General features: G+C 35.3%; 6 protein-coding genes and 1 long non-coding RNA gene across 10 annotated transcripts; 4 read left to right on the top strand and 3 right to left on the bottom strand.

Annotated features, from left to right (window-relative positions):
* Window positions 1–2,472: 2,472 nt before the first annotated feature.
* On the top strand, window positions 2,473–3,992 carry LOC145034936 (uncharacterized). The gene is made up of 2 exons (XM_078983501.1): window positions 2,473–3,186; window positions 3,643–3,992. The coding sequence occupies exons 1-2, from the start codon at window positions 2,802–2,804 to the stop codon at window positions 3,657–3,659; spliced, it is 402 nt and encodes a 133-aa protein (XP_078839627.1). The 5' UTR covers window positions 2,473–2,801; the 3' UTR covers window positions 3,660–3,992.
* Window positions 3,993–4,660: 668 nt separating this feature from the next.
* LOC145034935 (calmodulin-binding transcription activator 4-like) lies at window positions 4,661–9,117 on the top strand. Its single transcript, XM_078983500.1, has 11 exons — window positions 4,661–5,013; window positions 5,641–5,766; window positions 5,849–5,964; window positions 6,043–6,131; window positions 6,225–6,279; window positions 6,351–6,750; window positions 6,847–7,052; window positions 7,142–7,752; window positions 7,826–8,381; window positions 8,464–8,754; window positions 8,938–9,117. The coding sequence occupies exons 1-11, from the start codon at window positions 5,001–5,003 to the stop codon at window positions 8,992–8,994; spliced, it is 2,520 nt and encodes an 839-aa protein (XP_078839626.1). The 5' UTR covers window positions 4,661–5,000; the 3' UTR covers window positions 8,995–9,117.
* A 56-nt stretch (window positions 9,118–9,173) lies between these two features.
* Window positions 9,174–10,005, bottom strand: LOC145034937 (nuclear transport factor 2B). The gene is made up of 2 exons (XM_078983502.1): window positions 9,629–10,005; window positions 9,174–9,449 (listed from the first exon to the last, which is right to left on the bottom strand). The coding sequence occupies exons 1-2, from the start codon at window positions 9,923–9,925 to the stop codon at window positions 9,375–9,377; spliced, it is 372 nt and encodes a 123-aa protein (XP_078839628.1). The 5' UTR covers window positions 9,926–10,005; the 3' UTR covers window positions 9,174–9,374.
* Window positions 10,006–11,582: 1,577 nt separating this feature from the next.
* Window positions 11,583–13,905, bottom strand: LOC145034934 (uncharacterized). Of its 4 annotated transcripts, XR_013678264.1 has the most exons (5): window positions 13,631–13,898; window positions 13,454–13,515; window positions 13,284–13,321; window positions 11,978–12,421; window positions 11,583–11,880 (listed from the first exon to the last, which is right to left on the bottom strand). It is a non-coding gene; the product is annotated as an uncharacterized LOC145034934 (long non-coding RNA). The 4 variants fall into 4 exon arrangements; XR_013678263.1 differs by having other exon boundaries at window positions 11,978–12,262; window positions 12,353–13,515; window positions 13,631–13,905; XR_013678262.1 differs by having other exon boundaries at window positions 11,978–13,321; window positions 13,631–13,904.
* Window positions 13,906–35,493: 21,588 nt separating this feature from the next.
* LOC145034933 (uncharacterized) lies at window positions 35,494–36,883 on the top strand. Its single transcript, XM_078983499.1, has 3 exons — window positions 35,494–35,651; window positions 36,463–36,619; window positions 36,733–36,883. The coding sequence occupies exons 1-3, from the start codon at window positions 35,649–35,651 to the stop codon at window positions 36,777–36,779; spliced, it is 207 nt and encodes a 68-aa protein (XP_078839625.1). The 5' UTR covers window positions 35,494–35,648; the 3' UTR covers window positions 36,780–36,883.
* Window positions 36,884–36,954: 71 nt separating this feature from the next.
* LOC145034931 (F-box only protein 6-like) lies at window positions 36,955–38,433 on the bottom strand. Its single transcript, XM_078983496.1, has 2 exons — window positions 38,172–38,433; window positions 36,955–38,100 (listed from the first exon to the last, which is right to left on the bottom strand). The coding sequence occupies exons 1-2, from the start codon at window positions 38,327–38,329 to the stop codon at window positions 36,987–36,989; spliced, it is 1,272 nt and encodes a 423-aa protein (XP_078839622.1). The 5' UTR covers window positions 38,330–38,433; the 3' UTR covers window positions 36,955–36,986.
* LOC145034932 (uncharacterized) lies at window positions 38,418–40,111 on the top strand. Its single transcript, XM_078983498.1, has 2 exons — window positions 38,418–39,568; window positions 39,650–40,111. The coding sequence occupies exons 1-2, from the start codon at window positions 38,758–38,760 to the stop codon at window positions 39,973–39,975; spliced, it is 1,137 nt and encodes a 378-aa protein (XP_078839624.1). The 5' UTR covers window positions 38,418–38,757; the 3' UTR covers window positions 39,976–40,111.
* Window positions 40,112–72,089: the final 31,978 nt, after the last annotated feature.

Below are 72,089 nucleotides of genomic sequence, written 5' to 3'. Positions count from 1 at the left end.
GTTACTAACTTTTACGCTGAAAAAAGAAACAATAATTAGTTTCCATCCTATTCATTTTCTCCAAAAACGATATCTCACCTTATTTGACTTGTAGCAATTGGTTCCCCAAGCTCTTCCAAAGGAACATTTGGCCGCTTCTTCCAGTCTTGTTATTTCACATCTCATGAAAACGAAATTAAACAAAAACAAAAAAAAAAAAAATGAAACAAAAAACAAAAAAAAAGAATACCTCCACATTGGTCTTTTAAAACAAAACGAAAAAGTGAAAAAGAAATTATAAAAGGAGAGCTTGTTGGGCCCCAACATTCCCACTAACCCGAACCTCAAGTCGACGCGCTTCCGCAGCGCGATGATCGGAAACTTGTGGTCTTGCTGGCTCAAGTTAGATAAGGTTCCACGTCAGCCGTCAGCGCCGACACTGCTCCAACATGCTGGCGCGTTTATCTACGCTCCGTCTTTTATCCATTCACATTATCTTAGTGAACTACAGATTTAGTCCCTATACTATTAATAAAATTCATCTTTTAGTCTAAAAAAGAAATGTTTTTGTTCTATTGATTTAAAGAAAATTATCTTGTCACGTTGCTGTAACTATAAGAGCTTATCAACTTTCTGGAATTTCAAAATCTTTCCTATTCTATTTGTATTTTTTATTTGTTTATAAAATTTAAATATATAAATCGAAATAGAAAATCAAATCAAACACATCAAAGTTGAATTGAGATCATAAAGTTGTTAATCAAAATCTATCATCTTTAGGATTTGCCGAAATGGTAACTTGAACAATCAAGAAACATAAAGATGAAAGTGTATGCCGAAATAGTAGATGTCTTAGTTTTTCTTTTCTTTTAAATGTTTGATATGTTTTGCATTGGGTTTGATAAGAGTTTAGGTCTGAATCAATCAGATTCAAACTGCTTGATATTATTAGGGTTGTTCATTATTTAGATAAACCCGAAGTATCTAATTGGATAATTTGGATTTGACTATTTGGTTCAAATATTCTTAGTTTTTTTTATTGATTTTAAACAAAACCGAATTATTACTTTGGATTTCGGATTGGTTTGGTATATAAAATAAAAACCGAATAATCTATACTTATTTATTATTTTTTTCAGATAGATTCAAAAAGTTTCACCTAATAAAAAAAACCTTAATATGTATTTTTTCTCAAAAGTTTTTATCTATAAAATATTAAATCTGTAATATATTTTTTTAGTAGTTGTTTATAAACTTAGAACCACAACTAAGTTATTTGTTTTTTTTTTCTTTTATAAAGTTGGGTAATATTCTAATTATATATGGTTTTAAAAAAATCGATTTTTGAAAACCGAATTATAAAAACCAATCCAACCGAATCGTAAGATTGGATCGAACCGATTTTGAATTTAATTTGGACTGTTTGGATCTATATTTTGAAAAATAAAAATCAATTTGGATTCATTTGATTGGATCAGATCGAACCGATCCATCCAAACGAATACCCCTAAATACCATAATTAAAAGCATTTGATTCAGTCTTGTAGCCTATGATATGCTTTTTATTGGGTAAAATAAGAGGTTTAGTCTGACTCAATCAAATGTTGACTTAATCAGTAATTCTCAAACAATCCCCAAAGGTGCATTTTTTTTAAATGACATATATTAACAAACTTTATAAGACTGTTCTTTTACCATAAATATGAAGATGAAACTCAAGTCTTTCACTTTTTAATCAACTTACAATTCGATAGACAACAAACGAACATAAAATAACGATGTCTCAGAATTAATGAAAGATTTTGTTGAATATACAAGTTGTTTAGAATCCTATCATACAGTTATGTTGTTGATTTTTTAATGCTAACAAAATAAGCTAACTTTTCATAAAATAATGAGGATCGATCCCTTAAGCAATTCATCATTTAGGATTCACAAGTGCTAATTCGTTATTTAAGATCCACGAGTGACATTCACCAAATAAATAAAAATTCAAACAAAATATACCAAAAAAAAAAAAAAAAAAAGGTATTTTGCCTATTGAATAGAGGTCATAGAAAATCATTGACAACCTAGCTTCAAGCTCAATGGCAGCACCTCAACAACTTAAGAGGACTCCATGAGTAGAAATATAGAACGTGGTCTAAACCACTCGTCCATACAATACGATTTATAAGTTTTCTAATAAAATTTTACAAAACCATTAAAGTCAATTGGACTTTTACGGTAGATGTAGCCACAATGGCCTTAAAAGTGACTATGTAAATGTCTAAGGACATGAAAATCATTAGAATAATGCACATTTGATACTTTTGACTTAAGAGGTCATGAACTACAACAAGACAACATTTAATTTTGGATCATTTAAAGAAACAAATAAGTTCAGTAAGCTAAATTGAAGGTAGGTGAATAGTATAGGGACTAAATTTGTAGCTTCCTCCTTTACCTTGCTACGTTATCTTGTACCTACTCTTTATTTAAGTTCATCCCTTTCAAGATAACCCTCATAAAAATTCAATTCAAGATTTTTCTCATAATTCTCTGTGCAAATCGTAATTGCTACTGTATTATTTTTCTGTATTTGATCTCTGATCGGCGCAGAGAAGCTACTGCGATCTAAACTGCTGCATATGTAATTCGATTTGAGAAGATTCGAAAGGAAAAGAAAATAAACTACAAGTATCAGATTCAATTTTGATTTCGTCAAACCCTACTCAGAGTTTATCCAATCGTTTGGATTTGAGCAAATCATACCTACGAATTGAGTATCAATTCTCCTTGATTTGGATAACAAGTAATTGTTATTGTATATCTAAACAAAGATGATGACCAGACAACCTCACCAAGATGATCAACAATCTAGGGTTTTCTACGAGTTATCTGCTTTGATTCTTAACTTACTCCGGCATCCTCCTACGCCGATTCAATTCTCCGACGAGGTGTCTACGTCAACGCGGAGGCAGCCACGTCCGGCTCCCCTATCGCAGATAACGCCGGCGGGATTCGCGTCTTTGTTATTGGGGATATCGTTGGCTTTAATGTTGTGTGGATCAATAACTTTCTTCATAGGGTTTTTGTTGATGCCCTGGGTTCTTGGATTAGTTATGTTGTTTTACGTAGCTGGAATTATTTCGAGTATATCCATGCTTGGTCGTGCCATTTTCTGCCATACTCTGTCTCCATCTTCACCTAGAAAGAGCGTCCCTGGTATGATTTGACTCTTGTCTGTATTATACTTTTACACTTCCTCAATTTGATTATCAAGTTTGAATAGAACGCCATACGGGGTTTTTTTCTCCGTTGAAGTACTTCATCCATGAAGATCGGGGAAGAATCATAAATTCTTTTGTTGATGCATTTACATGGGATTCTTATACATAATTACCTGTTTTAGCAAGCAATACCATGCGTATATTGGTGTTTGTGGAAGCTAAAGTTATCTATCTATCTATATGTTGTTTTAGCCAGCAATACGCTTACAAAACAATTGTATTAAACTACGCTTATACACAAAATCTACAATTTTTACAAAACGGATTATCTATTATGTAATTTCAGGGACTTCCATTTCATATTGTCGTGTAATCAATATCTTCACAATTAGTGTTTTTGGAAAGATATAGGATTATGTTTGATCAATGGTTTATATTTTTGATTTTGCAGCTTGGAAATTGTTGTGAAACAAGAGATCCAGCACCATGAATGTTGTTTCTGATTTGAGCCTCTTGAAGTATAAATGCAGGAAGGAACTCTGGATGTTTAAGAATTATTTAAAAAGACATACAATATAGGCATGAAGTTTTTTTTAGCCTTTTTTTTTTTTCGAATTAGGGTTGTGGGTGTGCATTCTTTACTTCAAGAAGCATATGGTGGTTATGGATGATGTGTGTAAAACAGTAAAAGCTAAAACATGGTGGTGGTATTATGGACTTGTTTCTTACTTGTACTTATATTGTTGTTTTTTTTACAATTGATCTATATTATACTTTATACATACATTTATTATTTCTAAATCACATATCAATTTAAGATCCGTTGTTATATGTTCTGAATAGAATATATGTTGTTTATGGATAAGATTGGATGTGATAATTAGTCGTTTCTCTTTGGTTACATGTGCTGAAACGAGTTTAATAAGTACGCTTTTTTTTTTTTATCAAGTCTTCATTATTTATTTACGCTGATTAGTTAAAGTAGTTGGTTCAAATCGAGAGTCAAAATGATTATTCTATGATAAAAGGTTATAAACGTGTTATGCCTTTGTTATATTTCAATTTATTGGTTTTTATTGTTTTTAACGTTTGAAATGTTTGTGTTAACATACAAATAGTATTCACGCATATATTTAATATAGGCTTTCAATTATTGTTTTTAGTAGTAAGTTTGTCACAAGAATTACTAAAAATATCTTATCATAAGATAAGATGTGATAAGAGTCCAATTGTTAGAGAGCAGAATATTTTTTGTGTTTACAATTTACTTTCATATGTTGACCTTTGGAGTGAGGGCGACATAAAACCGTGGAAGTATACGTTTTATTTTTTCTGTAATTTGTATAAAATTAATGATAAACTTTATTTAATAAAAGTTTATTAAACTAAAAAACAACATGATTAAAAATTATTGCTTTATCCTATATAATAATTCGACTAAAGCATAGTTGGGATATTTAATTGAAAAATGTCCTCATTTTATTTTGAATAGTCTGTCGCGCATCGCAGCTTCCTGCCAAAAACTCATTGTCCTGTTGCCAAGACTTTCTCCCGAAGTATCTATGATTCATGAATCCAAGCACCTACCGCCTCCTTTCAATCAACAAAGTCACGGAGGAGACTGCTTAATTCCGTCGTCGTTACCTGGAATCTGTGTACTGTTGTACTCGAGTACTCGACGGAAAGCATCGATCGTAGTTCCTGCAGCATAGCAGCGTCAGATATTTCTCTAGCGTGCTTCGAACCTATTCGGTGTTAGCAACTTCGTTGAGAGCTCCGTTGTCAGTCATTTAAGAGTTGAATATACAAATGACGACGTCAGGTGAAATTTTGAAATTAACTGTTGTACTGATAGTTGAATTCTGATCGTGTATTTGAAGATTACTTGTATTCGTATGCGTTATCCAGTTCTAGTCGGTGCGATTTACAGCTTTCATTTATGCTCTGAAGTATTGAGAACTTCGAAAAGCATATCATGTGATCGAAATTTGCTTACTAAGTATTGAAAGCTGTAGAAGGATTAATTCCTAAATTAATTTGGATAAATTCGTATCTGAACAAAGTTATCATGATTTATGGAAATTTTGGGCGTCGTTGTAACTGGTTAACCTCAATTTCAATATTTTAATTTGAGGTAGTAAGTAATTCCATCAACATAACAACTATTCAAGTGAGATATACATCATAGAAGATCCAACAGCAGCATCCATCCTGTTGATATAGAATCATAAGTGGCGTTTGTGATCTTCAGGTGTAATGAATCAACAAAAATCATGAGATGTGACAGGGATCCCCAACTAGACTGACCTAGCAAAAATTAGTGTTGTTTTTAATCACTGGAAAATAGAGGATGAGAGAAAACTAACTCTGCACATTATGCATGTAAATCTTTGGTACTTGATCAACCTTATGTACTTCTAAAGCTGTTTTTGTTATGCATCTTACTTAGGGTATGACATCAGAGATATACTGGAAGAAGCACAAGTCCGATGGCTAAAGGCAGCAGAGGTGCTTTTCATACTGCAGAATTATGATGAAAAGCAGCTCACCCGTGAGGCCCCTCAACTGCCACCAAGTATGTACTTGTGTGTTGATTTATTTGAAAGATATACATCTGATATTGTCAAGGTTATCTTATTCATTACATGCTTCTACAGGTGGCTCTTTGTTTCTCTTTGACAGGAAAATCCTGAGGTTTTTCCGTAAAGATGGTCATAGTTGGAGGAGAAAGAAAGACGGAAAAGCCATTGGTGAAGCACACGAACGTCTAAAAGTTTGACCTCTTCTCCTCTTCTTTTTTTATTTTTTTTACTTCCCATATTTTTTCTTATGCTAAACTCCTTCTGCATAGGTTGGAAATGTTGAAGCTTTGAATTGCTACTACGCACATGGTGAAGAGAATCCAAATTTCCAGAGGCGTAGCTATTGGATGTTAAATTCGTGAGTATCTCCAGTTTAAATACAATATGCTACTAAGATTCTGTTTTTAACCAAATAATGAACACATCTACTTTTTGATTTAATGGTTAACAGGGCAAAGGAGCATATTGTGCTTGTTCATTACAGAGATACAAGTCAAACAACCCCGGTAAGTCTCTAACATATGGATAAAACTATTCATCTAATATTACATGAAACGCTTTTAACATCTTTTTACAGGGTAGACATATTGTGGGACCCCTTTCAGCATTTTCTCCAGGAACTTCTTCAAATCTTGTTCAAGGTTCCAACTCTTATGCTAGTCAGCTGACATCCAATGAAACTAATGGACATTATTATGAGAGCACCTCTAGTCCAAGTTGCATAGAAGTTAGTTCAGATTCTTTTACAAAAGCCAGGGGGATAAGCCATGAGATTCTAATGAAAACAACTGAAACAGTTAGTGGTTCACCTAACTCTGAGGTTGATCAGGCTTTGAAAAGAATTGAGGAGCAGTTAAGTTTGGATGAGGGCCATGTGGAAGAAATTGATGCTTTATACAATAACAATGAGAATTCATATGATTGTGGACTGACAGTGGATGAAGAAAGTTATAATAATATATTTAAAGGGTACCAAGGTAGTTCTAACAATTAGTAGATTTAATGTTTTTAATCAAATATTTAACCCTGGAATGGATTCTAGAACTATCTGACAACTCTTTTTTTTACTACAGCATCCATGTTCCTGCCTCATTCACTTGAAGATCTAAAATTTTCTTCAAATAAGTATGGAAGTGATTCCGATTACTCAACAATGTTTGACCAAGAACATAGTCAAACTCCTCCTGGACCAGATTCAAGTTTGACCATTGCACAAGAGCAGAAATTTACTATTCGTGAGATATCCCCAGAATGGGGCTATGCAAATGAGTCAACAAAGGTATTATTACTATATTCCATTTTCATTAAATCAAAATGATGCTCTTCAAATATGTGCATATTCCTCACTCACTCACTAACTCACTGCAGGTATTCTTTATTGGGACATTTACATGTGATTCATGGACTTGTATGTTTGGTGATACTGAAGTTCCTGTCCAGATTATTCAAGAGGGAGTCATATGTTGCGAGGCCCCTCCTTGTTTGCCTGGAAAAGTTACTGTTTGTATCACTTCAAACAATCAAGAGTCTCATAGTGAGATCAAAGAGTTTGAATATCGTGATAAACAAAGTAGTTATAAACATAAATCATCAGAAACAGAATCACATAAGAGCTTGGAAGAATTACTGTTACTAGTCAGACTTGTGCAAATGCTACAATTTGATCAAAAAGGAGAAAGCACAGAAACTGAAGATTCATGGAGTCAACTGATTGAGGCCCTTTTAGATGGAAGTTTGGCATCATCTAATGCAATGGAATGGATCCTTGAACAACTTCTAAAAGACAAGTTGCACCAATGGCTTTCTTCTAGATTGAACAATAACAATGCTCTGTCCAAAAGAGAACAAGGAATGATACACATGGTTTCTGGATTGGGCTTCTGTTGGGCCTTGAGCCCAATACTTAACTCCGGTGTAAACATAAATTTTCGCGACATTAATGGCTGGACTGCTCTTCATTGGGCTGCACGTTTTGGAAGGTAAAGAAATACAAGCTTATTGCTATTAAAGGTAAAAAAAAAAATAGATTTATGATACTTTGGAATGTGATAGGGAAAAGATGGTGGCTGAACTCCTTGCTTGTGGTGCATTTGCTGGAGCAATTACAGACCCAAGTAACCAAGATCCAACAGGGAAAACCCCGGCATCAATAGCTTTTGCATGTGGACACAAAGGGCTTGCGGGTTACCTTTCAGAGATGGCATTGACTAGTCATCTTTCATCTCTCAAACTACAAGAAACTGAAGTTTCTAGAAGTTGTGCTGACATGGAAGCAGAAAGAACAATAAACAGTCTTGGTGTATATGATGATCATATTTATCTTAAAGACACATTAAGTGCTGTTAGGAATGCAACTCAGGCTGCTGCACGAATACAGTCTGCTTTCAGGGCACATTCTTTTAGGAGAAGGAAACAGAAAGAATCTGAGGGAAGTGAAGATGAATATGGTTTGCTTTCTAGTGACATTGAGGGTCTTTCAAAAGGGTCAAAGTTGACTTTTCGAAATGCACATGATCACCATGCTGCCTTGTCGATACAGAAGAAATACCGGGGGTGGAAAGGTCGAAAGGATTTCATTTCATTTCGCCAGAAAGTAGTCAAAATACAGGTCTTGCTTCTCTTTTTGGTATCATGGATTACTACATATGAAAGTTGATGATCTGATTCTGAATTATTTAACTCTTTTGTAGGCTCTTGTGAGAGGTCATCAGGTGAGGAAAAGCTATAAGGTTATATGTTGGGCAGTGGGTATAGTTGAGAAAGTTATTCTAAGGTGGAGACGAAAAGGAGCTGGTCTAAGAGGTTTTCGCCAGGTGGAGTCTGTTGAAGAAGATGAAGATGAAGATGTTGTGAAGGCATTTCGGAAGGAGAAAGTGGATGTTGCTATTGGAGAAGCTGTGGCAAGGGTACTGGCTATGGTGGACTCCCAACCAGCACGACAGCAGTATCACCGTATGCTTCAAAACCATAGACAAGCTATGGTAAGTTCATGCATACTTATTTACATCTCATTTATCTACTTACAGAGGCTTTTCTTTAACTTCATATATATATATATATATATATATATATATATATATATATATATATATATATATCAGTTTCTTACCTCTCATATAGATATTTGTTTAAAGAAAACTTGTGAATAATGGGGAATTTTGCAGGTCGAGCACCGAGGTTTTGGGGGTGGAGTAGCTAGTATGGAAATAGATGACTGTTAGTTATATACACATGTAGAAGAAATAGTTATCAAGGTGTTAACTGTTAAGTGCTCATGTAACCAAATGGAGGTGTGTGTAATTGGATTTGTATTCATGTTAACCGCAATATGCCTCATTTATCTAGTTTTTGTCTCTAAAAAATGTTATGGTTGTTAATTTATAAACCAAGCACAAACACAAAAACAAACACCAAAAATGCATTTCACATATAATCAATCCCCATGTGAAGTTCTTAGTTTTGATAAATTACCAAAAAAAAAAAATAAAAAAAAAAAATAAAAAAAAAAATAAACATTATAAAATCATAATAACCAGATTTTCATTTGTTCCCCTAGTGATGATCAATCAAGGGACATAGATAACCTCTCATAAAGGTGGCTTCAAGCATAGTTCAACCGAAAAACGTCATTCAGGACGTAAAAGCTTGACTGCGGTGTGGGCATTAGATGGAACATCTGCACACACACACACACACAAACAATATCAGATTTAGGAAAAGCATCAACAGGCACAAACCTAATGAACATCGATAGTTTTTAATTTTTTAATTTGGGGATCAATCTTTGGGAAAAATACTTATCAATGGATGTAAAGCGATTTATAACATGCCAAAAAAGACGGATGAATACTGTACCTGGCTGAACTTAAGAGCATGTTGCTCGCCACTGAGTTGGAGGTTACCGGAGACGAAGACGAGCATGCCGCCGGCGGGGCCAGAGGGCTGACAGTCAACGGTAGTGATACTGTGCTTGCACTGTTGGAAAGGGAGTGATGTCAACTTGGCTACGATGTTGGGAGATCCCTGAATCTTCTGACCTTCGAACGTCAACATCGAGGATTCCTGATACAGGTTAGCCAAACCTGCCCGATTAGTATCGAAAGTGGAGTAGTAGTGCTCAACAAACGCCTTCGCTACCGCATCTGGATCCATCTCCGCCTCTTGCCGCCGCCTAAGCCTTTGAATCTGAAAAGGAGGAGAAGGGTTTTTGTTTGCGTAGATTATTATGGAGAATAATAATTATATATATAAAAAAAAAAAGTGAGGGGATTATGTATTTCAAAAATATTTTAAAAACGGACCCATAATTTGAGATTATACCATATTATGCCCTTAAGGGAAAATATTTGAAAAACACTCCTATTTATGATTTGGACAAAAAGAAAAGATTTTGCATATTATATAAAGTAAGTTACCTAAACGGTTTATATGATTTAGTGAATATAACATAATCAATGCAGTTTTTTTCCTTGTACAATTATTCATTGTTTGTTATATTTTCTTATGATGTTGAGTTATCCAACTACCGGTGTTACAATCGGATTTTAGTGTGAGGTAATTAAGAACTATTCTGAAACTTCACAAAATATTGGTATCAAATATTTCCAATGACACGGTGACCAAAAACCGAAATGAAATTGAGAAAAAAGTAAATAAATCGATTTGAAATCAAAAACCAAATCGTCGGTTTTTTTATTTTCTAGAACAATGTTTTTTGTTCGATTTTTAGTGAAAGTGTACAAAAAAATCAGAAATCAAGAAACATACCGATGGGTTGTTGGGCCTTGCTCGCATTTAATTGATTTGTTCGAGTAGTAGTCTGATTTGATCGTCATAAATTGGAGGCCAATTCTTGATAAGATCAGAGTTCAGCAGTTGTTATAGAATGCACGCTTTGTTGGTTATTTGAAGTCTATGTGACTAATAGTAGTTGATAAATTGTCCAAGTGGGACACTGTTGGAAATAAGTGTCGGATATCATAACTAATTGGTGTAACTTTGAGAATAATGGCAAAGCCCTTTTGGATTACCTTGAAGAGAGATGGGGAAATGAAAGGAATCAAGGTAAGGGAAGGGGAAGGTCCAATGGATGAAGTGGAGAAGTTTATTTTATTTCTTTTAATTTAAAATCGATAAACAAATAAACGAAAAAAAAATAAAAAAAAGATAACATTATTAAGTATAAAGTTTTCTTCTTATGTCCGAATGGATGAAACGCGCAAAGTTAAATAGATTGAGGGACAGTACGAGTTAATTTTAAAAATAAAGACTAAACTAGGGAAGAATCCCACGTTGCAGGGTTAGATACACCAAAGAAAATCCCAAATTGGTCCCATTCTGATCAGTGACTTAAGTTCTTCAACTCGATGGATTGCGTTTAATCGCTACAAATTCAGTTCTAATTGTCCTTTTGCATTCTCTTATTTGGTCACAATCGTAACCTTATCAAGGTTTCTGAAATTGTCAAAGGGTAAAATAATCATTTACTTGCATTCAAATCAATCGAGTTATTGAGTTTGTCCACAAAATTTACAGTTTCACTTTTGTAGTCAAACAGTTTGACTAAAAAAGTCAAACTGCAATTTATTTCTTGAAACTTTAGAAACGAGAAAAATGTAGGAGCAACATGTGAGATATGTTTATCAATGGGCTAACAAAAGAGATCCATACATAAGGCTTTGTGTTAATCCATGTTATACCCCTAACATTGTTAATAAAGATTTGATAATCAAAGGATAGGATTGTCATTACAAAAACATAAAGTTGCATAATATCCATCGATCTAATTAAATTAACTTAAAAATAAATATTAAAATATAAAATATGGAATATATATCCTTTTTTTGCTCTTGATTGCATGGTTTGTTTTGGTTGTGAAACAGTAAATGCCGGAACACCTTTCTAAAAAAAAAAAAAGTACAAATGACATGTGTTGTAATCTATGAAAATCACATATTTAGAAGGTCAAAACCAATTGTAAGATATTCAAAAAAAAAAGTTGTCAATGAACTTCCATTACTTTCAACCACACATAGTAAACCTTTAACATGTCTTTGTGCATCGTCTTTCTCAGTTGTTAATTGATCTATTTGTGTCCGCATTTGTATCTAAAAAAAATAAAAAGTAGATTTTTAGTATAAAAAAATTAATGAAAATGGGATAAATAGGATTGTTGTTTGAATTGTGCTTGTTATTAGTTATTACCCTTGTGGCTTTATGTGTCAAAGTGTCCCTGTTTTCCACACCAAATACATGTGTCCTTTGAAGGGTTCTAATTATTAGATGAACTGCAGTTATTTGAGCTTTTGGAATTTTGGCAGCATGCAAATAAATAAGTCATGTGTTTGTAAATAAAGAAAAACTCTATTAAAATCACTTTTTATGCGTGTTAAGAGATTGAGCAATTATTGCAATTTCTTCTTCATATAAAACAAATGCTTGGGTGAAAAACTCATATGCAATTGGTTCCAAATCACAATCGTTAGCAGTCTGAAAAAAGAAAAAGTAAAAAAATTTATATAACTTATGCAAAGGTCGAGGGTAGATTTGTCAAATGATCTCGACATATAATAAGTTTACCTCTACACACTGTAAGTACAACCTCAATGCCAATTTAGGTGCTGGAACATATGAAAGTGCCTCAATTGTCTAAAAATGAACCCAAGGATAAATCTATAAATGTACAATACTAATATCTTTCCATAAAACCATAGAGGTATATGTTGGTCCACCTAATGAAGTTGACAATTGCTGATATAAACAAATGCCCATCAGGCAAAAAGGAGCAAAGGAAATGAAGGAAATAAGCAGGTATATACGTTTATGATGGTCTATCTAATGAACTTACATGTTTTATCAAGGAAATAAGCAGGTATATACATATATGATGGTTCACCTAATGAACTTACATGTTTTACTAACTCTACTCTGTGTATCTTTCCTAACGTCAATATATTTTGACTTTCTATTATAGGGTTCCTGGTTAGATATATTAACTGGTGTTAAAGGGTAAAAATGGAAATAAAGAAATATAGAGTTAGTAAAGCAATAAGATAAAAGAGAGTAAATTACACTAATGGTCACTATGGTTTAGTGTAATTTTCGCATTTGGTCCCTAACTTTTTTTTTAAGTCGGAAGGTCCCATTATTTGTTTTTGTTACGCGTTTGGTCCATGCCTTAACTAAAAAAAACTATTTTGCCTTTGATTTTTTAATTTATTTAAATAAACACACCCCAACCCCACCCCCTCACCTTACCTTACCTACTCCACCAATTTCCCTATTTAAATAGTAGTATTTTTACGTAAGATAGGGACCAAGCGCGTAACAAAAACAAACTGTAGCAAGCATGTAACAAAAGCAAATAGTAGGGACCTTCCGAGTTAAAAAAATAAGTTAGGGACCAAACGTACAAATTACCCCAAACAATAGGGACCATTTGTGTAATTTACTCGATAAAAGATTCAAACGAAATTATAGAGCAAGTAGATAGAACTATATGGTAGATTACCAAAATAACAGGGTTGTTAACTGAAGCTCAAGAATCCTCTTGTATTCCACCCACACACATACATTGAAAAAAAAAAATAGGCCATTCAAACAGCAAGAGTAAGGTTTTGAGACAAAAGAACGAAAAGGAATTAAAGAAATACGTAGATGAAGAACAAAATTGACTATTACCTCAAAAAACTAAACTAACTGGAGGCGGTGAATCATTGTTCCACTCCCTTGTTTCCAAAAATCTATCAATGGAGCATATATAAAGAAAACGGGAAAACACAAAATCCACAAAGAAGAAGATGAAATGTATCTATTAGAAGAAAGAAAGAAAATAGAATCGATTGAGCCGTAACTCACCTGCTAAAGTAAGAAAAAGTAGTCAGGTCACCCATCCCAAGAGAAATCACCCTTTTGATGGATTGAGATATCAGCGCAGAAGCATCGACAATCACAATCGGCCGTCATGAAATCCCCCCTCGAGAAATCCGACGTAGGCATCTTTTGCTACATCTCCCCTCTCCCTGGCTTTCGAGGCATTCTCAAGCTCAGGTATCATGTTCCCCTCTCATATCCTACATTATATGAGTTCAATTGAACTGTTGTAGCTACCTTTACTCGTCCGAGGGAGTGTTTGACTTATCTTTTGAGAGGCCAAAAGTCATTTTAGGAAAAGTTGCAAAAGTTAGGTTTTCATGACTTTTCCAAAAAGTTCATTTTTTCCTTATATCCAAAATCCAAAAATAGCTTTTAAAAGTGTTTTTACCAAACATCTTTTACCTTTATCTTTTCCTAAAAGGACTTTTGTCATCTCAAAAGATAAGCCAAACACCCCCCGAATAAGCAATAAGGGAAGCACTGAAAGAGAACCGATAGAGGAAAAGTACGATGGTGGTGGTGATTCTCACATATCTTTTCTCCAATGTTTTGTCCGAGTAATTGGAGAGGAACGGATCGACTTAGGGCTTTTCTGTGGAAGGAAGAAAGAGATGGAACAGCGGTAGGAAGAATGTGGAAGGACGTAACAGTTAAAGCGGTGGTTGGAGGACAGATATGTATGACACCAATCAATTTTAGAGTAAATATACGTGGTTTCCTTTACGAAGCGGTGGAAAATACACTAATCTCATTTTTATGGGATAGTTCGGTGACAACAAGCGTATTTCTATTGGTTTCTTTAGGTGGTGGCATCTTTAGGCGGTGGGAAAGAGGAATAGATTAAATTCTTGGCTCAATAGGAACAAAGTATTGTTACTTAAGGGGGTTTTAAATTAATCTATATATAATATGCATTTTGACATCCGCACGATTCATATGTAATTTACTATATTCTTTAGATTATTTTTCATGTTTGCACTACCTATCCTCCCACTAATTTTCCTTTCCGATTTTAATGCCAGCTTGTCGTTAAAAAAAAATAAAAATAAAAAAGTCGAATGTAAAAAAATTAAAAAAAAAAAAATTGGTTCCCATAAAACAATGAAATATATCATTTTTTTAGACTGACTTTTCATGTCATCATTTCTTTTTTTATTTTTTTATCGTTTTTTTTTTCTTTTTTTCAATTTATTTGTTTTTTATTTTTTTAATCACATTGGATTAATAAAAAAAAAATGAAACATTCAATTTAGTTAACTCCTAGATTAACCATAACAATAAAAAAAATTTAAAAACATTACACACAAAAAAAAACACAACGTTGAACGCAAAAAAAAAAATTAAATAATAATAATAATAATAATAATAATAATAATAATAATAATAATAATTATCCTAAAAACTAAAAACCGATCAACTACTCATCCATACTCATCCATATATTGTCTTTCAATATTCTCCTTTATCTTCCAGAGCACTAGCGCTTCTTGTGGTCCCATATTTGCTTCGCTCGTATGGAGAATTGCTAAATCCTTTGTCATTTGATATTTCTCCGCTTGCTTACGAAGAAACTCCAAGTGCTCATGCTGCACATCAACCTTTTGTAGGGCGATCAGATTGTAACATTTATAAAATTCTTGAAAAATTTAAACTTTTTAAACAACCCAAAAACCAACATTGTTTACAAATTGTTTTCAAAATGAGTTTCATATCAGAGAAATCCCAAAATTGTAAGCAAAAACATGAGGAGGTGTACGATCACACCTTCGCCTTCTCGCGATCCACTGATGTACCTGAAACACAATCTAAAACTCTAAGCCCAAAGCTTAGTGAGTTTCCCCCAAAATACCAATACCTAACAAATAATATAATAACAACATGCAATGGGTTGCCTTGATATGTCGAACGATGTCCTGAAAACTAGCCATGTTCCCTTTATTTCTTCAACGACGACCTATAAACTAGCCTTGTTCCCTTGATTGTTGGAACACGTTGCCTTGATATCTCTAACGAGGACCTGCAAAACTTGTATCGTTGCCTTGAATACTCGAACAAATTGCCTAGAAAACTTGCCATGATGACCTCAAAACTAGTCTCGTTACTTTAATTTCTTGAACGGTGACCTGAAAACTAGCCACGATGGCTTGATTTCTCCCGATGTCGTGCACATACTAAAACTTATGCATCCTCATGCAAATCAATGTTTGTTGCCTTGATTTCTTGAACATGTTGTCTTAATTTTTAGAACAAAGACCTGAAAACTAGCCTTGTGGCCTTGAATTGTAGGACATGTTATCTTGATATCTCAAACGAAAGCCTGATTTCTATCCCCATTGCCTTGATGTATATATAGGGGGACCATGGTGACGAAGACACCATCGAGCACCAACAAGGCAAGCCCAATGACCCGTGAACAAAGCCCACCCCAACATGTTGCCTTGGTTGCTCGAACGATGACCGGAAAACATGTCACATTGCATTGATACTCGAACTTGTTGCATTATTTTTTCGAACGATGACCTAATGACAAGCCCTGCTGCCTAGATTTGTCGAACGATGGCCTTGAAAGATGCCTCCCCCAACACGTTGCCTTGTTAACTAGTTCCATGTTGCCTTGATTTCACCAAAACGTTGCCTTGACATGTTGAACGATGTCCTAAAAACTAGCCCCGTTCCCTTTATTTCTTGAACGACGACCTGGAAACTAGCCCCGTTCCCTTGATTGCTGGAACACGTTGCCTTGATATCTCTAACGACAACCTACAAAACTTGCATCGTTACCTTGAATACTCGAACACATTGCCTAGAAAACTTGCCATGATGACCTAAAAACTAGCCTCGCTGCCTTGATTTCTTGAACGATTGTCACACCCCCGAACCAGACGGCGGAAACGTTTGAGGGCTCGTGTGACTTAAATTGAATATCATCACAATGAATATACATGAATCATAACATAAACATCACCATGCATCAATATATTACAACTGACATTGTTCACATCAAGTACATTGTTTTAACATTACAAATCCATACATAAGTTGTTTGATAGTTTTAAAAGTAAAACACACTAACATACTTGGTACTTATTCCTCAGCTTTCCTGTTACCTGAGAATACACGTTATTTTGAAAAATGGTCAACATTTGGAATGTTGGTGAGTTCATAAGCATGTTTGATATAAAAAAAATGTTTTGTGTAGTTTGAACGAAAACAACCCAGAAAATCCGATATTTTCTGAAAAGACCATTGTTTATAAAAAGGTGTGAAGATTCGTAAATATATGCATGATGATTTCAAAACGTGTATAATTGAAAAACTTTGTATTAAACGTACAAGTGAAAATGTTGAATTTCCCCGGAAAACCCGATGTTTTCCAAAATAAAAATATCATATAACGGTTTGAATGGTTATCCATCACGTGAATGATTTTGAATTACCTTGATTACTTGATTTATATTGGATTTATTTATGTGAGTCATTATAACCATGCATGATAATGATTAGTTCGTCTGTCTTGGAACTATGGTGAACGCCGTAATTGATCTTAAGATTTTGTCACTGTAACATACACGTTCTGAAATTGTGTATTGTTATTATTAAAAGTGAATAAAATTAAGTGTTGAGTTCTAACAACTAGTTTTTACTAGAAATGAAGTAAAACTATGTTTAGAATCACTCATAAAATATTGGAAGTCTTATGAGATTCCAATTAATAGCCAAATAGTGAAATTTAGCGAAAATATAAAATTTGAAATAAGTAAAATTTTATTATTTGATGTTGTAAATTATCTCATTAGAAACTTGTAGGCGAAAACTTCGTCGGAATCCGAGTTATAACGAAGAAGTTATGACCAATTACGGCGTTCACCATAGTTCCAAGACAGACGAACTAATCATTATCATGCATGGTTATAATGACTCACATAAATAAATCCAATATAAATCAAGTAATCAAGGTAATTCAAAATCATTCACGTGATGGATAACCATTCAAACCGTTATATGATATTTTTATTTTGGATAACGAACAATGTCGTCGGAATCCGAGTTATAACGAAGAAGTTATGACCAACCGAAGATCCGCGATAAAACCGACACGACGCCAAATGACGTAAAAAGTGAGTTTTTGATAAACTACTTTTTAGCCTTAGAAATCTAAATGAAAGTCGTAGTATTCGTTAAACCGAGAAATTCGATAAAAAGAACGCCAAAATCTGACTTCGTATGAGGAAGTTATGATTTTTCGAAGTTTCAACTTAGCAGTAGACAGCTAAAAACTCAAATTTTAGATCGAGCGATATTTTACTGATACATCCTAAATGAGAATCGAAGGTCTCGTCATATGTAGTACAACGGTAAAAAGTCTGACGAAAACGGATGTCGGATGAAGAAGTTATGAATTTTTAACGGATTTTCCTGTCCCGATCTGTTAAAAATAATGATATTAAAAATAAAGTCAAAATTAGCCGACGAAGTCCAAACGAAAGTTGTAGAGCGTAATTTTAGCTATGCGTGCATATAAAGAATGTCAAAAACGGAGCTCGTATGCGAAAGTTATGGATTTTAGAAATTCGGGGCTCAAAAATCGAGAAATCTCGCATGAATAGTAACCGGCCACGTCACCTCGCACTGATTAACACGTGGATGCTGAAGAATAGAAAGAATAGCATCACGTATCTCTAATTCATGCTTTCGGACCTACACATCTTTTAGCTTTTGGCACCTCCTCCTTTTTAGTTGGAGTACTCTTTGATTGTTGATCGACAACTTGACTTCCCGCCATTTGACTAGTAAGAGTAGGGTAGAAACATTTTTTGTTTTGGTTATTCTATCAGTTCGATTTATTCGATCTGATTCTAATACAAGAGTTTGGATCGTTATGTGTCTTGTGCGAGATAAAATCAAAGGTTATTAGAATATGACCATTTGAATTGCTATTATAGCAAAAGTAAAGACCTTATCTTGGGTTTTGTCTATAAACCAAGAAGGAGCGGGAGTCTGCAATGAGAATTGAGTTTTAACTCAAAGATCAAGATCGAATATTCAATAGAGAATGAAGAGCGGGTACAAATTTGAACACCGCCAGTAACTAGGAAGTTTGAAGAATTTGACAATCGTTTGGCAAACAAAACGCTAAATATCGTACATTTAGATTACCACAAAGGAAGTAAGTTAAAACTCGAATGTTGTGACTAGTAATTTTCTCATAAACTCTAGATCTACTCACATCTTATTTGATTTCAATGCCTCAGATTCTTTCGTACCTTATAAATTCGCATATTCTTTTCAAATTGCTTGTTACGCAATTGGCCAATAATTTCACATAGATAGCATAAGAAATATATCATTACTTGCTGATAAAGCCTATAGAGTTAGTGTTATAGGAATTGAAAGTTATAATCTTCCTACTAACCTAATTCCTATCTTTGATATTATTCTCGACATGGAATGGTTGTTAAAGAACCACACAAATCTCTTGTTCTAGAAGGAGATGATATGCATCCCTATCGGAAGGGAAGATTCTATTTATGTCTACAGTGAAAGTAATAAATTTCTTTCTTAAAAAAAAACTCGTAAATTATGTCGAAGGGATATTCTACTTATCCGGCTTATACAGTTAATACCTTGAAAGAGGAGAAGAAAACTGTGAATGATAACCTTTGAATAATTATCGACCGACTGATGAAAAATGCATATATTCTCGCCACATGTAAAATGACTCCATTGGAGAAATACGCGTAAGCTACTTAGACGAAATTGTGGCAAGTCATGGTGCGCCACTATAGATTATTTCAGACTCTGATACTCGTTTCACTCCTCACTTTTGGGTGAGAATGAAGCATGAATTAGGATCTCGAGTTGCTCTTAGTACAACTTATCATCCTCAGAAAAAGGATCAAAAGAAGAGAGCAATCCAAACAGTAGAAAATGTACTGAAGGTATATAAAGTACTGTATGAGCATAAATGTCATACTCAAATATGTTGACGTGACGTAAGATAGAAGATCTTTAAAAGATTTAAAATGATTCAAGACATCACTAAAAAATACAAATTTTCCGAGAAAGAATGAAAGCGGCCCAGGATCGATAAATTCCCTATGCAGAAAAGAGGAGACGACCCGTAGAATTCCGGGTGGATGATTTAGTAATACTGAAGGTATTTCATGAAAAGGCGTTATAATACTTTGGAAGAAAGAACGGTTGGTAAGCAAACATACTGCTTGGAATTGCCTGAAGTTTTGACAGATATTCATGAAATGTTTCATGTGAGCTATCTGTGTAAAGGTTAAGCATATATGATGAAATGGTTCTATTATCCGAGATGAATAGAAGAGATTGTAAATGAAAGAATGACTAGTTTACGTAATAAATAAATGAAGTTGGTGATTGTCAAGTGGAAGCACCATCGAGGCCCAAATTATACTTGGGAAAAATAAGAATGAAATAAGAGTGAAGTATCCCTAATTATTTTAATCGTTATGATTTCTGGACGAAATCCTCAAAAGGAGGAGGTATTTGTAACATACACGTTCTGAATATGTGTATTGTTATTATTAAAAGTGAATAAAATTGAGTGTTGAGTTCTAACAACTAGTTTTTAGTAGAAATGAAGTAAAACTATGTTTAGAATCACTCATAAAATATTGGAAGTCTTATGAGATTCTAATTAATAGCCAAATAGTGAAATTTAGAGAAAATATAAAATTTGAAATAAGTAAAATTTGATTATTTGATGTTGTAAATTATCTCATTAGAAACTTGTAGGCGAAAACCTCGTCGGAATCCGAGTTATAACGAAGAAGTTATGACCAACCGAAGATTCGCGACAAAACCGGCACGGCACCGAATGACATAAAAAGTGAGTTTTTGATAAACTACTTTTTAGCCTTATAAATCTAAATGAAAGTCTTAGTATTCATTAAATCGAGAAATTCGATAAAAAGAACGCCAAAATCTGACTTTGTATGAGGAAGTTATGATTTTTTGAAGTTTCAACTTAGCAATAGACAACTAAAAACTCGAATTTTAGATTGAGCGATATTTTACCGATACATCCTAAACAAGAATCGAAGGTCTCGTCATATGTAGTACAACGGTAAAAAGTCTGACGACAAACGGATGTCGGATGAAGAAGTTATGAATTTTTAATGGATTTTCCTGCCCCAATCTGTTAAAAATAATGATATTAAAAATAAAGTCAAAATTAGCCAACGAAGTCCAAACGAAAGTTGTAGAGCGTAATTTTAACTACGCGTGCATATAAAGAACGTCAAAAACGGAGCTTGTATGCGAAAGTTATGAATTTTAGAAGTTCGGGGCTCAAAAATTGAGAAATCTCGCATGAATAGTAACCGGCCACGTCACCTCGCACGAAGCAGGTGCGTCACCGGAGACGTGGCCTCACCTCGCTGCGACACCTGCATCGATACGTGTCCGAACCTCGCTTCGCCACCGCCGCACCCATCTCGCATGCGAGCCACGTGCTCGGTTTTGCAGACGCAAAGTCCGAGCTTCGCTTAAGCCGCGTCACCGAGACGTGGCCTCGCCTGATTGGTCCAAAGCTCGCAGGTGCCACGCCTTCTCCCCTCCTCTCGCTTCGTGGCCTTCGCTCCACCAGTCACGTCGTCGCTTCTCAACCACAGAATCCGAACCTCGCCCCTATAAATAGGAGGGTGCGAACCCTCCCGGCTAAAATTGGAAAATTTCCATTTTTGGCCCCTTTTTCCATATTTTCACTATTTTGATTTTTCCCGAAGCCCCGGTATCAATTTTAGCACCCGAAACACGTCCCGAGACCACCGAGAAGCCCGAAAATTTTATTTTTTCTTTTTTGAAGCCCTACCTTCGCAGAGTCCGGTTTTCAATCAAGCTCCCGGTTTTCAACATAGAAAATCATATTTAAAGCCGAAATGCTGTTCAAATTACTATTTTAACCCCCAATTAACTTAAGGTGAGTTCAATATATAGGAACAATTATATGTTATGTGTTATATGTGCTATGTGCTTCTCAGTGTTATTATTATGAGTTATTCTTCCGTGTTATTTTATTCGCTATGTTTATAGCAATTATAATACCTTTGACCATGTGATCAGTGAAAGGACTTAGATTCACATTGGTATTGGTACGTAGCCTCTGGGCATGTAGAGCATGTCTCCGTAAGAGAATGACTTCTATTCTATGGCATTGGCATAAGGTTTGATAGGAATGGTATGTAGCCTCTGACCATGTAGAGCATGACTCCGTAAGAGAATGAACTCTATTCTATGGTATTGGCAAATGGTTAGATAGGGCTATAAGCTTGAAATCTACCAACATGCTAATCAGAAATTATATGTCTTCTGTGCCAATTGGGCCAAAGCTTTATTGATGCATATCAAGTATTGAAATCGTTATGTCTCATTGAAAAATATATATTTGAATAAAGTCTTTGATTGATATGAACGCTTGTCACATGATTTCACATATGTCTTCTTGTTCCCTTCTGCTTCTGTCATATTGGTATATAAGGCATAAGATTATATTGTATCTATCTATTGAATTCACTAAGCGTTATCACTTATTCCTCTCAATATTTAACAATTGCAGGTGATGAGTATTCCAATATAGCTTTATAATGTTGAAAGATTTAGAATAGTTAATAGTATTTCTCTGTATTTTTAATGTTCATGTATGTATATGAATAGTAGATTCTTGGGTAGACATGAAATTGTAATAAAACTTAGTCGGTTTGTATCCAATCCTTTGTAATCACTTTATCAATATAAAATATTGTTTTATAAATATGCATGTAGCATGTTTTGAGGAAGTAACTTAAGAAATCTTTTGAAATAGTATGAAAGTTTGGGTCTTTCATAAATACGAAAGTTGGGGTCTTTCAGTAACCCTAGACTGGCCAAGTCTAATTTTAGTGAACAGCTGAGGTGTGGGGGAGTCACCCCCGTATAGATCTATACATAGACTCTCATTCTCCCTCCAGGAGACTTTGATTATAACTACAGACTACGACCGACATACGTTGGTGCCACCCGTTATTATTCACTAAATCCCAATTGAATTTGATTACCATTGATTATCGACCAGTATTTGTTTACTTGGATTGACGATATGCCTAATAAACGAGGAGAAGATGATTACAAGATCCTACTATTCCCGCGTATTATTTATGGCTATTGATTATACGAAGGACACTCTAGCCTATTTCGCATTCGATTTACTTGGATCTTACTAGCAATGCTAATGGACCACTAAGGCCTAATAGCACTTAAAAGCTATTGAGGGTCCCTTAAACATGGAATTGGGTCATAGAAGGCCCAATAACATTTATAATTATCTCTTGGGCCCAAAAATCATGTTAATGGGTCACAAAGGCCCAATAAGCATGTTTGGAACATTCAAGCCCAAAGAATTTAATGTTTACTTGTCTTAGGTATAGTATAGTTGTCGGAATGTTTAATTGAACAATTGTTATATTTTTGTATCGATACGAGACTGGTTGGTCATTTATAACGATATTTGGAATTTATGTATATTCATCTTGTCATTTTTCATAAGTTGTGGTTTGGTATTTTTGACCTAATATAAAATAATTGACTCGAAATATTGGTTTGACCATTTCAGCCATTCCTTGATAAAAATGACAATTTTAGTCCCTTATAAAAAAAGACATTTTAGGCCCTAAAAACCATTTTCTTGTCATTTTTTACCCGTAGACTTACCCAATTGATATTTTTAGCTCAAAATTTATTTTTTGATAGTTTCAAACCTTCCAGAAAAGTATTTTTCGGTTATAGCCCAAACTTTTGCAACTTTTACAATTTTGGCCCAAAATCCAAAAAGTTTACATTTTTGGTCCTTTTTAGTCAAGAAACGCATTTTAACCCTTGAAATAATTTTGTTTAACTTTTTACCCCCTGTTTTGAGAAAAATTTCATTTTAGCCCTTTAAAATCAGGTTTTTCACAACTTTGGGCTTAATGGGCTGAAAAGCCCAAAAATTGGCCCATTGAGCTATTATTTACATTTCAAGTCCTTGGAAGAGCATAATTATCACAAAAACATTTATTTTAACTGTTTTGACTCTTTTGACCCTCAAGAAAATCATGCATAGCAACTTTTCACCCAACTTTTGTTTATTTGACAATTTAAGCCCCAAATTTTGTTTTATGTTACAATATGTCTATTTTAATTCTTAGAGGGTATTTTTCTTGACTTGTTTAGTGTGGTATACCTTAGATCATGTTTGTTTTCCTTCTTATGTCATAGATCTCGAGATTTCTTCTCTTTTTGTTGCATATTTACCATATAAACACTTACAATCATACATACATGCATAAAATCATACATAGCACACACATACATATAGATCTACACATTTTACTTGTATTCTCTCCCATAAAACTTGTAAAAACCGAAAAGAGAGGGGTATAAACTCACCTTTGCTTGTTGTTTTTGATTTAGAAGGAAGAAATGACGAAAATTTGGTCCTAGCAAGCCTTCTTGGAAGATCTCGAACTTAGAGAATTCTAAGATGGAAATCATGAGTTTAAATGAGTTAAGAAGAGGTTTTTGATAAAACAAAGAATCTAGACCATGGATCCAAGCATGAACTAACCTGAGATGATGATTTTTGTAGAATAACTTCCTTAAAGAGCCGTTAAATCTCAAAATTTCTGAATGAACAAGTAAGAGTGTTTCTTTGAGAGTGTTTGAGTGAATTATGTGTGTGTGTCTTTCTCTTATGTTCTCGGCCGAGAGTAGAAAGGAGAGGAGAAGAGAGAGTTTTGATAGGATGGTTGCTTGGAAATATGAGATATTTCATGGAGAACCATAATATAATAAGGAGGTGGAAAGTGGAAAGTCAACTCCCCCCCCCCCTCATTTGTTTAGTTGGGCCGAGAAGAAGAGAAAAAGAAAGGAAATTGGGTCTTTTTGGTGCTTAAGTCCATTTTATGGCCCAATTAGGTGATTTTTGGCCCAATTGGTCTTGGGAGAGGGTTCACAGCCCTAATAATTCAAGTATAAGTTTTTATGGCCCATTAGGGCTAATTATGTTATTTATGGCCCAATAAGGTCCATTAGGGTATTTTATTTTATTCTAGGCCCAATATGGCCCAAATTATTAAAATAAATGAAAGTGGGTCCAATGAGAGCCCATTTAAGAGTTTTAAGCCCAAAATAGTTAAATTGGAAACTTATTGGCCCATTAGGCCCAATAAGGAAGTCCTAGTTTAAAATGGACTTAAACCGGGATTTCTAGGGTTTCCAATTCTTTGTTGACTATTTGATATGCTTGTATAAAGTGTTTGATGGAGGTTTTGTTGTTATTGATATAAGCATCATACATGCTTTCACATTTTTGGTTCACATTTGTTATCATTGGTGTTGTTTCAAAGCATTAGAATTCCTAGTTGTGACATCATCCCCCCGTTAGAGGGAATTTCGTCCCGAAATTCTTTTGAAAGCTAGATTTGAGAATGTGAGAATAGGTGAGGGTACTTCTGCTTCATCTGGTCTTCGCGTTCCCATGTGAATTCTGGCCCACGCTTCGCGTTCCACCGTACCTTCACAATCGGAATACGACTTTGCTTAGTACGCTTCACCTATTTGTCCATGATTTCGACTGGTTCTTCGACGAACAGGAGATTCTCGTTGATTTCTATTTCTTCAAGGGGAATGACGAGGGTTTCGTTGGATAAACACTTTTTCAAATTGGAAACATGGAATACATAGTGTCTAAACGCAGTCTTTTCGATATCCTGCTCTCTCACCTTTAGTTGGTGGTATCCCGACCTAAGATCGATCTTCGAGAAATAGCTCGAACCCTGTAACTGGTCGAACAGGTCATCGATCTTTGGCAACGGGTACTTGTTCTTTATTGTTACTTTGTTCGGCTCTCTGTAATCAATGCACATTCTCATGCTCCCATCCTTTTTCTTTACGAATAACACCGGAGCTCCCCAGGGCGATGAACTAGGTATAATGAAACATTTGTCCAATAATTCCTGAAGTTGTGTCATAAGCTCCTTCATCTCCGTTGGTGCTAATCGGTATGGTGTTTTTGCTATTGGTGTTGTTCCTAGTAACAAGTCTATTCTAAACTCTACTTGTCTATCAGGGGGTAATCCGGGAAGATCTTCAGGAAAGACTTCCGGAAAGTCACACACTACTGGTATCTCCTGCACCTCCTTCTTTTCCTTCTTAGCATCGATCACAAACGCTAGATATGATGTACATCCCTTGGCCAAACATTTTCTGGCTTTCATTGTGGAAATGATTCCAGAATTCACTCGGCGTCTGTCCCCATACACCATAAATGACTCTTTTCCGGGTGGGTTCACCCTTACTATCTTCTTCTTGCAAAGAATCTCAGCATCGTTGGCGCTAAGCCAATCCATTCCCAAAACGATGTCGAAACCGTTCAACTCTATGGGTAATAGCTCCTCATGGAATTCGTTTCCGTTTAAGTTGATGACGATGTTCCTAATACGATCACTAACAGGTACGAACTTGCCACTAGCAACCTCGACTATTAAAGCATTATCTAGTCTATCGACAGGCAAAGCTAGTTTTCTACCAAATTCATGCGAAATAAAGGAGTAGTTGGCTCCAAAATCATTTACAAACCATATAAAACATCCATTCCACACTTATCTCAAATAAACAACAGTACATAAACACATAGCATGTATTTCAAGCAAATACTTTATATTTATATGTTAGAAGAAAGTAACTATATACTCACCCAAAACATATACTTAATACATTCAGATAATACTTGTATTAAAATTGTGTTTATGAAAGGGACTATACACTCACTCCAAATAAACAACAATATATATAAACACATGACACTTATTTCATAACAAATACTTAATATTTATGTGTTAAAAGAAAGTAACTACACACTCACTTGATCAGTAGATGATCGGACAGCACTACGGCTTGTAGAAGTAGTATTCTTCGGTAGATCTGGAAGATCTTCACACAAACCGGGTTCCTCGCGGGTAGAGCTTCAGCTCGGAAACTCTTTTCCTCTCTGGATCTTCAGACTTCGGGACTTGATTCGGGTCTCGGGATGATATAGGGGCTTCAGGGGGTTAAAATAGGGCTTAGAGGGTGTATCGGAAGTGGGAGAGAAGGGATGGAGCAACCATAATCGGCTGACCCTTCAAATTTATTTATAGGGCAAAATTTGCCCTTGCCATGTCGTGGCACCCTTTTCCACGTCGTGGGCTTGGTCGTCATTGCATGCGTCATCGCAAGTTGCATCATCGCAAGTTGCATCTGGGGGACTCCAGGAGTTGTCAGAAGACTTGCCACATCGTGACACTACTTGCCACGTCGTGGTATCTGACAGTTTTGGGGTTTCGCGTCCCGAACTTTAGAAATTCATAACTTTCGCATACGAACTCCGTTTTCGAAGTTTTTTATATCGACGCGTAGGTAAAAAAAGATCTACAACTCTTTTTTAGACTCCGTTGGCTAATTTTGAATTTATTTTTAATATATTATAAATATATTACTTATATATTATTTTTAGTAGGCCGAGATAGGAAAACTCCGTTATAAATTCATAACTTCTTCATCCGACGTCTGTTTTCGCCTATATTTTTATCGTTTCGCTAATATCAACAAGATCTTTGATTCTTGTTTAGATTGTTTCGGCTAAAAACTGCTCGGTCTCAACTCGAGTATTCGGACTGCGTACTGCTAAGTCGAAACTTAAAAAAATCATAACTTCCTCATACGAAGTCAGATTTTGACATTCTTTTTATGCACGCTCACGGTTTAACGTATTCTACGACTTTCATTTAGATCACTAAGGATAAATATCACTCTAACATAAATTCACTTTTTACGTCATTCAGCATCATGCTGGTTCTGTCGCGAAACTTCAACAAGTCATAACTTCTTCGTTATAACTCGGATTTCGGCGTTCTTTATATGCACGGAATCCTTGTAACATATACTACAACTTAGTTAAGATTACTCATTCTAAATAATCTTCCGTCAAAAAGTCATTTTTAATGCTTATCGTCTCTAAATTGACTAGCCCGAATCTACGGGCGTTACAGTAATTTTGGGCACGAAATCCTCAAAAGGAGGATGCATTTGTAACATACACGTTTTGAAAATGTGTTTTGTAAATGTTAAAAGTAAATAATATTATCAAATATTATGTAATATTGAGTATTGAGTTCTAACAGATAGTTTTTACTAAAAATAAAGTAAAACTATGTTTAGAATCAATCAGAAAATATTGGAAGTCTTATGAGATTCCAATCAAAATACAAATACTGAAATTTAACAAAAATATAAAATTTGAAATAAGTAAAATTTTATGAATGAAAGTTGTAAAGAATCTCGTTAGAAACATTTAGGCAAAAACCTCATCGAAATTCGAGTTATAACGAAGAAGTTATGACCAATCGAAGATCCGCGACAAAACCGCACGACACCGAATGACGTAAAAAGTGAGTTTTCGATAAACTACTTTTTAGCCTTGGTGATTTAAATGAAAGGCATAGTATTTGTTAAACCGAGAACTTTCATAAAAGGAACGTCAAAATCTGACTTTGTATAAGGAAAATATGATTTTTCTAAGTTTCGAAATAACAGTAGACAGCTAAAATCTCGAAATAAAGATCGAGCGATATTTAGCCGACACCACCTAAACGATAATCGAAGGTCTCGTCAATAGTAGTACAATGGTAAAAATACAGACAAAAACGGACGTCAGATGAAGAAGTTATGAATTTTTAACGGATTTTCCTGTCCCGATCTGTTAAAAATAATAATTTTAAAAATAAATTCAAAATTAGCCGACGAAGTCTAAATGAAAGTTGTAGGGAATAATTTTCCCTACACGTGCATAGAAAGAACGTCAAAAACAGAGCATGTATGTGAAAGTTATGCATTTTTGAAGTTTGGGGCTCAATTTCCGAGGAATCTCGCATGGATAAGGTCGGATCTCGCACACGTCACCCGCCCCGTGTCCGATCTCGGTGAGTCAGCAGACATGTGTCCGATCCGGAGAGCCGTCCGAAGCGTGGTCCAATTGGCGTCCGATGCATTCCCTCCTCGCACTCGAGGCCTCGGTCTAATCAGAAGTCGACACCTGCCTTTCCTCGCCTCCGAGCCTCGCTGCTGCGACACGTGTTTCCTTTCCTCTTTCTTCAGATCCGAGGCTCGCACCTATATAAAGGGTGCGAGACCTCTCGACTAGATTTAGAAAATGCCACTTTTTCACCCCTAATTTCATATTTTAGCTATTTCCAATTCCCCCGAAGCCCTAAGATCATTTCCAACACCTGAAACATGCCCCGAAATGCCCGAGAAGCCCGATAAATTTATCTTTTCGGTTTGAAGCCCAACCATCACAGGGCCCGGTTTTCAATAAATCTCCCGGTTTTTAATGACGAAACCTATTTATTATAACAAAGTGTTGCACAAATTACTATTTTAATCCCTAATTATTTCACGGTGAGTTCAATATATAGGAACAATTGTATGTTATGTGTTATATGTGCTATGTTCTTTTCAATGTTATTATTCTGGGTTATTTTCCTGTGTTATTGTTATTCACTATTTTAATAGCAAAGTAATACCTTTGACCATGTGATCAGTGAAAGGACTTAGATTCACATTGGTACTGGTATGTAGCATCTGGCCATGTAGAGCATGTCTCCATAAGAGAATGACTTCTGTTCTATGGCATTGACAGATGGTTAGACAAGGCTATAAGCCTGAAATCTACCAAAATGTTAATCAGAAGTTGTATGTCTTCTATGCTATGTTGCCCGAAGCTTTATTGATGTATATCAAGTATATAAATTGTTATGTCTCATTGATTGTGTATCTTTAAATCAAATCATTGATTGATATGCAAAGTTTATCACATGATTCACATATGCCTTTGTTGTTCTTTGTTCCTCTTTGCTTCTACCATATTGAAGTGTGTGTGTGTGTGTGTGTGTGTGTGTGTGTATATATATATATATAAGTATATGGCATAACGCGATATTGTATCTATTATTGAACTCACTAAGCGTCACCACTTACCCCTCTCAATGTTTAACAAATCGTAGGAGATAAGTAACCAATATAATCATATACTGTTGGAAGATTTTGAACAATTTGAAACTATTGTATTTTGTACTCATGTATGTAAAAATTATAGTATCTTGGGATGTTATGTAATATATAACACTTTGTAATAGTCGGTTTGTATCCAGTAGTTTGTAATCACTTTATCAATGTAAAATATTGTTTTTATGAAAATGCATGTAGCATGTTTTGGAGTAACAATTATCACGTATGAAACCTTGGGTCTTTCAGAAATACGACAGTGTGGGTCTTTCATCATTCTCAACATATCAACAATATCAAGTTATCAAACAAATGGGCCGAACTTGGTGCCTTCGAACCAAAATTATAGTGAGGGAGACTCACCTCACAATGTTGAACTGAACTGAAACCTCCGACTGCCGACTCACCGAAAATCCCGAACTATCACAACAAACAAACACCTAATCAACAATTGGGATATCACTATTGACTAAGGGCCCAAACATAGGGTAATTTTCTATTTACCCTTTCCATAATTAGGCCAAGGCCCAAGTCAAAATCTTAGATCCAAAAGGTCCAAATACTTCAAGGCCTATTATTGGCCCAAATTTCCAAATTGGGCCCAAACCCTTTATTGAGCCTCACTTAAAGATCTAACCCTCTAATTATCCTAATACACACTTATCCAAATGGTCCATTAGGGCCCAAGCATTAAAGCCCAACAAATGACCCAAATACTCGAAGCCCAAAGTAGTTAAACCCAACAGATGGCCCAAATACTCAGCTGTATGCTTAGTGTACCCACCTTGACTAGAAAGCATGTCGTTGACCACCTACGCCTGGCATGCTCCTTAGTACGCCTAACATATGTCGTGGCCATGCAAGTCTTCATTAAGATCTTAATACGTCACATCCAGATGTCCCAAGTCAGATCTACACCCAAAAAGGTGTCCGAAACCATAAAGTTTCCTACTTTATGGTTATGCATGCCCAATATGTCCCTAACCTCAAAACCCTTGCTTTTCTTAACCACATAAGACCTTTATAACATGCATGCAACCACTAATTGAGCCAAGATAGCATTTTTATGACCTAAAACACCCTGAATCTTCTGAAAGGACAGATCCTTTGGTCTTAGAGTAGCTCAACTCATCAAGACCAAGAAAAGGGACTTAAGCACACATAAAACTTTCCATGCAAGATCATAGGGGAAATACAAGTAAAGGAAAAAGCTTTTTACCTTCTACAGCTTCCCAAGGAGATAAAGGTCTCAGATCCACAGCTTGAATCCACACCAAGGTTCTTCAATAAATCTCTTCTTCTTATTATTCTTATTCTCAACACAAACAATCTTCTCACACACTCCAACTCACACACACAAGGCTAAGGTCTTGGAAAACGTCCTAAGGATATGGAGGCTGAAAATGTTGGGAGAAATGAGTTATAAAGACACTTATATACCACCCAAACCCTAAATATTAGGGTTTTCATCCAGACAAGAGTACGCCCAACGTACACAAGTGTACGCACAGTGTACTAGGGCGCGTCCTAGTACGCTTAGTGTACCCTGATATACGCTTAGCGTACTCCTGCTTACCAAAATTACAAAATTTCCATTAGGGCATCCTATGGCTACAACCTTCTATTCCCAAGGACTAAAATGACAAAGATAATAACCAAAGAAGGATTTGAAAATACCTAGAAACCCGGGATGTTACACATATTGTGTTGGACAAACTTTGCTTTCATTTCCGCCAACTCTTGTGCTCTTCTATCAATTTCGTCCGCGTGACATTGAGCACATTTTGCTTTGTCGCGTCAGATCGGTTAGCGTGGGAGAGGGGAGATCTCTTTTGATGTTGTCGGGGATATCATCCGTGCGTTCGTTGAGGTCGATGTTCATTTTGTGCATCGAAAACGTCAAATGAATTAGAATTGCGAGACCTCTTTGATTGTGCCTCCCCTGATGTTAACATCTTATTTCATTTTGGATCTAGTCTAACAATCTCCCATATTTTTTCAAACTCAAAAGCGTTCCCTATTTCCCCTTGATATTGTTCCCTTGTGGCTTTATAAACATCAAAATTATTCGCACTAGTTTGCCTTTGCGAGTCTAGTCTCATGAAAATCTCATTAAACTTGGTGCACCGGCGACTAATTTGAGTCCACTTACTACTAAGAATATCGATATTGTGATATGGCTGTTTCTTCGTAAGCATGTGGAATTTTCCGAGCAGAACTTCCCCAAACCCATCTCTCCGCATATCATTTCCTAGGGTTGAATTCTTTGAAGTCCCGCACCATGCCACTGCCAAAGCATACTCCTCCTCTGGTGTCCACCGTAGTGGAGGATCTTCTTCCGTATCCGCAATTGCCTTCCCTTTCCTTCTCCCTTTTCGACTGCGTCCTGCTTGTGTTTCAGGAACAGTTTCTGGTGGTGGTTGTGTGGTTGTTTGTTGCATGGAAGTGAAAGCACTGAAAAGGTTTTGTTGAAGATTTGAGTTTTGTTGCATGTAAGGAGATGTAGCAAATTGCATTGGGGGTCTGTTTGAGTTGAGTAGGTTCATATAACTTATGTATTGTGTGAAACCCATCGGGATGGATGTGTTTGGGTTTGGAGGCAGGGTGTTCGGGTTTTGCTCCATATTTGGTTGAAAGGAAAAGTGGATTTTTTTAAGTTGAAAATAGAATGAAGATGAGAAACATTGTGTGGTTAAAATTTTATGTTTGTATGTGTATTTATATGTAAAATACAAAATTTATTTATTTATTACATATTAGCCGTTCTCTAACGGTCAAAAAATCGATCGTTATACTTGTTATGGAACGTTATAGGGGCAACAAAGGGTAACAATTTGGCTCACAACGGAGGAAAAAGAAATAGGGGGGGGGGTCGTAGTTACCACGACGTTGAGGGGAGTCAATGTCAGAAAAATTTTTCTTCTTGATTGCTTTTCTTTCCATCAGATATGATGCTTTTGCTTGAAGTTGATGGTTTAAGACTCGTCATGGATAGATGAAATTAAAAAGTAGTTTAATAGTAGATTAGATTTGTCGTTAATATATATATATATATATATATATATATATATATATATATATATACAGGGTTAGGTTATTTTGTTTTTATTAATTATTGTGTGCCATAATGCACAGATCTGGACCAACGGATGAAATTAATCAATAAACATGATTTGAGAGTGTATGATATTACAGTGGGATAGCATGTACCATATAATCACACAAATTTTAGCAAAAGGGTATTTTGGACAATTAACTACAATTATAAAAGGAAATTTTCGGATTTTTAGGGATAATTAATTCTCATAATTTTAAATATCTGAATTTTTTTAATTAATTCACTTTTAATTATAACATAATTTGTAAATATAACTGATTTTATTCTGTCAGAACTTTTTTTTGTTAGAATGATGCTCTTTCAGAATTCTATTCTATTAGAATATTATTAAAGAATAACAAATTTTTTGAATCTGTGGTTGAAAAATAAGAACATTCTAATATATTTTTATACATTCAAACTTAAATACAAATTCATACATATTCGTACAGACTAAAAGTCTTATACATTTTAATATAATTATATATATTTTAAAAGAATATCAACAAAATAAATAAAATTGTTAAAAAATAACAACATTCTTAAATTGTGGGTATGATCAAACTTTATTCATTCTTCAAGTTATTCCTATTAGTTCTTCAACGCATTCTTCTAGCAATTCCTATCATAAATACAACAAAAACTAATAATGGTTAAAAACATGTTACTTGCAATAAACTATCACTTTATATATTCTTGTAGAATATATAGAATATGATACATTCTATATAGAATATGACAGAATACATATAATACATTCTGGCTGAATATATCTATTAGAATGTAACAGTAAAATTCTATTAAAATGCACACTTATCAACTAAAAATCTATTATAATGCAATAATAAAATTATATTACAATGCAACAGTAAAATTCTATTATAATACAACAGTAAAATTCTATTAGAATGCATTATCAACATATAAATGCTAAAATTTTATCAGAATAAACCAAATTCTTTGTAAATGAAACATTTGAAGGTGTTTACATTAACAAAATCTATAATGTCCATATGAATTAAACAATCAGGAACGAGATTGTGATACACTAAATTATGTGCATAAGAGTAACATAATAGAAGAAAAAGGAACAAACACAACAACTAATCCAAATATAACTCAATGATTATTAGACAAACTATTTAATCCAATTTCATCCAACGAATTGTGAAATATATACAGACGAAGCTGGTGAAATTTTAAACAATGAAAAAACTCACAAAAGTACGAAATAGATGAAGTTGGTTTAATTTCATCCAATGAATTGCACATAGATACAGATGAAGTTTATGAAATTCTAAACAATAAAAAAACTCACAAAAGTTATTATCTTCTCGGCAGCAACAAGTGGACAAACCCTAGAAATTTCGCAGCTAGTGGTTCTCCGATTCATAAAGCTGGTGGTTCGATCGTGGTGTGGGATGGTGCTGCTGTTCTAGTGGTGTCGAAATAAGAAGAGAAGAAATGTTTTCGGGGCCTGTAAACAGAGAACAAAATGATGGTGGTGATGCATGATGATTTTAAGAGAAACAGGGAGAGTCGACTTTGGGCTAGGGTTAGAAGAGGAAGATGTCGAATAAAGGGATTTGTTTTGTGATTTTGTAGTGTTTATTAACAGAATTTCCATATTTAAAGGGTATTAATGATTTTAATTATTTACCATATTTATCATAATTAAGATTACTATTATACCCTTTTATGATTTAGTATTGACTTTATTTTTTCTTAATTCTGATTGGTTGTTGAAGGCACACAATATTTGTCAAAAACATTTGAACATATATATATATATATATATATATATATATATATATATATATATATATATATATATATATATATATATATAATACCTTTGCTTGATAAATGATATGATATATAATTTGTAATTATCAATTATTTTTATTTATATACTCTTTAACAAATTTTTTATATTTATAAAACTTCAATTAAATGAATAATTTTATTTTTTTAAAAAATAAATGTATTCTTTTTATTATAACTAAATTTTATGATTTCTAGATATATAGTTATTTTTACTTTATAACATTCTTAAATCATATGTTATTTTTTTAACTATTTGGAAAACATATAAACAATATTTTAAATAAAATATATAACCTATTTTATTACTTTTCTAATTTTATTACGTTGTTTATTTTTTTCGATTTTATTAAAACGTATCAAACATAAATGGTCAATAATACTAATGGTGATCATATTCAAAGAATGATTGATCAAGATCAAGATCAAAATATATAGTAGACCTTATTGCCATCACAAAAAAAAAATAAATAAATAAATAAATAATGGACTTTTTTTTTTATAAATTTGATAAGATAATAACTTTAACAAAAAAAATCTATATATAATGGTGAAAGATAATGCCATAATGGTTGTTCTTAACTTTAAATAAAAGAAAAACTACAACCGTCCTGACACACGAGCAACGTTTTGTGGGGTTTGAACGCTTAAACGTCCAAGTTCGACCGGACTTACTACAATCACGCGTACGCACGTCGGTTTCCTCCAATAGCTGTATGACACGTTGTCAAGATACGTGTTTCAACCAATGGGGACGCTAGACGTGGAATACAGAATACTAGTCTTTTTATCTTTCGAAAGTCAACACCAAACTTCAACCTCCCCTTTCTGAAGATTTACGTAATAAATATGCAACCAAAACCAAACCTGCACTGCATAGACAAAGTTTGTAAGCAAAGCATTATAGTTCTTCCGTGTCGTAGCCTCACCGGAAACAATAGCGATAACCTTTGACTTTCTCCGGTGTCTCTCCGATCTCCGTACACAATCATGGTAATGTTATGGATCTTAGTTTCTGCATTTTTTCATTCATAATTCAACATCATTCTTTTATCTATAAGATCAAAACGACCTACTTACATTCTTCTGTGTTATCGCTGTAGTTCTTTGATTTTGGTTTTCTTCTTGTAATACTATCCAATTTAGAAATCAAATATATATAATTTAAGGATCACGTTTGTAGTGCTGTTTTCGATATGGTTCCATTTGTTTTTAGAGTTTCAACTCTCGATCCAATTTTATCATGAATTATGGAAAAAAAATCGCTCAGATACCACCTACGAAGGTTTATGTTATTAGGTTGGATCCATCTGGTGTGTACTGGTATTGCTATATAACATATTTCTACAATCAAAATCAAATTCAACTCATCAAATTAGGAATTTCTGTGTTTTTAGCAAATTTTGAGTCATAAGTAGTGAGAATTATGACATTCTATTAAGTATGTTATGGATCCTCTATTATTAACCAAGGATATAGTTTCGCATAACCTGTCTTGCTCATTTTGATGATAAGCATTGCATGATTTTTTTTTTTTTTTTTTGAGATGATTATGTGTACCTTTGAAGAACACATCCAAATAAAATTGGAATGTATAAACTTTTAAAAATGGAAATGTGATAAAATAAGTTGTAGATATTGGAAACATCAATGGAAAGCATGTTCAGTATTAGAAATTAAATAAAATAACCATCTACTCAGTATCCCCTGTCATTGCAATTTTCAATAGTGAAATTTCATTTTTGATTACACAAGTCAAAGTCTAACAAACATCATTAATTTCTTTTGCATATTTGTGTTACAGACAACGTCAAAGCGTCTTGCTGAAAGGAAGGTGGGGAAGTTCGATAAGAACATCAACAGGCGTGGATCTGTCCCTGAAACATCCACCAAAAAGGGGAATACATATCCAGTTGGCCCTATTATGCTTGGCTTCTTTATATTTGTCGTCATCGGATCATGTAAAGACTCATACTCACTCCATACAAAAATTCAAAATTTGACTCATTCTCTCTACTTGTCCATTTAGAAAAAAAATTAATTCTAATTTTGCTTTTCTTGTGTAATCATCCAGCTCTGTTTCAGATCATCAGGACAGCTACAACTGGTGGAATGCCTTGAAGATCCTCAAAATTCAACCATTTGTTAACTGTAGTTTCTAGTTTGTAATTCTCTTTTTTATCACACAAAACAAAACGCTGGAATTTAAACCATTTGGGTTTTTACTTTTTTGTTTTCATCTTCGCACACCATAATTAATAACATGCACAAATGAAAGTCGAAAATGATATGGAAATGAAAAATACAAGAAATGTAACGATTTGATTATCAAGCGATTGCTGTTAAGGATGGATGAAACGCAGTCCCACAGACAATCCGTACTCCCTTCCGCACACAACCATTTACCTTCAACCATTCCTTCTTCAAAATGTCATAAGTAATCAATCGATTCGTCATTTTAGATTCAAGAGAAAACATAACCAATCCTCCGTTACCCAAACAAGACAACTTAACGTGCTTTCCATACAACTCCAAGCACAAAACATTTGGCATTCTGTCAACCTCCGTCCACAAGACCGTCATCTTCTGAAGCTCCCATACACAAACACAGCTAGCGGGACCCTTCGTTACCACCCCCACCATCATAATCCGTCCTCCACATTCCGTCAACGCATGGTCCCTCGATTCCGGCGGGAATGGAATCAGGTATTCCTTCCAAACTCCGGAATCCATTTCAAACGACACTATCCCATCCGGATCCGACCTTAGAAAATACAACCACCCATCTGCCGCAACAACCTGTAAAGTTAAGTTTAACGATAATGGTAGCTTGATACATTCCGGCATGGTTCCTAGGCGTTGCCACCTGTCGTTTCTGGAATTGTAAACCTCGTACTCGCCATTAGAGGAAAGCCACATGATCTTATATGCCCCACTTGATTTTTCACTAATCATTCCGACAGCTACTCTTTGCCAGACTTTCGCCGATCTAGTGGGTAATTCTTTGAAGGAACTGGTTAGAGGGTTGCACACATAGAAGGTTCCATGTCCGATGTCGAGAAAACAGAGGAGACCACCGGCGGAAGCCACCGGGAAAAAAATGGTGTTTGTGGGTATTTTGGGGAGAATCGGGTGGTGCCATTTTCTTAAGACTGGGTCGTACATAGCTCCTGAGTTGACGTTTTCATGCGTTATGGTGTAAAACCAAGGTTGGGGTGGCCGGAATTGAGAACATTGACGGGTGAAGCCGTCGGAAGTCAGTAAGGAGTTCCAGTTCCGGCAAACTGATCGGAAACGGAAGAATGCGGCAACCGGAAGTCTTGCGATGACAACCTCGTATAAGTCGTCCGGGAAGTATCTCCAGATCTCTTCCATGGTCTCGTTTGATTTTGAACCACAAGTTTCGATTCGTTTTAGCTCGTTTGGAGCTCTCTTTGATTTCCTGGCTTTCATTAAATTAGAATCGATCTCAATAATTGGGTGAATATTAAATAAGGGCATAAATAGAAGAACCTGTCGTCATGAAGTTGTGACGGCGACGGAGGTGGCAGTGTCGTTGGAGGTTGAGAATGAAAGAAATACGACGGCGGGGCAACTGGAGGCGATGGAGGAGGAGGAAAGCCATGGAGATCTACGAGGTCTTGAACTTGACTGATAAGCTGCCGGAACATTTGTTAACTCCGATATTTAGTGTTGTTGTTCTTTAGGTCTCCATGACTTATTCACAGAAAGCATTACAATTGAATTAGATTAAAATATTATGGAGATAGTGGATCACCATAGAAACAAAGAATCTGATTAGTTGCTTACATGAATTTAAAGTAGGGAAAATGACTTGTAAGGGTAATAATGTTTTACCAGTGTTCACATTATACAATTAACGTTTTTTTTTAACACAAAATACCATTAAAATGTTTTTGCTGTACATACTTTACCATTGGTAACCGGATACAATAGGTATCCCGGTAATTTATTTATTAAAAAAAAAAAAAACAAATTATGTGGAAAATACGTGGCTCACCCCTCTCCATTAAATACCCTCACCCTCACCCTCTAACACCCCGTTGTGTAATTTTCTCAGTCGAAGTTGAGATCGATCATGGCTGGTCCATCTAATGCAAAAGGATCAACTTACATTCAAGTAGATGTTCATTACGATGGAATGTTTTCCCCCATTCCTCATCTTATATACTACCTGAATCAAAAAACGTCAATTACAGATGTCGATTTTGGTGGATTAAATTTCAAGGAGTTCATTCATGTTCTTGAGGATGTCACAAAGGGGAAGTGTCCTGTTGTCTACTACTGTCTTGGGCATAAGTCAATGCGTGATGGGTTGACACCACTGAAAAACGATGATGACTACAGGAGGTTTCTTGATGTTGCACATGGTAACGAGGGAAAGATTAATGTATATATTGATCACTACAACGATTCGGTGCTTGACTGGATAGAGGAAGAAAAGGAAGAAAAAAATGTTGATAGTGAAAGCTCTGATGAAGATAAAGACTCGGTCATGTCTGATGCTCTATCTGTTGATCATGAACCCGATGAAGAGGTAATACCATTGACTAAATCTGATGATCCCTTTCTTAACTATATTAGTGTTGTCCCTAGAGATGAGTTTGTTGATGAGGATGATGATTCAGATAATGGAACCAAAGAAGCCCCAATTTACCCTTATCATGACTCAACTCAGAAATGGGATACAATGCAACCCATCCTTGGTATGAGGTTTTGTAACCCTCAAGAACTTAAAAGATTACCTGGCAGACCTAAAGTCAACAGGAAGAAGGCTGCTTCAGAAAAAGAAGGTCGTCATACTATTAGCAAGAAAGGGGCTATTACAAAATGCAGCATCTGTAGAGAACCAGGACACAACAAAATAACATGTCCATTGTCCAAAGAAGGTTTTTTTCATATCAAGTATCATTCATTTACCAAAAAAAATATAAGTATTATCTATTAATGCATTATAAATTTTAATGTAGGACCAAGTACTAAAGCCAAAAAGAAGAAGGGTAAACATGTTCCTGATGTTGAGGATGAGTCTGAATTTGAGATTGAAGAGATGGATGAAGTTGAAAATGAGTATGAATCTGAGATTGAAGAGCTGGCTGAAGATGGTGATGAACCTGATCAGGGACAAGTTGAGGAACCTGCTGCACAACCCGTTGTTGAAGTTGAACAAAGAGCACAACCATTGAAGAGGAAAAGGAAATACTCAGAGAGGATCACTAAAGTGGCATTAAGTAGGGTGGTCAACACCAAGGATGGATGTGGTTTAAGTGTGAATAAACCTGTTACACTGGAATGATTCCCTTTGATGTAAATCTGCACATTAAAAACTGTGCTTTTGTTTGTTTAAGGATGAAATTACTATGCTTGTCTTTTGCTAAAAACCATGCTTGTCTTTTGATGTAAATATGCACATTAAAAACAGTGCTTTTGTTTGTTATTACCCTTTAAATATAATCTACATCGTTCAATGTTGCTTTTACATATGATTCCTTGTTTTTGACCATTATGCCCTTCATATTATTTTTTACCATTATTCACATTAGATCATATTCAAACACAAGATTCTGCACATTATGCCCTTCATTTTGACCATTATGCCCTTCATTTTGACCATTATGCCCTTCTGCACATTAAGAGGTAAAATTCTGCAAGATTCTGCATTTTGACCATTATTCAAACACAAGATTCTGCATAGTTGTTTGTACAAGAGTTGTTTGTACAAGGGTAACATTCTGCACATTATTTTTACCATTACTCACATTAAATCGTATTCAAACAAAAGATTCTGCAAAGTTGTTTGCAAAGTTATTTTTACCATTACTCACATTAAATCATATTTTTACCATTATGCCCTTCATTTTGACCATTATGCCCTTCTGCACATTAAGAGGTAAAATTCTGCAAGATTCTGCATTTTGACCATTATTCAAACACAAGATTCTGCATAGTTGTTTGTACAAGAGTTGTTTGTACAAGGGTAACATTCTGCACATTATTTTTACCATTACTCACATTAAATCATATTCAAACAAAAGATTCTGCAAAGTTGTTTGCAAAGTTATTTTTACCATTACTCACATTAAATCATATTTTTACCATTATGCCCTTCATTTTGACCATTATGCCCTTCTGCACATTAAGAGGTAAAATTCTGCAAAGTTGTTTGTACAGGGGTAACATTTTGCACATTATTACCCTAATAAGACAATGCATGAATGCTCATTCAATGTTGTTTGTACTTAAGATTAAATCATATTCAAACTTAAGCTAAACATGTCCATTCAATCGTATTCAGCAGAACATGTTCATTCAATCATATTCAGCAAAACAACCATAATATCCGATTACAATTTGACATTTATGCCCTTAAAAGTGATACTACAAACAACATAAACAACACAATTACATATGTTTTGAGACTGCTAATTTTTCTAATTATCTTATCAAATTCTTCATCTGTCTTCTTTTTGTAAATATTGAAATCATGGTCCATAATTGCAATCCTCACTTCACAAGATTGTGCCCTTACTTCACAGGATTGTGCTCTCACTTCATCTCTTTTCTTCTTGTTGACTGTATCTTCTTCATTAACCCATTCCCAGAATTTGCATTTAATTTCTGGGTTATCCTAAAACAAATATACGAAAATTATTGAAAGACCTTACTACATATAGAATAAACCCGACATACCGTTGAATTAGGGCAAACCCTAAACTCTTTTCCAGGATTATCTTTGGTCGTTGAAGTCCAGATACGAGAAGGGTAGCCACAATCACAGGGATTTGCAAAATCAAGTTTCGATTTTGACTTGATTTTCTTCGATCTGGTGTTGGAGGTGTACGTAGAGGAGGAGGAAGCATTAGATGGACCAGCCATGATCTCAACTTCGACTGAGAAAATTACACAACGGGGTGTTGAGGGTGAGGGTGAGGGTGTTTAATGGAGAGGGGTGAGCCACGTATTTTCCACATAATTTGTTTTTTTTTTTTTAATAAATAAATTACCGGGATACCTATTGTATCCGGTTAACAATGGTAAAGTATGTACAGAAAAAACATTTTAATGGTATTTTGTGTTAAAAAAAAACGTTAATGGTATAATGTGAACACGGGTAAAACATCATTACCCTTACAAGTCATTTTCCCTTTAAAGTATATAGCGACGGTGAACTTTTGAAATGGATATTTTCTTTTTTTCGGAAAATTAGCCATTAATTTCATTTATTGTAGATCCAAGATGTTACGATTTAATTAACATAAAATCAAAATGCTTCTAATCCAGCTAATTTTATTTATTGTAGATCGAAGATGTTAAGATTTAATTAACATAAAATCAAAAGCTTCTAATCTAGGTGTATGAAGTATTGGTGAATGAAAAATAAGTGGAAGCAGGAACCGCACCCAGAAACACCATACTCTAAGTGTGATTTAGGGGGTGAGGGGAAGATACCCCGCTCCCTCTCTCTTCCTTCCATGGTTCGTGTTCTTGACAAATAGATATGCAAATGATTTGGTTAAGATCTTCCATGGTGTATTGCGAGACAGAGGCTAGCATCTCTTCGCCAATGCCATCGACACTTCCGACATCAACAACGATATCAAATCCAACAACTTCACCTTGTTTGCGCTGATGTATATCTTCGATCTATTAAGAGCCTTCTGCTTTGTGAGAATTACTTTCCTACACTCATGACCGGTCATAATATTCTCGTTGGACAACATCGGGATCCAAAATCGTTTCTTAGAGTCAGAGGTGTTAATATTGTTGTTCCTGGTGTGTTGTATGGCATATATATTATTCTGCACATATTTGATGTCATTCTTGAGTTCAGACCTCATACGAGACGTTCACTTCTGAATGTGTTGATTGTTTGGTCAAAGTTTTTGATGTCGTATAGACCTATGTATTTATATGAACCTCATATGGAGAAAAAATGAGTGTCTTTTGAGTCGATTATGATAAAGTTTAATCTTAAGTTGTTTGAGGAAGAGTGGTGACTGGTTTCTGTAAATGGGAGATACAAAAAGCTTTGTGGAAGAAGAGGATGGGTGAGATGTGAGGTGGATTTTAGTTTTATTTTGTGTTTTAGTGAAAAAGGTCTCATCTATTGTTTTGAAAATGGGACCGCACTGGCCGGTTGAATCGGTTCAACCGGGAACCGGTCGTGGTTTTGGTTCTTTACCCCCGAAAACCGTTTGTCCCTTAAACCGGAAAAACCGCCAGTTTTCTTCGACCCGCGGTGTAACCAGTCCAAAAGGCCGGTTCAACCGCCTTGAGAACTGTTTTTTTTGTTTTGTTTTCTAAAAAATCATCGGGAAAAAACTATCTCAATCGAGTATCGACTGAAGAGAACCACTGATTTTCGTTTACAACCCAAACTCTAAACCTAATGTCGACTAACACAATTGACTAAAGAGAAAAGTACCTCCTGTTTTCAATTTCTCCTTGGTCGACATCATCACAATGACACAGAGGGCAAGGATTTCTCCGATTTGTGCTCCACCATCGGCGACTAGGCGAGGATTCCTTCCGATTTCCACCACAATCGACACTTTCATAATACAAAGGTCAAGTAGTCGACACTTCCTATAAAGCTATCACAATTTCTCTTTTATATAGACTGAAATTAAACACTTACATATGGCTCCAGTGTTGGGGTCGGGATTATTTTCAGAATCAGAAAGCATTTAGAGCTTTTGTACAGTTAACAATGATGTTGGTGATTTAATATCATCAATATTATTTAAGTGTAATAGGATTAAATTTGATGACCAAAAGTGATCTTGTTAAATATTGAACAAGTTAGGATGATGCAGAAACGCACACTTGTTCAAGTTTTCAAGATTCAAAGTACACTATTATTTAAGAGTGAAGCCCCTAAACGAATGGGGGTCCGAGGGCAGTGCCCCTGGGAACGGGGTCCGAGGGGTAGAGCCCCTGGCTGGGGTCGATTTTTAGAAAATGGACTCATTTTGACCCTTTCCCTAAGATCCGTTTTTATGACAGGTTTTAGCAGTTTTATGACAAGTTGTAATTGTCTTGTGACAATTTTAATACAGGAATCATATAGTCGTTTTTTGGTCATTTTCTGGAACACTTCTTTAAGAACATTTCACATATATTCTCTGATTTCGTAATCTTTGAATTTCATCCAATTAAGTGTTTGATATGTACCATAGAAATACTTCAATTTGATAGTGAATCACGACTTTCAAAGAATCCAAGCAATCTGTTCATCTCCTATTTCTAACAATTGATGCCAAGCCTGACTTGTTGTATATTTAACAATTATAAATTGCTTATCATTTTCAGAAAGCATTTTGATTGTTTATCACATTTACTTGTTTATGATTGTTTAGGATTGTTTAGCATATTCCCTATTTCTCTGCTAAGTGTTAATATATACTTTTCTTTTATGATTGTTTAGCATGTTTACTTGTTTAGGATTATTAATAATTCAATATAAAAGTAACATTGGTACGTTGAAAACTTATGTTTGTTGGTATTTTGGTTTAAAGATTATTTTTGTATTTTTTTTTGGAATATTTTATAATTTTAAATACAATAATAATGTAATAATAACAACATACGGTTCTGTAACATCCATAAAATTCTTGAAAATTTTAAACTTTTTAATCAACCCAAAAACCATCATTGTTTACAAATTGTTTTCGAAATAAGTTTCACATCAAAGAAATCCTAAAATTGTAAAACAAAAACATGAGGAGGTGCATGATCACACCTTCGCATTCCCACGATCCTCTGAGGTACCTGAAACATAATCCAAAACTGTAAGTCTAAAGCTTAGTGAGTTCCCCCACAATACCACCACAACACATAATCAAAGATATCACAACAACAACAAGCATACAGAACCTTCAGCATGTCTGGACCGCTGCACCGGGCCTTAAGCCTGTCTGGACTGTTATCCGGGCCTTCGGCCTGACTGGTCTTCCTCACAGGCCTTCAGTCTATCTGGGACGCCCTGGGTCTGTTGGCCTTCATCACAAAGCAGGACCGCCTCAACCCAACCACACACACATGTCGACATATACATAACTCATCAACATATACTCAATCAACATACAACCATAGATCTTACAGATCAATAAGCATAACAGTATCCCATCTACCAGGATAAAGCTCTAATAGATTACTATAATAATCAATCAGGAAATAATTAGGATAATCTATCCACAAGGACCGGACTTGGTGCCTTCGGCCCAACAAGTATAGTAAGCAACACTCACCTCTCAAGTAGTGCACAACTGATAAGGTCTGACTCTGAATCTCATCTCCCGACTCAAATGCCTACAACCACCATGTGACCAATACCATCAAAACCGAATATACCCAAAATACCCTTAGAAGTCAAGCTTGGTCAACCATGGTCAAAGTCAGACTCAACAGCCAAGGCCAACAGTCCATGTTGACCCAACTCGTCGAGTGCACCAATAAACTCTTCGAGTTCCTACCGTAATCAGAAGGTCGGGAAAATCCCAGCCAACACGCCGAGTTGGCTTGCAAACTCGCCGAGTTTGCCTGAGCTTAAAACATTCAACTGATCCTACGATTTCAGCGACCCCAAGACTCGGATCTAACCTTTAATGCTATAAAAAGGATAAAGTTTCCAACTTTATCCTTTGGGGCTACTCCAAGTGCTCAAAAACCCATCCACAAGGCTTGAAGATTCAAGGGCTTAACCAATAAGCACAAAATCCTTGAAATCTGTAACCCAACCTTTCCAAAAGAGGTTCTAGCACCAAAATCAACTCAAAGGTTGGTGCTTTATAGGCGTGCGTGTCCAATGCATTCCTTGAAACCACAATGAATCAAAAATGGGGAAATATGACCTAAACCCCATGCATGGCATCAAAACTTGGCTAAAGACTAGATCCAAATGACTACAAGGTCACCTTGACCTAGAGGTTCATAAAGTTGCACACTTTGTGAGATCCATCCATTTCGACATCCAAGAATAAGGAGAAAAGGGACAAAACTCAAGATTTAACAACATGGAGGAGTAAAAATCAGATCTTGGACACTTACAAAGGTCCAGAAGAGTGCCAAGCTGAAAATGAGAGTTTTGTTTGCAAGTGTAACATCCCAAAATTCATGACCAAAAATTTCATTTTTAATTACGTAACTAGTGTATTAACCCGTGGGTAACCACGGGTCACGGTAATTATTGTTTTTTTGCCACCGTTTTGTAAATGGTAAATGCATTCAATTATTATTGTTATTAAATATATGATAACTGCTTCCACTGACCATAATAGTTATATAAGTAGTGTATTTGATAACGTTCGTTAACATTACATAAGATAATGTTTTATATTTTTTCTGCAAATTATACACTGAAAATGGAACATAAAATCAATATGATATATAAACGATAAAGAGCTTACCGAGACTTGAATTGCAATATAGTATAGACGGGGTAGGCATCGGTATGAGAGCGAGTAGTGTATTTGATAACGTTCGTTAACATTACATAAGATAATGTTTTATATTTTTGCTGCAAACATATAAGTTTGGGAAAGTTTGGGGGTGTTTGATTTATCTTTTTGAGAGACAAAAGTCGTTTTAGAAAAAATTGCAAAAAGTCAGGTTTTCCTGATTTTTTCGAAAAATCAGTTTTCCTTATATCTAAAATCCAAAATTAGCTTTTAAAATGCTTTTACCAGATATCTTTTACCTTTTATCTTTTCATAAAGGAACCGCACGTTAACTTTTTATAATTCCACTGACATTTATATCTATTGACATCTGTTGGTGTTAATCCAAACCAGGTCAAAGCCATGTATTTTATTCAGGGGCAATTCAGTCTTTTTGTTAGGAGTAATGGAGTATGACCAAGTAAATAGCCACGTTTGGTTCCAGAGAGTTAGTAGACAGTCTTTCTAGGATAATTAGTTGCAAGTATTATATAAATATTCTTGTAATCGATTGATCAATGTATAGGAATAAAACACAGAAAAATTGCCCTGCATCTTCTCTCACTCTTTTACTCTGTTTTTGTTGTGTGAAACAGGGCCTGAACCAACAAACATCTCTACCCTTGTATTACTTAGGGTTATTGGAGAGAGAAAAAACTCCACTTTTTTTTTGTTTAAAAACCTACGTTACTCCCCCTTTGTCTCGAACACAAGATCTTTACTCCATTATCATTCTAATCTCTGTAAAAACATTCTTTTCCCTCATCCTTTTAATCGATAAAACAACAATTAAAAAAAATCTCAAATCGATCACCCCTCCCTTCACGATTTGAATATGCTATGGGTTTATTTTAATCACGGAAAACTCAGATTAATTTTCTTCAAACTCCAAAATAGCAGGCCAACTATGTTACATGTCAGCAGTCTGTGCTACGAGCAGTATGTATATATGTTTCTTATTCCTTTGTATTGTACACTTCTTCAATCAATGAAAATGAGATTTCTCTCTTTCAATCAGATATCAATTTGACATGGTATCAGATTAATTGTGTTCGATCCATCTTCTTCTTTTTTCAAATATTTACTCTGTTTTCTGCAATTATGCCTCAATCGACGAATTTTCATCCCTCATCCTGTAATTCTTCTCAAATTACTGATAATTCAAGTCCTTATCATCTTAGATCTGGTGATAATCCAAATTCCATTCTTTAAATCTCAAACGAAAAAAACAGCAAAAAGGAAAAGCTTATTTAAACCAAAGTCTTCATGATGGAACCAAATAGAAATCTGAGAAGCATCTTTAGAGATTATTAGAGCATCGAAAATTTGCCAAAAAATTGCCATCACAGCTGCACCTGAGAAAAAAGAAAAAACGACCAGGACAAGTATTGCAATCTCTCAATATCCACTCAATGTTGAATGATTTGAGGTTTACCATTAGGATAAAGAATCAACCCACAATCGTCGATTGCAGAAAAGATAATTATAACTCTAAAATAGCCCCAACAAAAAATGAGAACTTCACCACTGATAGCATCTCATTATGGGGTTCATATGTAGTTTAGTCCTTATGTTCAATATCCAGATAATTTAGGAAAACTAAAGAAGGATTACTAAGAAATGGTTCTTCAAATATATGAGAGAGAGAGAGAGAGAGGACGGACGCTCTTTGGTAAAAAAGGATATACTGTAAAACTTAAAATATGGTATAAGGGTATAATTGTCAATAAATTTAAATATCAGTGGATGCATCAAAAATCCCAGTGGAAAAATCAGCACCCTTTCATAAAAGGACCGTTGGTCTTTCAAAAGATAAGTCAAACACTCCCTTTATGTCTAAAATATAAAATACATATACGTATGTTTTAGTAATTTGACAAAATTTCAGTGTAATATTATAAAATATGACAAGGGGAAGCTCACTTTTTTTTTTGCAAAGTTTCATTCTAAAATTACAAAATGTGATTAGTGGCATTATTGTAATTTGGCAAACTTTCATCCTAAAATTATAAAATCTGAATCAAGGCGTTTAGTAATTTGGAAAAGTTTTTGTCTATATTTACATTTGTCAATATGAGAGATAATGTTCGGGTGTATTTGATTTCAAATTATTTTGTTTGATTTGGTTGTTGTTTATTCAAATACAACTATATGTCTTTGTATTACATCTGTTCAAGCCCATTTTGAAGTAATTACCACATTATCGTATTGTTGGTTTGATAAGAAATTATTGTTGCCTTGATATAAAAAAATTCATAGGGTTGATTATAAATTAAAATATTGTAATTATCTGTAAATCCAAAACGAACTCTACTATAACTTGATGTTTAAGAGGCATGCTGCAAGGTTCTAGAATTTTACCTTGCGGGTGAGGAATCAGTAGCAGATTGAATGAATTTGGAAGGAGAGGATCTAGAAAATAGCAATATACTTTTATATCTTTCCATATAACAACAACATAGTTTCATTTAATTGAGTAACGTTTTTTTTTTCTCAAAAATGGCGAAGTCATCAAAATTACATAAATTTTGATTTTTTTTTAGGATTTCCAATACAGTACCCTTACTGATTTATGACATTGGACTGAAATTGTTTGTTTGATCCTTATTGGTATATTCATTTGTAAGTTCATTTCATAAGTTGGAAGAGATTTGTTTTGTGTAAGAGAATATAATGGCTGGTGTATTTATGTTTCGTACTTGTTCAACTGGAAAAGAAGACGCGTGTAGTCAAAAGAGAGACAGAAAAAGTGAGTTAAGGGAAGTTGAAGGCGACAACAGAGGGGGAAAAGCAACTACTCGGCTCAATACCAACCGATAACCACCCTATATAAACGTAGTGTTGGATAATTCAGAATCTGGGACAAAAAGAGTTCTAGGGGTATTTTGGGAAGTTTTTTCATTTGTATTGTTAACAGGAGGAAGAGCTTTGGATGAAAAAAGTTGCAATTAATATTTCAAAAGATGTGAAGAAATTTTGCATGAAAATAGAGAACCTAACTAGTTTTTCTATGATTTAGTTCAAAAAGAGTTCCAGGGGCATTTTGGGAAGTTTTTATTTTAATTGTTTACAGGAGGAAGATATTTGATGAAAAAAGTTGCAATTAATATTTAAAAGGATGTGAACAAATTTTGCATGAAAATTGAGAACCTGACAAGTTTTTCTATGATTTAGTTATGTTGGAATTGCAAAAAATTATATGTCTAAGAGTAAAGTAGTAGTAGGAAAAGAAGGGCCTGAATGTATAAACCTTGCCTCCTTTCTCTTTAAACATTAAGAAATGAGAATTGAAACCTAATAGCTTTCTAGAATACAAATTTATTTTTTGGGTCATCAATTGTCATATGATTATTCTATTGTTTTTCTAGATATGGCTTCAAGAAGTTTCATCTCATGCCTGACATCAAGGTTGCTTCCCAATTTCCATTCTCATTAATTGTATTTGATAAATGCATAAGGTTTTAACTTACTAATTACCATTTTCTAACTACATTCGATGTTATTTAAACATGACATGATGGATCTGTAAAAATCAAAACATCAATTGATTGAGTATCTTAATAGATTTTGAAGAAAAATAATTGGATCTTCGTATGAAAGAAGAATTGTGACACCAATTAGACATAAAATATGTAAATAGTGACACAAAATTATCCTAAAAATGTGACTGCTGATCATTTTTATTGGGGCATGCATGCAAGGAAAATAACATAAAAGTTAACGTGTCCCGTTCTAAATCATCCACATAGATAATTGACATCTCTTTTTTTCCTTGTTTTTTTTTTGCACTACAAACTAACAATCGTCTTTGGAATGTAAAATACCAGATTTCCACATATTAGACGGTTCAATACAAATTTATTTTGACGATTATCTAACTACTGTTTGCAATTAAGAGAGAGAAAGAGATTGCTTGTTAAACGTAATGTATCAGAAATCAAAACCTAATTGATTAAAATAAATAACCGAACAAAGAGCAATTTTATAGAGAAAATCAAAATCAATTACAAACAATATACGACATACCGTAATTCCAATCAATAACAGAGCACACAAGCGATTGGCAGCGACAATTGAGCGCAGAGGTGGTTGGCGACAGAAATCGAAATCCTAATTTCTTGGGCGGCAAATCGTCGATCGTCAAACCCAAAAAGTTGGAGACATCGCTCAAGAACACAATAGGATTAGAAAGAAGTGTAATTGAATGAAAATCATAATAAAATTGAAACAACCAACAACATTCCGAAATTTCTTACACAATAGGGTACAAGCACTTGGTTGCAAGAGTTCGGTGGCGGTAATAGAGTGCAGAAGGTTTTTGGTGAGACAAATCGAATTCCTATATTCTTGGACGATAAGACATCGCCAGACTCAAACAAAGACAGTCGGAGAAGAATGAAGAAGAAAGCGGTACAGGTATTTACAAAGTGACGCTGATAGTTTTGTGGATTAGCATATGAAGATGTTCAAAACGTAGAAGGACGAAATAGTAATTATATACAAATTGACGTGGTGGAAGTCTGAAACTATAAAAATTTACTGTTTACAGACTTGTTGGGTTTTAATATATGTATATAATTATAAACACCAGTAGTCTGAAAACATCAATAGTGTCATTTTGTATCATAATCAAAACAAATATCTCAATAATCAAAACATGTCATAAGAAAACAATATCAGAGTGTAATCTCCCAAAGATCTCATGTGCGGAAAATCATAGTGTGATGCGTAGCGACCATGCTGAATCCTTTTGTTTTGAAGTAGAAGTACTTGAAACCAAAACTAAAAACCGTAAGCACGGAACTTAGTGAGTTCCCCCATCATACCACATACCATACAATAAACATACTGTCTGGCATATCTGGGTGATGGTCTACCCCTTCGGTCTCTTTCAACCGGTATTGCCTAGCATATATGGGTGTTGGCCTACCCTTCGGTCTCTTTCAACCAGTAACCGCCTAGTATATCAGGGTGATAGCCTACCCCTTCGGTCTTTTTCAACCAGTAACTGCCTAGCATATATGGGTGTTGGCCTACCCATTCGGTCTCTTTCAAAAAGTTATGGGGTCTATTTCACCCCTATCACTACCACATAATATCCTAGCATATAAGCACATAAATCACATATTGCCTAGCATATCTGGGTGCTAACCTACCCATTTGGTCTCTTTTGACTGGTTACATGGTCTATTTCACCCCTAACACTACCCTGTAATAACATAACATACAAGAACATAAACCTCAACAGATAGTGGCATACTGGACAATTATCACATAGACAATCATCTCTATTGTAAACAACTATTGTAAACAACTCTATTGACTCAACTCGTCGAGTTTACCCTTCAACTCACCGAGTTTTCATGAATCACATAATCATGATATTGTGATCCAACTCGTCGGGTTATCTTCCAACTCGGTGAGTTTCCATAACTCACAAAATCGCGATATCTTGGGTTGACTCGTCGAGTTTTCTTCCAACTCGCTGATTTCGTCCTTTATAACCAAATCAGGACATTTCAAATCAACTCATCGAGTTACTATATGAACTCGTCAAGTTCCTATATGAACTCGTCGAGTTCTTCAGTCTGTTAAGCCTTCTTAATGCATCAAGCCATTATTCTTTAGGTCTACACCCTATACTCCAGATCTACACTGGAAATGCCTCTAGAAGGGTAAAGTTTCCAACTTTACCCATTAATACCCTTCCTAATGAGATTAAGCCCAAACCCTAACCCAAAAGTCCAAAGTCTTCATCTAAAGACCATCAATACTACAATATAGACCATAAGGTCATACATCTGGACTCTAGGGACATAAAGATCACATAAATTCCCAACTTTCTCTACATGCATGACCATTAGAAGCTCTAAAAGGCCAAAATGATGGTCTAGAGGTTTCATGGGACTCCCATGGCCATAAAGTTGGCACTTATATGCCATGAAGACCCCTCAAGACCCGGGATCTGAAGTGTTAACACATTTGGGACGTCCAACTCCCAAGGACCATGATATTTGGATAAAACAAAGCAAAATAATCCAAAAAGGAGATCTACTCAACTACAAGGCAAGGTTCAAGCTTTATACCAAAAAAAATGTCGTGGATAAGGCAAGGATTCTGGATCTACAAGCTCCTTTTTGTACCTTCAAGCTTTTCCTTCTTCCAATGGCTTCAACACACACTAAAAACACCCAAAAAGGCTCACAATCACTCAAAGTAGCTTTATGGTTTCGAGATTTAGGGTTAGGACAATGGAGGCTGGGAAATGAGGCCAGCATGAAAGGTTTAAGGTGTTTAAATAGGGTGCAAAACCCTAGAATTAGGGTTTCATTTTACCCAGCTAACTCGTCGAGTTGAGACCTCCCAACTCGTCGAGTTGGTCACCCAAAACGTGCGGTCCAGAACATCTTTACTCGACGAATCTGGGACCTCCAACTCGTCGAGTTGCTCTATAAAAATGAATAATTTACAAGTTAAATACATACTAGGAACCAAGCGTTATAGCTAGATCCTTACTTTCTTCTTCCAACTTCCTTCTTCTTTTACTCCAAAACAATACACTAGATCACAATATGAGAATCTGATTAGGGTTCACAAGGGTCGATATGAGGGTTTAGAGGCTGATAAAAGACCAACCTTAAGGACTTAAGGGGATTATATAGGGTGTAAAACCCTATAATTTAGGGTTTCTCGTCCAGCCACCAACACATTGAGTTCCCCCCCCCCCCCCCACCACCACCACCAACTCACCGTGTTGGTCCAAGAAAATATGCGACCCAAATTTCCTTCAACACGCCGTGTTGAGGCTACCAACATGCCTAGTTCAAAAGGAAAAACATGCTTAAGGAAAAAATCTCATACCTAGGAATCAGGGTGTTACAAATCTCCCCCACTTAGACTAGGCTTCGTCCTCGAAGCCTGCTGCAGTGAACTAATCCAAATAATGCTCCAACATCTCAGCCTTTGGCTCCCAGGTCCACTAAGAACCCTTCCGGTGCTACCTTTGTACCTTTACCAAAGGTACTTCCTTGTTATGCAAAACCTTTACCTTCCTTTCTAGAATATCTAGGTACTGGCCTCTCGACATAGCTCAGGCGCTCATTAACCTGAATATCATCCAATGGTGCCACTGCATCCTCATCATATACGCATTTCCGCAGCTGCAAAACATGGAAAGTGCTATGAATCTGACTGAGTTCCTCCGGAAGATCCAATCTATATGCAACATTGCCAACCCTGGCAATGACCCGGAATGGCCCAATATATAGGGGAACCAACTTCCACCTCTTCCTGAATCGAATCATGCCTTTCCAAGGTGAGACGTTCAACACCACCATATTGTTGACCTAAAACTCCAACTCAGATCGATGCCGATCAACATAGCTCTTCTGCCGACTCTAAGCAGTTTGCAATCTCTACCTGATCTGTTGGAAAATCTTTGTAGTCTGAAGGACCACCTCGGTTTGCCCCATAATCTTGTGGCCAACCTCACCCCAACAAACTTGGGTACGAAATCTCCGCCTATATTGTATCGCTGCTAATTCCATTCTACTTGTCCCCAAAATCGACTTCTTAACTTCTGACCATCGGAAGATCCTGCTAGAAAACGACTCACCGACCAAACTCTACTACCGACAACCTTTCACTTGACCAAGGGGAAAATATTCCTTCAAGAGGAAAGCTCATCTTGATGACAATCATTTCCCAAGAATAACGAACAGCAGGAGACAAACTAGGAGATGAAATATCTAGTGTCGAACAAATCCTTGCTTCCCTAAACTCCCGAATCAACATATTGCTACTGAAGATTCCAAAACCCCATACTTACCTAACACCCACACAAAAGAACCAAACCAAACCACAACCAATCTGATCTGCCATAAAAAATGAAACCACCCTTTAATCCTTAACCCTCTAATGGATATTCTTGGCATACATATTCCTTAATTCATACCTTTATTGAAATAAAACCTTACACATAAACATCTACGATTCTCAATGCGAGTTCCTACCATAACCAACTCGGTACATAATCCATATCTCGAGATCCAAGAACCTACACTTGCATTTTACCCAAAACTTCTGACTACAAAACCCCTTACTAAACTAGGATATAAAGATTTCCCCCAACCATCGTTGAGATTACCAGTCTAACACTTGTTAAAGACACTAGGTTCACAAGAACCCAAAAGACTAGGATAGTCTAATCCAAGCATCCCTCTATGCCACTTAATTTGCTACTAATTGGACCGAATTGAGACAAGAGGTCGAACCAAATCATGTTTAGCATACATATATACATATCTAAGCAACTATATCAAGCTTAAATCGAGTGAGAATACTTTAATTTCAAGAGAAACTCCAAAAACTCTTCAAGAACTTCCAAGACCTATTTTTCCTTTGATTCTCTATGATTTCCAAAATTCTTGTGGGGTTTTCACTCAATTTCTCAAGCTATATATACTACCTAAGTATATAACTAGTAAACCCCTTTCATTTTCTCGAATTGACTGCCCCAATGAAGGTGACAATTTTTTACATAAATCTTCATAATTTGCCTCTAATTGACTCATTAACTTTAAAGTAATCCTGATTTTATATTAATATAATCTGATTATATATTTTATATATTTATTTTGATATGAATTATTTCACTCAACAAGCAAGTCTATCTAATATGTCCTTGGAAGACATTGTAAAAAGCCTTGCTACTAGCACTTAAAGCTTCAAACAAGAAACTAAGGCTAGCATAAAAATCTTGGAGAGATAAATGACACAAGTAGCTCAAATCGTAAGTAGAATGGAATCACGATGCAAGTTACCATATCAAACCAAGAATAACCTTAAACACAATGCATATGCTATTACCTTGAGAGGTGGAAAAAGCTATGATTACCCAAGAATGTCAACTGAAGAGGAGGAAGAAAAGGAGATTGAAGTAGAGAAAGTTGTCAAGGAGGATGAAAACAAATACATTTCAAAGCCAAAGATGACAATTGACACCGAGGTGAAAGTCACTCCAACCTTATTTCCCTTAAGACTAGCAAGCACAAAAAGAGAGTAAGAAGATGATGAAATCATGGCGATGTTCCGGAAGTTTGAAATAAACATCCCTCTTTTAGATGCTATTATACACATTCCTAGATATGCTAAGTTCATTAATGAACTTTTCACATCTAAGAAAAAATTTAAAGGAAATCAAACAGTAAAAGTAAGGAAAAATGTGTCAATGGTGTTACAAAAACAGTTACCCAAGAAATGCAAGGACCTGAGTGTATTCACGGTTCCTTGTAAAATTGGTAATATTTTTGTGCCACGTGTTATGTTAGATCTCGAGGGCATGAATTAATGTGTTGACTTATTTATGTTACAAAACAATGGGAATTTGACCTTTAACCAAAACCGAAGTCATAATACAACTTGTCGATCGATCTTTAATACACCCAAAATGTGTATTAGAGAACGTGTTAGTGCAAGTTAATGAACTTGTATTTCCTGCTGATTTCTATGTCTTGGATATGAGTGATTAAAACACCGCATACTTAAGTTCCCTACTTTTGGTAAGACCCTTCACGAGTACCTAAAGTACAAAGCTAGATGTTGCTAATGGTACTTTGTCTATGGAATTCAAGGGTGAGGTGATCAACTTTAACATCTTTGAAGCTATGTGTTATCCTAGTGATATTTATTTCTTGAATGTCATAAATGTTATTGACCCATGTACTAATGATTGTTTTGAGTTGTCTAGCAAAGATGTGTTAACCACCATCTTGAGCAAGCACATTAATGGGAAATGGATCAAAAACTTGGCTAAGAAGTACACTTTAGAAGATGGGTTGATTTAAATGATCAACTCCTTGAAAAAAGGGCAAACTATGAGAGTTGAACCTGTTGGATTAGTGTCTAAGTCCATAACTATTTTGGTATGTACTTGACCCGATGGTGCATGGTCCTTTTGGGTTGCCTTCACCAAAGCAACTTGATTGGAGAAATGAATAAAGAGAGAGAGGATAATATGATTTATTAATATGTTATAAGAATAATATATTAAAGGAGAAATCATATTTGTTTAATTAATATTGGTCAATAATTAATTAAGAATTAGTTTTGTGATCAAATGTAATTAATTAAACTAGAGGGGTTGATTTGTAATTATGTGATAGTTACAAAATAAGGTAAGGATTATCTTATTTATATGGTGGACGAATTTAAGGTTGGAAAGCCTTAGAATTCGAGTATGATAAGGATTCAAGGATTATCTTATTGGTTGCTTAATGGATAATCAACTAGATAAGGATAATGACTGAAACCCTATCTCTACACCTATATAAACACCCCTAGGGTCATGAATTCGTGTATCCCTTCCCAAGAGGTCCTAGATACGAATTCTAACCTCTCACCTCTCTCTTTATACCTTCTCCATTTGCTTATGGTGTTTGTAAGCCATTAGAGGAGTGACACTTGTGACTCTAAGCATTCTAAAGTCAATCCAAGGTGGAGTTGTGATTGTTATTGCTATATAACAATCAAGGTATGTTCTTAAACCTAATTATATGTTAATGTCGATTTCCATATGTTAGAATTAGGGTTTATAGTCTTGGATTCAAAGCATGTACAATAGAGAAACCTAGATCCAAGCATTAGGGTTTGTATGAGCACATAGGATGTCTTATAACCAAAACCCATCAGTGGTATCAGAGCCTAGCTTGGTTTCAATTGTATTGATGCATTGTATAACTGAAAAATTCGATTTTTTTGGATTTTGGAGGCTGGACTCGCCGAGTCCATGGCTGAACTCGCCGAGTCCATGCAGACTCGACGAGTCAACTCGTCAGATAATGGTTATCTCGGGATTTCTTGCTGTTTTTGCATATGGATAGTTACCTTATCATGTTAGATCAATATAAATCCAATTTTATGATATATATGACTATATTCTTGATCTAATTAAAGATAATTATCAATTAACAAGATAATTGTTTCCTTATAAGATAATTGATTAATTATTTTGAGTAAATTGATAAATTGTTTTGCAAGAAATCATTAAATAAATCAAATATGGATAATTATGTGATTAAATGTTAATTTAAAATTATTTATTATTTGATCCTTGTTGTTATGAAAGGTTTCATATTTTCCCTTTTAGGTTTTATAGTTTAAATTTGAACCCAAAAGTTTTGGAGTTTTGAAATTTAAATAGTTAAAACCCTAATGTTTTGAAAAAGGTTTCAAAACTTGCCCTCAAGTTTTGGAATTTAAAAGTTGATTAAAAGGTTTAATTAGAAATGTTAAATTCTAAAACTCTAGTAATGTTTTGAAAAGTTCAAATCACACCCTTATGGTTTGATTAATTAATTAAGGAGTATAATTAAAAAAGGTTTAATAAATCCATAAAAGTTTAGGTTAACCTTTTAATTGAATTAAAAGTGTAATTGTTAAAGTTAACCATATAGTATTTTAAAAGTATAAAATACACTCTATACTATATATAACATTAAAAGTCTAACATTATATATATGAGTAAAAGTCAGTCTTACCGTTAGTAGGCCTCATTCACGAAGCTGGTCTATAAGGGGTGTTTAAGGAAATTGCCTATAAAATGGCGATTGAATGGGTATCCACTCTTACCCACCGCACTCTTGACTAGTGGAAGGTCGTTAGCCGAACGGGTAGGATAGTACGAAACCTTCCATTATAAGTATAATGAAATACAAAGTAACTAAATGTTTTTCAAATTCCCAATCTTAGTTACTTAGGCAAAAGTGAATTGATGCAATTCCATGAAATTACACTTTGTGCCCTTGCGAAGACGTTAGTGGAGCGTGTGTGGTTTACCGGCACACTAAATGGTTCTAAGCAAAGGTAGCAAAGGGTGACTCAATGTTTGTCATAGTTCGGTGGAGCGTGTGTGGTTTACCAGCACATCGAATAGGTGATTGTAACATGTGAGGGCACCATGTAGTTTGCATGGTTATTCACACCCGCTTTGTGATCCTCGGCATCCCACTCACAAACTAGAGGGGCATATCGAGATTTAAACATGCCATTGAAATGTTCAGTGAATCTCAAAGGATCTAGGAGTTTTTATAGATTTAAAACTTAAATTTCTTTTTCGTTTTTCATGGTGGAAACTAGTGAATCGTCATTCACTTACCTTCAAATGTTCTGCAATTTGGGTTACGACATCCCTCTCCCGAGTTGTAGGATATTGTGTTGGGTCCTAGCCTTGGAATTTCATTTGGGTGATTTACCAAGGACTCAATCAATCAACTAACTTGAATTCGTTTTTCTCCCGATGTCAAAGTTCGACAACTATGGTCTTCTCAAATCCCATGGAACAAGCATTCCACATGAAGATGATATTCCACGATTCGATCAACAAGTAATCATGCTTCACTTCCTCCCCCTCCTCCAATTATTCTCCCTAACCCACAAGATTGTAAAATTGAAAGGTTCAATATCACTCAAGCCCTTTTGGCAAGTAAACATAAAGAGGGCAAGTCGGTGTGTGCACACGTCTTAGGGATGAAGTCACACATTGATAGATTAAGAATGATGGGATCCGTTGTCGGTGAAGCGATGGCTGTTGATTGGGTTCTTCAGTCACTTCCTAACTCGTATAGTGAGTTCGTAAGAGAGTACTATATGATGAACCACGACGTGACACTTATAGATCTCACCTACATGCTTATTGCTGCTGAATCAACAATGGTTTGGCGCAATAGAAAAGCAAAGTTGATTGGTGAATCTGCCTTCAAGACCTCTATGGATATAGACAATGGCAATGAAAGACATGCAATGATCGAAAAGTTTGATCATAAGAGAAAGGCGATGTCTGAAGTAGTTCCATGTGTTGTTCCAAAGGAGTCAATTTGCTTTTATTGCCAAGAGAAGGGGCATTGGAGACGAAGTTGCCCTATTTACCTAAGAGATCTAAGAGATGGGAGAGTCAAAAGTATTACTACGCTTTAGGTAAGAATCCACCATCTAACTCCATTAAGTTCCTATCCATTGATTCTTAATACATGATGTGATAAGATTACATTTGAATGTTTTGTAGGATCGGTGAAAAGAAAGGAAGCTTGATAAGAGAGCAAGATGAATCTAATCACAAGAGATGGATCTTGATCGCATGAACTTGAAGATTGGATTTTGAGCTTAGATAGTTATGATAGAGTTGTTAAAAAATTTTCATTTGATTTTGCATTGTAAGGACAAATGTTTTTCCACTGCTTTTATAAATAAAATAAATTTTGACTCACTTATTTATTTGTTTCCTTGCAATGAAATCGTTATGTAAATTGATGTTTGAATATTTCTACAACGAATGGATATGATTCTTAGTTATGTTATTTATGGAAATGTCAAGAATTTACCAAATAGGGAGAGTTTCTCATCGCCCAAGTTTCAATTGGACAGAAACTTGGAATCATGCAACGTGGATGCACGATGAATGAGAAATTTCGTATTTGGAAATTGGACTAATTCATTGACAAGGTGTCAAGTGAAGGACTAGGAGATCGAGTACACAAAGTTGTGTGTTGATCAAGTTCACCATAAGAGTAACAAAGATATTCGTCATGATTTACTAAAGGCTTAGTAAATATGATTACACTTACAAGATTAAGTGTAATTTTGAATTGATTAAAGGGTTTAGATCAATAGCAAAACGAATAAGAAGAATCAAGTAGGTAGAAAGATAAGAGTTTTTCCATTCTAAGAAGAAGGGAGAGTAGCTTTTATGCGTTATGATAGGTCTTAATGATTAAGAACCATATCTCAATTGATCCTCTAAGTGAGTCTTTGTACAATTGTATGTCCAAGAAGAGGAATCAAAGATTGATGAAATGGTCAAATCAAGAAGTCAATCATACTTCGTTCCAAAACAAGTCTTAAAGTCAAGATTGTGACATTGAGTGAATAGTATTAAGAAGGTTTATAACATTCATCAATTGTGGAAAGTTGTGATGTCTTGGATAAGACAAAGACCAACTAAGACCAAAATTATGAAGTGTATTGTTTTGATATAAGCTACACTAACTCTTGAATATTTGTTTGTCAAGAAATGTTTTGATAAGAGAATCGTATATGTTAAGGAGTCAGTGGGAGTCTTAATAGTCTTGAAAAGTTTCAAGAACAAATCAAATAAGCCTTATCGATCATCACTAGCACACGAGTTGAGGTTTACAACCTATCGTGAAGATATTATTTTGTTTCTGTGCCAATCCAATCGAGTTAATTATGCATGTGAGTCCTATGAGTTCTCATTTGAATGCATAAAAGGCAAGGACCTTGATCAATGGAAAGTACATTGATAGGAAAAGGTGAGCTACTTAACTACTTGGAAGACGTGGTGGGCAGCTGTGCTACCATAAGGCAAGAAATCAAGATTAAGAAAGTTCGATCCATATGAGTTTGAATTTGTCGTAAACTTTGGATTTTAACAAATTCACATGGATAGGAACACATACACCGTTTAAATCTAAGTGTCATAAGATTTCCTCGTTCATGAAAATGATTGTGAGAAAATGCTTTCACTAAGAAAGATTTTAAAGATAGTGATTGTAAAATTGCATTCTCAAATTCGATCATGGTTACGGCATCCCTTTCCATAATTTGAATTGTGAGGTTTGGCAATTAGTCTTAATTGTTAAGACACACATATGAACTATCTAAAGCAAAAGTGTATAAATTCAAGAAGTCTTGATAAAAGATTATCAAAGCACTAAGTAGTAGAAACATGAACTTAAGAAATTCAATAAGTATTGTTTTTCTGAAAGTTAAGATGTTTATGAATACATGTCGAAGCTAGTGGGAGCATAAGTGTTATGTTTTATAATAATCATCATGATAGTGGGAGCATAAATGTTATGATTGTATGATTATTAAGGCAAGTATTGCATAGTTGGCAATATTAATTATAGAAAACAAGAGTCATACTTTGCAAAGTTGTAAGAGTTGAAAGGTTGTTTTGCTATAATTAAGGGAGAGAATATTATGCTTCATTTCAAATCTAAAGGATTAGGTTGTGAAATGTTGATAAATTTAGTCAAAGGTACATAGTGTGTTCTTAAAGTTTCGATTATGATTACGGCATTCCTCTTCACAATTCGAATTTTGAGAACATAGAAAATAAAACATTGTGCGTCGTGTCCCATACGCTTCGGGTATAGGATCGATTGCAAATGCTTTAATGTTTGACCATTCTAAAATTTTCCAAATGTCCAGCGCATTTAGAGGGAAAAGGGACTAGAATTGGTTCTGACTAAAATAATTAAACAACTATCAAAGGACGATTCGAAGTTCGACGAGAATTGGTTACTTGTGAGTAGTTGGAAGTATAGTATTGGAAATTATGGAAATGTTTCCATATTGGATGGACAATATCGACATCATTACGAATAGATAAGATTCTATTAAGAAATTAGTTGTCATATGGAAAATATGGAAGCGTGTCCATATTGGGAAGTAAATATTGAAAATCTATGACTAGATTAGAAACCTTTATGCAAAAGGACGTTCAAAGGAATGTGCTTTGAGTGAGAGACATTGTATCTAAGGAATTGTCTTGTAACAATCTCCGATAGAGGACTTTGTAATATCATTGACAATAGTCTTTGAGACTTTGGTGCAGTGACATTACAAAAGGATCGTTGCATAGAGTGTTAGAATCTAGTATATTCTATAAGTAACAAGAATTTGATATTCTTACACTTAAGAAAATGGATTTGGAGTTGTGAAATGAGAATGATTGGAAATGTGTTCAATTTGTCTATTTCACAAAAGTAAGAACCATAGGTAAACATTGTGTTCATGCTAGGATCATGGGACAAGTGTAATGATTCAAGTAAAAAGTTGATTACCCGAAACGACAAATAATGAGTAATCAATATGGTGATAAATAAAACGTGTTTTGTTTATACTTAAAGGTTTGAGGCCATATGGGATTAGTATTATTCTTGTGTTTCACTTTGCATGTTTTGACTTCCAGAATAATTGAGTTTATTAAGAATAATCGAATTATTCAAACGGGCCACAGTCGTTCATATGTTGGAAGTAGATATGAATGAAGATTGTCGTGAATTGGTGTGTGGATTGTCTAAAAGAGTATTAGACATAAGCAAATGTTTGCTGCAATGTTCATGAGTGCTTATGAATATGATTTGAGCATTGGATTAAACCCACGCTCACTTGGATCACTATCTCGAGTGATTAGTGAGACGATAACATCTTATATTCTTGAAACCGAGATGTGTGACTTGTATCTTGCTGATCGGTTACACATTGATAATATGTAAACGCACCAGTAACTTGGTGTTATGAAACATATTGTTGTGTGTAATTCGGTGAGTGAGTGCAAGCGAGCATTGTATCAAAGTTTATCCGTTCCTTTTATCCAAAGTAGGATAAAAGCGATATCTTTGGGCCCCTCGATGGTTTAGTGATGACATACGTAAATGCTCGGTCGGGCTAGGGCTAATTTGATTTGTTCAATTAGTCTGTCATCATAAATCGGAAATCGAGATATAGTACAAAGAGAATGATTTGAAATCGTATCTCATACGATATCTAGAATGGAGGAATATATGATCCCTTATCTAAGGACACGCGTATCTGATATGATTAGAGTTGACAGCGGCTTTGGAAAGCTACGATTGCAGATCAGGATCTGAAGTCATACGCAGAATAGTTGTTAGACTTATCCAAGTGGGAGACTGTTGGATTAGTGTCTAAGTCCATAACTATTTTGGTATGTACTTGACCCGATGGTGCATGGTCCTTTTGGGTTGCCTTCACCAAAGCAACTTGATTGGAGAAATGAATAAAGAGAGAGAGGATAATATGATTTATTAATATGTTATAAGAATAATATATTAAAGGAGAAATCATATTTGTTTAATTAATATTGGTCAATAATTAATTAAGAATTAGTTTTGTGATCAAATGTAATTAATTAAACTAGAGGGGCTGATTTGTAATTATGTGATAGTTACAAAATAAGGTAAGGATTATCTTATTTATATGGTGGACGAATTTAAGGTTGGAAAGCCTTAGAATTCGAGTATGATAAGGATTCAAGGATTATCTTATTGGTTGCTTAATGGATAATCAACTAGATAAGGATAATGACTGAAACCCTATCTCTACACCTATATAAACACCCCTAGGGTCATGAATTCGTGTATCCCTTCCCAAGAGGTCCTAGATACGAATTATAACCTCTCACCTCTCTCTTTATACCTTCTCCATTTGCTTATGGTGTTTGTAAGCCATTAAAGGAGTGACACTTGTGACTCTAAGCATTCCAAAGTCAATCCAAGGTGGAGTTGTGATTGTTATTGCTATATAACAATCAAGGTATGTTCTTAAACCTAATTATATGTTAATGTCGATTTCCATATGTTAGAATTAGGGTTTATAATCTTGGATTCAAAGCATGTACAATAGAGAAACCTAGATCCAAGCATTAGGGTTTGTATGAGCACATAGGAAGTCTTATGACCAAAACCCATCAGAACCACCCACCATGAAGCTCACAAATTTTGACCCAAAACTTCTTCTTTCCGTAGTACAACCACTTAACTTGAAGATCTTTCATGAAGATCTCAAGTATGCCTACCTTGGAAATTAAGGGACATTACCAGTGACAATCTCAACCAAGCTATCAAAAGAGGAAGAAAAAGAGTTGGTTGACACTTTGAAAAAGTAAAAGGAAGCCATCAGTTGGACCATAGCAGACATAAAGGGATTGAGTCCATCATTATGCATGCACAAGATATTGATGGAAGAGGATTTGAAGCCAACCCGTGAAGCTCAAAGGAGAGTAAACCCACCTATGATGGAGGTGGTATAGAAGGAGATCATGAAACTCTTGAATGCAATTGTAATCTATCCGATTTCTGATAGTAAATGGGTAAGTCTCGTGCAAGTTGTCCCGAAAAAGATTGGAGTTACGGTTGTCAAAAGCTCCGAAAGGGATTTGGTGCCCACCCATGTGCAGAACGAGTAAAGGTTTTGTATAGATTATAGGAAGTTGAATGCTTCCACAAATAAAGACCACTTCTCTTTGCCATTCATTGATCAAATGCTTGGAATATTGGTCGGGATGTCCCACTATTGCTACCTTGATGGTTTTCTTGGTTTTCATCAAATTCCAGTTGCCTCAGAAGACCACAAGAAAGCCACATTTACATGTCTCTTTGACACTTCCGCGTATAGACGAATGCCCTTTGGTTTGTGCAATGCACCACGACCATTCAAAGATGCATGATAAACATATTTTTCAGAATATGTTGAAAATATTAGAGGTTTTCATGGATGATTTCATAGTATATGGAGACTCTTCTGATAAATGTTTACAAAACCTCCCAAAATTTTTACAAATGTGCATTGACACAAACCTAGTACTTAATTATGAAAAATGTCATTTTATGGTTGACAAGGGTTTGATACTTGGACATGTAGTGTCATTAAAAGGCTTAGAAGTTGGCAAGGCCAATTTCAATGTCATTGAGAGTTTACCATGCCCGACAAATGTTCGGGAAGTGCGTTATTTTCTTGTTCATTCAGGTTTTTTTCAACGTTTCATCAAATACTTTTTCAAAATCACGGTTTCGATGTGCCAATTTCTACAAAAAGGTTGAGTTTGATTTTAATAATGCATGTAATTATGCATTTGACCATTTGAAGGACTTATTCATATCCACCCCCATCATTCATCCATTAAATTGGGATCTCCAATTCGAAATTATGTGTGATGCTAGTAATACCACAGTTGGGACGGTTTTGAGACAAAAGGTTGATCAGGCTCATCACTTCAACAAAGGCTTTATTGCAACCTGGTTCAAGCAGATGATGACTTTGGTTCCTAAGAGATACAGACGGAACTTCTCTAGTGCAAAACCATATCAAACAATTCTTTTTCTGTTGTGGTGTAGTTGCTTTGTGCACTATCTAGAGTCTTGGACGTGTAATAGATGCCGTGATGATCCCGATCCATATTTTTTCCCAAAACCGCCCCAACTACGATATTACTAGCATCATACATAATTTTGAATGGGAGATCCCAATTTGGCGGTTGAATGATGGGGGTGGATGTGAACAAGTTCTTCAAATGATCAAATGCATTTTTACATGCATTATTAAAATCGAACTCGACAAGTACTGCTCAGCCTAAAATTTGCTTGAGGTAGAGAACCAATTCCTTAACTTGAAGAAAGGAAGCATGTCTATTGATGAATACACCAACAACTTCACAGAGAAGATGGAGTTCTCCTTGCGTCTTGTTCCGGATGAGCTGACGAAAATCGACAAGTACGCAAAAGGACTTCCATGGGAGTACGTGGTGCCAGTGCGTCAAGCACCTACTCTGGAGGCAGCTATCTGGGTTGCCAAGTCTGTTAAGGATATGATCAAGGGAAGAGCTGCCAGCAAGATGGAGGTTGGCGAGAAGAGAAAGTTTGATCTTTAAGGTCCAACGAGAAGAGAAAATTCTCGAAGTCTGAGGAAGGAACGCAATGGTGTGACAAGTGCAGAAAGAAGCACATCGGGAAATGCTCTAAAGATACAACATGCTTTAAATGCGGGAAGACTGGTCATTACGCCAACGAATGCACAACCAAGAGAGAAGTTTGCTTTAAGTGTGGTGAAGAAGGACACTTCAAGCAAGACTGCCCAAAGCCAAAGGCGAGAGCATTTCAAATGATCCTTGACGAAGCAGATGACAATGCAAGGATTCTGGAGTGAAGGCTTGACATCCAAAGATCGAGTTATGAAGAGGTCGTGTAGATAGTACCTCACGATGTAGCCTGTTAGAGGCATAGTCTAGGGAGAACTTGAAAACCTATGTAATAGTTTCAAGGAATAATAAAAAGCCTTCATTTTGATATTTGATGTGTTAAGCTGTTATGTGATTTTCTTGTATGGTGACTTGGAAAAACTGCGGGACAATACTTGGGACGAGTATGAGTAGGTGTGAATGGTAGTAGAGGCCTATACTACCGGAAGCATAGGACTCACACTTGGATTAGGGAAAGTCACAAGGTTACCAAAAAGCTATTAACTGATTTCGTTTTATTCAAGTGTGTTGTTACCATCGTTTCGGTAATGACTAAGAAGATTGTTGATATTCCGACCCCAGTGGTCATATCAAATTGAGTCCGACTACGATGAGTATGTTACGTAGTTCAGAGAACCAATTTTGATGTAGCATCCGACTTAAACCAAACGATTGAAATCAAAGCGATCAATAGAAGTATCGCGCTCGTTGTTAAAGAAGTTGGTAACTAGAAATGCTACATGTTAAAGTGTGATTATATCACATTAGAACATAAAGGAAGGCATATTCTATTTTAGAATTTAACTCTAAAATACCTGAGTCTAAATGAGCGTCACATGATGATAGGTCATAATCTGGAGTCTAACCTAAAGTAGAGAGCAGGTGCACAATTAAGTACTACTTACAGACAATAAGTCTAAAAGATAGACTTGAAGGAATATAGAAGTTATAATTAATACCTAGGATGAACAGATGACATATGGAGTCATTATACGAGCCTTGTTTTGTTGATGATTCCGGGACGTAATCATCCTAAGGGGGAGATAATTGTAACGCCCGTAGATCCGGGCTAGTCAAATTAGAGGTAATAAGGGTCGAAAATGACTTTTTGGAAAAATATTAATTAGAAAACATAACCCTAATCAAGTTGTAATATATGTTACAAGGTTTCCCTACATATAAAGAACGCCGAAATCCGAGTTATAATGAAGAAATTATGACCCGTTGAAGTTTCGCGACGGAACCGGCACGATACCGGGAAGCGTAAATAGTGAATTTACGATAGAGTGGGATTTAGCCTTAGCGATCTAAACAAAAGTCGTAGAATATGTTAAACTAAGAACATCGATAAAAAGAACGCCCAAATCTGACTTCGTATGAAGAAGTTATTATTTTTCGAAGTTTCGAGTTAGCAGTGTACAACCCGAAATTCAAATATTAGATCGAGCGGTTTTTAGCTGACATGACCTAAACGAGAATCGAAGATCACATTAAAAGTAGCATAACGAGAAAAAGATGGGCAAAAACGGATGTCGGATGAAGAAGTTATGAGGATTTAACAGACCAATCCTGTCCCGGCCTGTTAATAATATAAAATTTAAAATTGATTCAAAATTAGCCGACAGAGTCTAAACGAAAGTTGTAGAATACGTTCCCACCTTTGCGTGGATATAAATAACGTCGAAAATGGAGCTCGTACGCGAAAGTTACGAATTTTTAAAGTTGGAAAGTGAACTTGCGAAGCTGATGCATGAAATGATGACGTGGCCGAACTCCCAGCCGTCGGATGAAATCGCTTCGGATGGTGACACCTGGTGCGAGGTTTACGCCCAGCGTAGCGAAGAGACGCCTAGCATCCGGAGTACGCCCCGCGTCCGAGGCCAAGTACGCCCCGCGTACTTCGGTTCTTATCCATCCGATTAAGTGCAAGACAGTTGGTCCGAGGTGGCATGCTTATTCGAGCACTACGCCCAGCGTAGCCAAGGACTACGCCAAGCGTACTCCAAGGCCTCATTGGATATAAAAAGGGGCGAGGGTCTCCAACATTTTGACACCAATTCTCTTTCTCTCTCTAACTTCTTTCTCTCTCTAGGGTTCCAAACCCCTCCTAAACCCTAGATAAGGCCTCTAGCACCCTAAGGAATCCCCGAGGCTCCCGGAGTCCGAAGAAAAAGAGCCTTTCGGTTTCGAAACGCGCTCCAATTAAGTTCCGGTTTTCAATAAAATTCGTTGTTTTACCGAAGGAAAATCATTTTGAGAGTATCGAAGCGCTGTCCGAGTGCTGAGTCACCACCTTTCAAGTGAGTGCATAGTCCCTTTCATGAACATGATTTTAATATAAGTATTGATTGAAGTATTAATTATATGTTTATGTGCGAGTTAATTGATGTTTCCTGAAATACGTGTTAAAGAACATACTTGATTATATTTGATAATTTAGGATAAAGAGTAGACCTAAATTAATTATGAGGAATATTGGGTAGTATTTTCTTACGAGTACAAGTGAGTTATACTCAGAGAATAGAAATTTAGTATATGTCATTCATCCAGGAGCATGGATTAGACACAATCATTGTCCCTAGTTCGAGAGTATGGATTGGACATAGTCAATTGTCATTAATTCGAGGGTATGGATTAAGACATAGTCAGTTGTCCTTAGTCCGGGAGTATGGATTAAGACATAGTCAGTTGTCCTTAGTCCGGGAGTATGGAGTAAGACATAGTCATCCGTCCTTAGTCCGGGAGTATGGATTAAGACATATTCATCCATCCCTAGTCCGAGAGTATGGATTAGTTATAATTCTTTGTCATTAATTCGAGAGTATGGATTAGACATTCATCCCTAGTCCGAGAGTATGGATTAGGTAAAGTCGTTCATTTCTGATCCAGGAGTATGGATTAGGTAAAACGACTAATCTTAGGTCCGAGAGTATGGATAGTCTCGTTGTGAGGATCGATGGGGTGGAATAAGAGTTATTTATATATACGGTGAAATTGTATATTTTGTGAGTTTTAAACTATATATATATATGATATAACATTGTGGGATTGAAATCCCTATGTACTCACCGGGTTTCCCAACCTGACCCACTCAGTTTATTTATATGACAGGTGTTGATATGAAGTCACATTACACTGAGAGATTAAAGAGATGTAGATCACTAGTGTAAATAAATGTAAGTTCCGTTTATGCTTATGTTCCTGTATTGACAATGACATCCCAAACGTTTTAAAATGAATAAAATACGTTTCTTCGAAAATGTTTTGATAACGTATTTATCGTGTTTTTCTGGGAACAAATTCCGCAACATTTTTATGAAAAGAAGTACTCTGATTTTTATAAAGCATAAAAAAAATCGGTCTTTTCTGGCCGTGAAAAATGGGGATGTCACAATTATCACTAGTAATGTCCTTTCATTTCCAAGGTAGGCATACTTCAGGTGTTCAGGAAGGGTCTTCAAGTCAAGTATCGGTAGTTATACTACAAAAGGAAGAACTTTTGGGTTGGAATTTATGAACTTCAAGCAGGGTGGTTTAACTCTTATAGCTTGCCCATTTCCAAGGAGTTAATCATTAATCAACTCATCCTATAAAGTATACTTCCCATCCAAGTTTTGAACCCTATCTCATCAATGTGCTTGCTCAAGATGGTGGTTAGCACATCTTGGCTAGACAACTCAAAAAAATCATTAATACATGGGTCAATAATATTTATGATATTTAAGGAATGAATATCACTAGGGTAACACATAGCTTCAAAGATGTTAAAGTTGATCACATCGCCATCAAATTTCATAGACGAAGTACCATTAGCAATATCTGTATTTGTATTTGCGGTATTCATGAGGGATCTTCCCAAAAGTATGGAACTAGATTGCAGGGTGTTTTAATTACCCATATCCAAGACATAGAAATCAGCAGAAAATATAAGTTCATTAACTTGCACTAACACTTCATCTAATAAACCTTTTGGGTGTACTAAATACTTTTCGGCAAGTTGTATTATAACTATGGTTTTGGTTAAAGGTCCAATTCCAATTATTTTGTAACCTACATTAACACGTCCTCTAATACACCTTTTCTTCCTCCTCTTTAATTGGCATTCTTCGGCCATTATAGTTTTTTCCAACTCTCAAGGTAATAGCACATGCAGTGTGTGACATCCCCATTTTCACGGCCAGAAAAGACCGATTTAGTAATGCTTATATCATTTAAGAGTATCCTTTTTAAAGAATTATAATGCGGAATTTGTTCCCAATAACATGATAATATTATTACGCATTTCATTAATAATTTCAAGATGTCATCGTCAATACAGAAACATAAGTATAACGAAAATATTACAAGCCTTACAATATCTAATGGAATATATTTCCTTTAATCTCTCATCATATCTAAACATCAAGTACCTTTGTATCGATACATGTAATACAAAGAAACTGAGTTGGTCAAGTTGGGAAACATGGTGACTACATAGGGATTTCAATCCCACAATGTTATAATATATATATATATATATATATATATATATATATAATTAAAACCTGCAAGATCAAATATGTCGCATATACGCAATCTACCCCATCATGTGGATCCTCGCATTTCAATCATATACAACGACATAATCCATACTCTCGGATTTGGAAATGAATGACATTACCTAATCAATACTCTTAGATCAAGAGTAAATAATTATATTTAATCCATACTCTTGAATCTCGAATGAATAACTGAGTCTAATCCATACTCTCGGATTAGTGACGAATAACTATGCCTAATCCATACTCTCATACCAGGGACGAATGATTATGCCTAGTCCATACTCTCAGACAAGGGATGTCAGAATTCTACTCTCTGTTCATGTATTGTATGTACTCTTAAGAAGATGCTACACATTAACTTAATTAGACTTAATCCTCTTTTGTAGGTCTTTATCTTATCTCTTAGTAAGACTACAATGCTTAACTCCTAGCATCAAATCTGTTCAGACAAAACTATCGTACTTCAGTGTATACTTAGTATTTAGGTATTAACAAACTTTTATCCTTCTCTCTAATGATACTTGTATTATTAATATCATGAAATAATATATATATATATATATATATATATATATATATATATATATATATATTGTAACATATATAGAACCATACTTGGTTCTCACAACATATAGTATCAAATACATTCTTAACACATATTCCAAGAATTAAGCATATATTTCACATATAAACTCTTTAAGTAATGTTCATGAAAGGGACAATGCGCTCACTTGTTAAAGTGGATGACTGGAAATTTGGAAAGCATTTTGCTTCAGCACTTGACTTTTCCTTTGAAGTGAACTAGGTTCAATTATCACTAACTCTTAGTTTATTATCTCTTATGACTAATTAATTGTCTAGATTCTTCAACAATTCCAATGTCTACTGATCTATAGCTAATAAGAGACAACCGGGTAGGATGATATCGGAGGTAGGATCCATTTGGTATACAGAATATACTGTTTGTAAATCCCACTTTGAACACCTCACTAAATCCAACCTAGACATCATCCCCGTTAATAGATCAATCAGTAATATGACGTTGAAACCACTGACAAATCTTATTTATAAATTCATAATGACTATGAATTTAAATATAAATTACACTAAAAAAGCAATAGTGTAATTTAACTTATAGAGATTCCGTAGACAAAAGTCTGGACATTACACTGACAAAGTTTTTACTCGATGGCGAATATTTGTCGGGTACTCAAGTCGAGGAATATCGAGAGAGAAGGCGTATAGGTGTGAGATATGAGAAGCATATATGGAGGTGGGTATTTATAGCCCGAAAAAACAATGTGCACCACACACTATGTCGAAGGTGGTGACGTAGCGTTCATCTAGTGGTGACACATGTCACAATCTCATGGTTTGTCAATGTGCGTCACGCATCTTGTCTGTGAGGGCCTCTGCATAGATTTTTATAAAATCTTAGAAAACTCATATCTTCTTCATACGAGCTCCATTTTCGATGGGTATCTCTACTAGAAAAACAGTCTTTTACGACACGCAATGCGTGTCGTAAAATGCTCAGACGACGCGCAAATGCATGTCAACAAAGGCCCTGTCATAACAAGAGGACGACACGCTTTTGCATGTCGTCTATAAACGACGCGCAATGCATATCAACGAAACCCCTGTCATAAAGGAAAACGACACGCATTTGCGTGTCATAACCTTACAATGCACATTTATGACACGCATTGCGTATCATTAAAGCCCCTATCATAAATGAAGATGACACGCATTTGTGTGTCATAAACTTCAACAACCATTTTTCGATATGCATTTACGACGTGCCTTTATGATATTCATTTACACATAATAGAAAAATATGGAAACAAATATATACCAAAATAATCAATTTGAT

Source organism: Lactuca saligna, chromosome 3, assembly GCF_052625555.1.
Source record: "Lactuca saligna cultivar CGN05327 chromosome 3, ASM5262555v1, whole genome shotgun sequence".
In the NCBI taxonomy this organism is placed as follows: domain Eukaryota; kingdom Viridiplantae; phylum Streptophyta; class Magnoliopsida; order Asterales; family Asteraceae; genus Lactuca; species Lactuca saligna.
Note: the sequence above shows the minus strand (reverse complement) of the source record. Positions and strands in the feature narration are given on the sequence as shown.

Coding starts and splice junctions, on each gene's coding strand:
- LOC145034936 (XM_078983501.1), top strand. CDS start 2,802: ATGATGACCAGACAACCTCACCAAGATGATCAACAATCTAGGGTTTTC.
- LOC145034935 (XM_078983500.1), top strand. Junction 7,753..7,825: donor TGGGCTGCACGTTTTGGAAG/GTAAAGAAATAC, acceptor GGAATGTGATAG/GGAAAAGATGGTGGCTGAAC. Junction 8,755..8,937: donor AAAACCATAGACAAGCTATG/GTAAGTTCATGC, acceptor GGAATTTTGCAG/GTCGAGCACCGAGGTTTTGG.
- LOC145034937 (XM_078983502.1), bottom strand. CDS start 9,925: ATGGATCCAGATGCGGTAGCGAAGGCGTTTGTTGAGCACTACTACTCC. Junction 9,450..9,628: donor ATGCTCTTAAGTTCAGCCAG/GTACAGTATTCA, acceptor GTGTGTGTGCAG/ATGTTCCATCTAATGCCCAC.
- LOC145034933 (XM_078983499.1), top strand. Junction 36,620..36,732: donor ATTTGTCGTCATCGGATCAT/GTAAAGACTCAT, acceptor GTAATCATCCAG/CTCTGTTTCAGATCATCAGG.
- LOC145034931 (XM_078983496.1), bottom strand. CDS start 38,329: ATGTTCCGGCAGCTTATCAGTCAAGTTCAAGACCTCGTAGATCTCCAT. Junction 38,101..38,171: donor TCACAACTTCATGACGACAG/GTTCTTCTATTT, acceptor AATGAAAGCCAG/GAAATCAAAGAGAGCTCCAA.
- LOC145034932 (XM_078983498.1), top strand. CDS start 38,758: ATGGCTGGTCCATCTAATGCAAAAGGATCAACTTACATTCAAGTAGAT. Junction 39,569..39,649: donor ATGTCCATTGTCCAAAGAAG/GTTTTTTTCATA, acceptor ATTTTAATGTAG/GACCAAGTACTAAAGCCAAA.